The sequence below is a fragment of the Camelina sativa genome, chromosome 14 (genome assembly GCF_030686135.1).
Source record: "Camelina sativa cultivar CO46 ecotype springtype chromosome 14, ASM3068613v1".
In the NCBI taxonomy this organism is placed as follows: domain Eukaryota; kingdom Viridiplantae; phylum Streptophyta; class Magnoliopsida; order Brassicales; family Brassicaceae; genus Camelina; species Camelina sativa.
Genome location: NC_141893.1, coordinates 18,735,227 through 18,807,315, shown reverse-complemented (window position 1 = coordinate 18,807,315; position 72,089 = coordinate 18,735,227). Strand labels below are relative to the sequence as shown.

General features: G+C 38.7%; 3 protein-coding genes, 2 non-coding genes and 2 pseudogenes across 5 annotated transcripts; 6 read left to right on the top strand and 1 right to left on the bottom strand.

Moving 5' to 3' along the window:
* Nucleotides 1–13,087: 13,087 nt before the first annotated feature.
* Nucleotides 13,088–13,849, top strand: LOC147928405 (uncharacterized). The gene is made up of 2 exons (XM_087486127.1): nt 13,088–13,588; nt 13,631–13,849. The coding sequence occupies exons 1-2, from the start codon at nt 13,088–13,090 to the stop codon at nt 13,847–13,849; spliced, it is 720 nt and encodes a 239-aa protein (XP_087342253.1).
* Nucleotides 13,850–20,475: 6,626 nt separating this feature from the next.
* On the top strand, nt 20,476–21,045 carry LOC147928404 (guanylate kinase 3, chloroplastic pseudogene; annotated as a pseudogene).
* A 1,859-nt stretch (nt 21,046–22,904) lies between these two features.
* LOC104742075 (uncharacterized) lies at nt 22,905–25,271 on the top strand. The gene is made up of 5 exons (XM_010463034.3): nt 22,905–23,381; nt 23,626–23,699; nt 24,208–24,337; nt 24,440–24,724; nt 24,842–25,271. Exons 1-5 carry the CDS (start codon nt 23,268–23,270, stop codon nt 25,085–25,087), a joined length of 849 nt encoding a protein of 282 aa, XP_010461336.2. The 5' UTR covers nt 22,905–23,267; the 3' UTR covers nt 25,088–25,271.
* Nucleotides 25,272–30,453: 5,182 nt separating this feature from the next.
* LOC147928403 (small nucleolar RNA R71) lies at nt 30,454–30,560 on the bottom strand. The gene has a single exon (XR_015581107.1). It is a non-coding gene; the product is annotated as a small nucleolar RNA R71 (small nucleolar RNA).
* Nucleotides 30,561–38,725: 8,165 nt separating this feature from the next.
* Nucleotides 38,726–41,672, top strand: LOC147928402 (uncharacterized). The gene is made up of 3 exons (XM_087486126.1): nt 38,726–38,834; nt 38,955–38,962; nt 40,575–41,672. Exons 1-3 carry the CDS (start codon nt 38,726–38,728, stop codon nt 41,670–41,672), a joined length of 1,215 nt encoding a protein of 404 aa, XP_087342252.1.
* A 3,236-nt stretch (nt 41,673–44,908) lies between these two features.
* Nucleotides 44,909–52,600, top strand: LOC104743820 (putative pumilio homolog 10; annotated as a pseudogene).
* Nucleotides 52,601–60,265: 7,665 nt separating this feature from the next.
* LOC147928401 (small nucleolar RNA R71) lies at nt 60,266–60,372 on the top strand. The gene has a single exon (XR_015581141.1). It is a non-coding gene; the product is annotated as a small nucleolar RNA R71 (small nucleolar RNA).
* Nucleotides 60,373–72,089: the final 11,717 nt, after the last annotated feature.

Here is a 72,089-nt window from a genome sequence, read left to right as displayed (position 1 = left end):
CTTAATGTCAAGGCGAAGAAGAGTGCAAAGACGATATCCCCAAAGATAGGTGAATTCCCATTATTTTCAAAACCTCTTTTCCATGATTTAGTTTGATTATTTGCTTGAGGACAACCAAAGTCTAAGTCTAGGGGAGTTGATAACATCATTATTTTACCCATTTTAGCTATAGTTTTAGTATGCATTAGCCCGGCCCGGAGGAGTCACCACGATCTAAAACATTCCTACACCGCCCCTTGTCCTGCACTCAAGAAAAAAGACGTTTCTACCCTTACAAAACCCTAAACCTAGACAAAACCCTATTAATACTCTCCTCAACCCTAGGGTTTAGAGTGTTCAATCATTGGAGCAGCAAAGAGACACGACCAGAGGAGCAGCCGACGACCAGAAGCTCTCTCACGTCCCTCTCTTTGAAGCTTTGAGATCCACCAACTCTTTATATTCTATTTGCTTTGTTCTTTGTTTCCAAAGGAAGAAGATCCTACACTTTGTTGTTTGACAATCATATTGAAGTAATATCTAAATCCCTTTTCTCTATTTATTCTTTTATGTTTATGAATTTTTTAAACCTTGCTTTGATGATTCCCTTAAACATGCTAGAGTAGTTTTCTAGTTGGGTTTAAAGGGATAATCAAAGGGAGTAGATGATCTTAGTTTAGGTGGCAATTTTTATGGTTTGTTAGATTTATATTCTTGTTTATTCTATGCTTTAATTCTAAAGCATTGCTTAATGCTTTAAGTTAGCCTCATGAACTAACTATGATCTAAAGTGTGTGTTCTTTGCCAAAAGCTTGCATGTGTGCTTGACCTAGATTAGATGTGTGAGGAGTCATAGGAAGCAGCACATACCCCTTACCTACGGAATCTCATGGATTAGAATCGAACCTGCTTAAAATACTTTGATCTATGCGTCGATGTCTGCGACAGTTGAGTCTCAGAGTATAGAGATCTTAGACGGTTAGCTTGTGAACTATAAGTTAACGGTTCATTTGTGTTTCGTAGTCCGAGTTTTTGATAAACAAACTAATCCTAAATTTTCCTAGATAGATAGATGATTGAACCCCTCCGATTTCCCTTGATGCCCAACACTTGTTTTATTTATTTTACTTGCATTTTTATTTACGTTTATTGCTTACTTACAACCGTGACAACCTAAACCCCCATTTTTATTGAGTCCTAGCTTTATTTACTTCCGATGGATTCCGTTAAACAACAACTCTCTCTTTGTGGGATCGATCCTTAGATACTACTACCGATTAGCTGTGCAATTGCAGCAGTTGTGTGGTCTTTTAAGTTAAAAGATTTGAAGTGATAAAAACCACACACATCAGCCACCATAGAGCCAATGTCGATGAGGAAGAAGGTAAAAACAAACTTGTCTTTCTCGAAGAGATCCAAGCTTGGTCGTGAAGGAGGTATAGTGGTAGGGAGTAAATCTAGAAACCTGCAACGGTGGCTTAGCTCCGCCTAGCCGTAGACGACTTCCCCCATCGAACGATGGCGAAACGAAACATCCAGATCTCTAGTCTTCATATCTAACCACCATCCCCGAATTTTCCTCACCGTGAATCTCTTTCTTTTGTTCTGCGTTGCTACACTGCCCGTGGAGCTCTCACCGACAGTGTCTCGTAGAAGCTTCTCCCCTCCACTTCTCCCTTGATTTTGATCTGAAATCTTTACTTATTTGATGCACTGGCTTACGGTTGAAGCACCATGAGCCACGAAGGCCTCATCGTCTCCGAAATCAATGGAGAACACCTTTGATGGAGCGCGAGATTGTAATCATAAGAAGAAGTTTTTACGAGAGAGAAAACGCTGTGAGAGAGATCCACACGCGTGACTTCAATCCTTCCCCTTAATCATAATCAAAGGAGTTAATCATAATCACATATAAGCATATGTGATACTTAGTAATGCCTGTGAACTGAAATTTGGGATTTCAGGTATGGGTGTCGACCAATACCAGTGGTGAGTGTCGCTCGACACCATAACTTGTCAAGTCACCCAGTTTGTTCTCTAATTATTGTGTGGTTTAGCGTGCTTTGGAGGAACCCTAAGCCTTTCATATAAAAGGAAAACGTTCTCTTCGTGTTAGGGGTTCCTTCTCGAGCCGTCTCATGCCCAAGGAGAAATGAAGAGAGTTTTGGGGTTCTCTCTTTGAAGGTAGGGGAAATGGGATAGTTTGGGGATGGACGAGAAAAGGGAGGAGTTCTCGGCAGGAGGGAGAAGAGGATATCGAGCAATGGGCTTGAGGGGGGGCTTCTCTCGTCGTTCGTCAATAATGCTAGAGGAAGAGATCTTGTGCTTGGGCATAAGAGGAAGATATAGGAGATTGATATATCATGGTTTTTGTGGTTTTTAACCATGATATAATGAGTCTTTTAGAGTCTTTTGATTTGTTTTGTATGATGTTTTAGAGTCTTTAGAGGTTTTCTAGGATTTTGGCATGAAATGAGCAAAATGGAGCAATTAGAAGGGATTTTGGAGCAATTCAGCTAAGGAAGAGAACTTGGAATCGATGAAGAGTGATGGTGTCGATCGACACCACCTTGGTGTCGATCGACACCACCTTGGTGTCGGTCAACACCTTGTTTTGTCTGCGAGAAAAGCCAAGTTTTAGAAGTTTTACAAATTCAACCAAAGTTTTCCATATTTGCAACATAAGCCCCTGGACGTGTTTTAGGACATATTTATAGTGTTTTTGGGTTTTGTAAAACCTTAAGTTATTTTCTAGCAAGTTTTATTTTCTGCAACCCTGTGAGATTTTGAGAGCTTTGGAGAGAGAAGATCTGCTTTGTAGAAGAAGAATTCCGAACTCCCTCTTCTTACTCTTTTAATTTTAATTGCTTATTATTCAGAATTATGTTTTGTTCTTCATTAAACATGTCTGAGTAGTTTGCTTGTTAGGTTCATGGTTTTTCACAGAGATTTTATGATTTATTAGATCTGTTTATTTAGGATTCATTATCTTTCTAGATTTTCATCTTAGGTTGTTCTTCACATTAATTCTTGATTGATCACCTAGAAATAATACTTTAGGAAAATAAATTGATATGAGAATATAATTGATTTTCCTCATAAAACCCTTTGATGAGCAAAATTACTTTCTGCAAAGAGATTTGATTTAGTAATTTTGTGAACTTATCTAAACCTGAATTTAAAGCTGATTTTTAACGTAGAATTTTACAAAGAGGTTTGGATTTTTTGGTTTTAAATTTAGATAATATTTGCAGTGAGAACTGATTTATTTTACAAAAGAGTTTAGAGTTCTAGATCTGATTTTTAATTGCTTGAATCCTAATTTATTGATTGATTTAATATTTCATAATTTCCTGAGAAATTCCCTAGGCCTAGCTTTTTGATCTTCTGAATTTACAACAGCTTTTATTTATTACTTTGCATAGTTATTTCAATTTTAAATTAATCTGTTTAGCATAATTAAAAAATCTCTATATTATTGTGTAGACTTGAGTCTTTGTGGAATTTGACCCCTAAGTACTACAGTGATCTCTTAATTTGAGAGAGTAGCTCTAGGGTTTTAATTTGAGCTTATCAAATTTTGGCGCCGTTGCCGGGGACTCTTTGATCTACCATTAGATTTGAGTTTTTGATTTTGTCTAAATTTTTCTTTTTATTTTCAACTAACACGTTTTTGTTTTTCTTCTCTTGTGTGTTTCAGGTACATGCCAAATAAGCCTAACACAAGGAGCAACAAGACTGGTCCTACTGTGAAGCTTACAAACCAAGAGTTGGGAAAGCTAGAGCGTGAAAACCGAAAAGCAGCCAAATCCTTGAAGATGGTTAACACAGTCATTTTGATGCGTGATGAGGATGGTGCTTTGAGGGATCAAGAGGGCCACTTGTGCAACGAGCAGGGCCAAAAGATTGATGCTGAGGGCAACGTAATTGCTGAAATCGTTGTCAAAGATGAGCAAGCTGCTGTTGTCGATGGTGTCGATCGACACCAACAGGGTATCGATCAACACCCCCTTCCTGCAGACGGAAGTGGAGCTGCAAACCACGTTAATAATCCGGTTCCAAGACAGGAGAACAACTGAGACTTGATCAGGACCATTGATGACTACAACCGGGATGATCTTGTGTATGAGAACCGGTTTGCTATTGTTCCTCCTCCATTCCAGAGGAATGATTTTGAGTTGAAACCTGCATACTTTCAACTAGTTGGGCAGAGACCTTTCCCTAACCTGCCCAATGAGAAGCCTTTGGACCACATTGAGCATTTTGAGGATCTTGTGACCAGTATCAAGGTTAATGGAATGACTGAGGATTACATCTACTGTAAACTCTTTCCTTACTCACTTGCAGAAGAGACATCTCAGTGGTTGAAGCAGTTACCAGCTGGATCTTTGACATCTTGGCAACAAGTCGAAGTGGCTTTTCTCAACTACTTTTATGATGATGCAATTTTAGATGAGCTAAGAGTCAAGCTGTCCTCCTTCAAACAGAGATCAGATGAGGTTTCAAAGCAGCTTGGGTGAGATTCAAAGCTTATCAGAGGGACTGTCCACACCATGGTTTTTCAAGGGTGCAGCTGTTAAGCATCTTTTTCTGAGGAATTGACTGGGAATATCAGCTTGCTTTGGATGCTGCAAGTGATGGAAACTTCAAGACAAGATTTCCAGAAGATGTTGAAGCTTCGATTGAGAATTTGGCTTCCAGAAATAGCACTAAGAGAGCAGATACTGAAAGGAAGAGATTGCATGGAGGATTTGATTCAAACCAGCTAGCTTCTGTTAATGCTAAGCTTGATTCAGTTCACAATCTCCTGGTTGGTAAGAAATCAGTTCACTTTGCTGCTGAAGTTGAATCATTTGAGCCACAACCTGAGACTGGGAATGAAGAAGCAGATGTCAACTTTGTATATGGGAATCAGGGTCAGAGATTCGGTAATCAGCAAAGCAACAAGCCTTACAGTGGGAACTCTTTGGGCTACACTCCTAAGCTTGATTTTCAGAAGCAGCAGCAAGGGAACAACTTCACAAGGACTTATGGGAACTCTTCCTATCAGTCTCCACCTCCACAAACTCTTTCTGAGAGTAGAATGGAAGCCATGCTTGTGCAGCTTCTTCAGGGACAGGAGAATATGACAGTGACATTCAATGGGAAGATTGATAATGTCTACACAGAGCTTACTGGAAGGATTGATGCACTAAATGTACATGTTAAGCAATTGGAGAGTCAAGTGGCACAGACTGCTGGGTCTGTTAAAAGGCAAGAGGGTTTTCTTCCTGGAAGAACTGAATCAAACCCCAAGCATGCTTGCAATGCCATATCAGTGAGAGATGAAGATGCTGGTGCAATTGTTTCTGCAGAACAGGGAGAAAAATCAACCAAATTCTCGGGTTCAGATGATGGTGTCGATCGACACCACCTGGGTGTCGGTCGACACTCCTCTTAGACAGATGCCGAAACTGCAAAATCTCAGGTTCCAGTTGCTGAAAGGGTGTACAAACGGAAGATTCCTTTTCCCAAGTCAAGAAAGTCCAAGCAGGAGATGGAGGAAGCTAAATGCAAGGCAATGATTGACAAGGTGATGATTGAGATGCCTTTGATTGATGCAGTAAAGCTTTCACCACCACTTAGGCACTATGTGAAGAGAGTGGTATCAAATGGTTTGAGCCCTGAGGAAGGAGCTTTGCTAACTAAGGATGTCAGTGCAATTCTGCTGAACGAGCCTCCACAAAAGAAGAAAGAGGTAGTTGTCTCTGAAAAAGTGAGTGCAATGATCCAAAGTAGGATTGCAAAGAAGTTACCAGATCCTGGAAGCTTTGTACTTGATTGCTCTATCTCCACAGGAAGGTTTGCTCACTCACTTTGTGATCTTGGCTCTAGCATCAACTTGATGCCACATTCTGTTGCTCTGAGACTTGGGATGACAGAATTCAAGCCAACTAGATTATCTCTTATCTTAGCTGATAGATCTCAGAGAATTCCTGAAGGTGTCTTAGAGGATATTCCAATTAAGGTTGGAAACTTCATGATTCCCACTGACTTTGTGATGCTGAAGTATGATAAAGAGCCTAAAGACCCTCTCATCTTAGGAAGATCTTTCATGGCTACAGTTGGTGCCATCATAGATGTGCAGAAGGGACACATAACACTGAATGTGAATGGTTTAAGTATGAACTTTGAGATGCATAAGCTGAGGAGAGCTCCTACCATTGATGGACAGACATTTTCTGTTGAGAAGATTGCTGAGATAAGCTGAAAAGAAGCAAATACACGAGTTGCAGACTCAGTGTCGATTGACACCAACTGGGTGTTGGTCGACACCCCTCCACGACGGAACCCACACTTGACCAGAACTGAGAGCTTGCAAGATATTCTCTATGCTCCAAGTCAGAGTGTTGTTGCCAACCAGAAAACTTTACATTCTATACTTCAGAGTCCTCAGGTAAGGCCAAGGTTTGTATCTTCTTTACCCAAACCTCCTCTTATCATCAATAAGACCTTCAAAGATACAAAAACTGTTTTGCAGTTAACCAAGCCATGAGATTATCGTAGAGCGCTTGTTTCTTCTGTTGATGATTTTTCAGGCTATAAAAGAAGCAAACCCGTCCCTAAATCCCGCCCTGGTCCTGTTCCTCACATCCTTGGAAGACCCCATGCACCTAAAGCTTATACACCACCTTGGATGAAGAGGACATTCTCTCGGAAGCATGTATTGCCATGTTCTGCTACACCCGATGCCTGAGCTTTAACGCAGTCAAGCTAATGACTGAAAAAAGCGCTTAGTGGGAGGCAACCCACTTCTAGGTTTTTCTTTTCCTTTTTGCATTGACTCAGTTTTTGTTTGATTTTTGTTTGAAATTATGAATTGTCTATAGATCATGTTGCTTTTAACTTGTGTTTGAGTGCTTCTTAACAGAATAATCATCCAAGGATTGATCCATCAACACAACTATCTGCAACTAACAAGGAGTTTTGGCCAACAAAACACCATTCGTGATGAGTGTCGATCGACACTGACATGGTGTCGGTCGACACCGCTGGGTAACCCGAGAACAGTTCATCTTTTCATTACAATTTTCAATACGTTTTTGTTTCTTTTTGCTTTCCTCTTACTTGATAACACTGGGGACAGTGTTGTTTAAGTCTGGGGGAGATTATCTACTAACTATGTTTTTGTTTTTGAGTTTCAGTTGTGTCAGTCAAAACCATAAAGTTTGAGTCAAATTTTTCAAAAATTTTCTTTTTGTCTTTGAAATTATGATCTTGACTAATGATTTCTCTTATTTGGCTAACACTCTAATGATTATATGTTTATGCTTGATCTCAGAACTGAAGCTTAGAAAGACTATGAGCCTTATCAACAATCCTGAAACCCCTTATTCAATGGATATCTGATTGATCTAACGTTGTCTCAACTTTTATCAGGATTTTAACCGGACTTAAATCTCTCGCTTTGGGGTTGGAAATCAGTGGACTTGACTTCTTCTTCGGGCCATAAAAGACTGTGCAATTTTTCAAAGTATGTCTCCCCTCTCTCTTCCCTTCAGTACTTTAAAAAGAAAGATCAGAAAAAAGAAAAGAAAAAAAGAGAGAATAAAAGATGAGATGATTTTAATCAGTTTAGAGAGGGAGGTAAATTACCAGTGACCTCATTATTCTACGCTTGAGTCAAATGATCACACAAATCTTGGAAGCGAGGGGTAGGTAAATTACCGATGACCCCGGTATTCGCTTACACCTTTGTTTAAAAAGAAAAAAAAAGAAAAAAATCAATCCTTTGAAGTGAGAAAAGGGAGAGGAAAGGAGATGTATGAAGAATGTCTTGGCTTTAAGAGAGTCCATATGCCACTGATCGATACACCAAGGTAAGAACTCACCTGTACTTGCTTTAATTTATATAATGAGATGACAATGGTGAGATTTAAGAGATTCCAAAGGATTGTGAGATTTGAGTAAGAAATGTTGATGCTTATCATGGTTAAGTATAAGAAGTAAGTTCTTGAGTCAGGTAAATGAAGAGTGCGAATAAGAATCATCATGCAATTGAGTGAGTTCCCAGTTTTCAAACCTCTTACACAAGTCTAAGTTTCTGTTTTGCTTGAGGGCAAGCAAATGCTAAGTCTGGAGGAGTTGATATATCATGGTTTTTGTGGTTTTTGTGGTTTTTAACCATGATATTATGAGTCTTTTAGAGTCTTTTGGTTGTTTTGTATGATGTTTTAGAGTCTTTAGAGGTTTTCTAGGATTTTGGCATGAAATGAGCAAAATGGAGCAATTAGAAGGGATTTTGGAGCAATTCAGCTAAGGAAGAGAACTTGGAATCGATGAAGAGTGATGGTGTCGATCGACACCACCTTGGTGTCGGTCGACACCCTATTTTGTCTGCGAGAAAAGCCAAGTTTTAGAAGTTTTACAAATTCAACCAAAGTTTTCCATATTTGCAACATAAGCCCCTGGACGTGTTTTAGGACATATTTATAGTGTTTTTGGGTTTTGTAAACCCTTAAGTTATTTTCTAGCAAGTTTTATTTTCTGCAACCCTATGAGATTTTGAGAGCTTTGGAGAGAGAAGATCTGCTTTGTAGAAGAAGAATTCCGAACTCCCTCTTCTTACTCTTTTAATTTTAATTGCTTATTATTCAGAATTATGTTTTGTTCTTCATTAAACATGTCTGAGTAGTTTGCTTGTTAGGTACATGGTTTTTCACAAAGATTTTATGATTTATTAGATCTGTTTATTTAGGATTCATTATCTTTCTAGATTTTCATCTTAGGTTGTTCTTCACATTAATTCTTGATTGATCACCTAGAATTAATACTTTAGGAAAATAAATTGATATGAGAATATAATTGATTTTCCTCATAAAACCCTTTGATGAGCAAAATTACTTTCTGCAAAGAGATTTGATTTAGTAATTTTGTGAACTTATTTAAACCTGAATTTAAAGCTGATTTTTAACCTAGAATTTTACAAAGAGATTTGGATTTTCTGGTTTTAAATTTAGATAATATTTGCAGTGAGAACTGATTTATTTTACAAAAGAGTTTAGAGTTCTAGACCTGATTTTTAATTGCTTGAATCCTAATTTATTGATTGATTTAATATTTCATAATTTTCTGAGAAATTTCCTAGGCCTAGCTTTTTGATCTTCTGAATTTACAACAGCTTTTATTTAATACTTTGCATAGTTATTTCAATTTTAAATTAATCTGTTGAGGATAATTAAAAAAAACTCTATAATTTATTGTGTAGACTTGAGTTTTTGTGGAATTCGACCCCTAAGTTCTACAGTGATCTTTTAATTTGAAAGAGTAGCTCTAGGGTTTTAATTTGAGCTTATCAGAGATCCATCTTCTTCATGGGTGTGGGGAAGGATGTGATTATTTGGTGGTGGATCTGAAGAGATAAAAAAGCTCTTTCATGGTTGTTCCAGGTAAGTTGTGTTGTTTAATCGACTATGGGAATCAATTGTTGTAAGGATTAGGGTTTTGTGGCGAAAAGGTGCTTGAAAGGAGGTTCTGGCCGTGGTTTCTGGGTTGGTGATGTTTGATACCATGGTTGTGTCGATCGACACCAATACCCATAGATGGACTGCACGGATTGATTGAGGATGACTACTTTGAGGCAACGTTTGGAGGATGAAACAAAGTCCAATTTTGCTGTAATTTGGTGGAGCGTTTCGTGGTGGTATAGGCTTCATATCCAACAGTGAATTTGTGGAATAAATGGTTAGTTTGTGATTTAACCAAAGGTTAAATAGACGTTTTCTATGGACGTGTTGTGGTAATGTTTGGGTGTCTAGTATCGGTCAACACCAGCATGTTGATGTGTGTTTGGGTCGTAGGAGAATAGCTGGAGTTAGGTTTGGATGGGGAGAGATCAACGGAAGGGATGTCGTGGGCGTCGGTGTTGACCGACACTAGAATAGTGTCGATCGACATCATGTGTGTTTGATTGCAAGTGGTGCGTTGGGTGACGATTGACACATGATGGACGTGACGATCGACATTGGAGGATTTGATAGTGAATCGGAGTATTCGTGGGGAAGTGTTGTCCGTGGTTGGACGAAATCAAATATTCTAGCCCACCTTTCTTGTTACTTGGTTGCTAAGGGTGGTTGGTTATGCGACTCAGTAACTAGACGAGATGGGGTTTGATGTATTTGTGGGAGTTTTTGTAAGGAGTGATTTCTATGTCGATTGTCTCGCCGGAATTATGGAGTTTCAGTGAGATCATTTCCGTGTATCATGTGTGAGGGTTGGGAATCTGGGTACGGTCTTTTCATCTTTATGCATAAATTTTTAGTTAATTATTGTAATGACATCAACTATACAAGTAACATTAAAATTTCATGATTAATTAGGTAGTATTTGACAAATGTTTTTTTTTATCTTTTTTCAACTGAATAGAGCGACTAAAAAAATGGTAGAAAGCAAAGTAATTCACTATAGTATAATTCTTTTTTTTTTTGTGCACCAAATATAATTATAATATATTTATTATATATATAAGTTTATTTTCTAGATGTGCATTCATAATATCCATAATCGTATATAAAGAAGATACATAAACAATGCAATATAATTTTTTCCACAATTTTTTTTTTAGTTTTTTTAAGTATCTTCAATTCACTTTTTTTATAGATATACCTAGGAATTTTCGTATATTGGATCACTACGGTCACAAAATTAACTTTCAATTTTTCAAGTTATTTGTCACTAGTGAATTTTGATTATATAGCTACGTTTTTTTTTCTACAAAAAAATAATAACAAATATTAACTATAAATAGTTACAAATTAGTAATAAAATTTTCGTTAATAAATATTATAGCTAATTAGTTACTATGCATAGTTATATAATGACAAATTATAACAAACATAAATTGTAGCAAAATGCTACAAATTTAAAGACACAAAATGTTGTAGCATTGTTGCACACAACAGAAAACGTAACAAATTGTAATAAAAAATTACTAAAATAATATACATTTTTAAAAATCAAACATTAAAAGTTTGCTACAAACTAGTTATAACTAAAGTGACAACTTGCATAATAAAAGGCATAGCAAAAATATCTACAATTTAATTGCGTCAATCGTTTTGTTTCTGAATAAGTAGTTCAATTCTAACGGTGCTTTTTGGTTTCATTTCAGGAGTTGATGGATTCGTAAAAAAATTTGGGCTAGGTTCTTCAGCAGCATCCCAAAATTTTAGAATTCATAACATGAGTCAGTCTTTTGATTTACAACAAAGCATTTGATTCAACCTTTATTGATTTTTATTTCCAGTTTCAGTGTTTTTCTTCTTCTTCTAGTTTTTATATATAGAGAAACGGAAATTCGATTAGGATTTTTTTCTTCTTCTGGAGATTTTGATTATTTTCAGCAAAAATCGAATGTGTTAGGAGCTAGATCTTGCGGCGAATTTGGATAGGCTGTTCCAGGCAAAACTATCGGCGTTCACTTCCGCTTCTCTCCGATTCAGATTCTGGATCTGAGACTGAGACTGAGACTGATTCTGATGACTTCTTACGGGTCCTCCAAGCCTTCTTCTTCATCTTCCTTATTCTCTCACGGTTCTCTCTTTATCAGCTTCTCAAGTTACTTGTTTCAGCTTACGATGCTTGTTTCTTAGTTTTTATTTGTTTTCTTAGTTTCTCTTAGATTGGGACTATGTTTGGTTATTGGTTTGGGCGTCGCTTAGGCGATGAGGCTTTAGAACGGTCTAAGAAGATGTTCAAGGTCTTTCTCCGATTTCATTTCAGTAATTTCTTCAAAGAAAAACAATTGTTTTTGTTCGTATGCTTCATTTTGATTTTTACGTATTGTGTACAATTAGGTACGAGCTGCGGAGCTTAGAAAATTACTTGTGTAGCTTAGGTTCAGAATGGTCATCTAATTGCTCAATGCCATTGTTCTTCTCTCTTACAGTGTTTAAGATGTAATGGTTTTCATGTCTTGAGCTTGTTTTAGGAATACGCAAAAAAACAAGTTGATTTGTCGTGTTTTGGATTTGATTCTATATGTTGAAATTGTTTTAGGCATACAAATAATGCATAGTTGTTTTGGATTTGATTCTATATGTTGTTGTGTTTTACTCAAACTATTGACTTAGTTGTGGATTTGAGCTCCTCTGGAGAGAACTAACATAAAAATCGTGTATAACAACCCATCTTTGTTAAAATGAGGAGAGTACGAAACGTAGAACGAGTTTGTTGAACTGTCTATTGCATTAAGAGGGAGATCTAATGGAAGCTAGTATGCTTTCATAGCAAGAGTTTGTGGGGTTAGTCCTCTGTTCTTTTTGTATGTTCTATTATGAGTTTGAGGTTTAGTTTCAAAGTTTCGGATGTGTTCATTTTTTTGCAAGCATTACTAAAGGTTTTCCATATCTAAAATATCTACATATTTTCACATAAATTGTTTTCACATATATATCAATTCCAACAAAAAACCTATATAATTAAAACCATTCAGCCATAAACGTGTACTGATCAAAATAATTCAGCAACAAACGTGTAAGGATTAAAACTACCAAACAATAAACATGTACAGTTTAAAAACTATCCATCAATAAATGTGTACAGAACAATCATATACATCAGTTGTGGTATAAAATATTTCAAATAACGGAACATAATGCATATCAAATTATAAGGAAAAAAGTATATATGTTTTTGTATCTAAAAAAATTGTTAAAAAAATTGTATGACCAATTATTTAGACAACTAAACATGGAGAGCTGTTTTAAACAAAAAAAAAAAGAAAAATAAAATAAAAGATTAAAATATTCTTCTAAAACTTCTAAATTACGTTGGAAATGGCGACTGTAAAGACGATTTTCTTTACTGGCGGTTTTCTTCTCCGATTTGTTGTCGTGGAGACGGTTGAGTTTTGGGTTCATGACGGAGTGGATTTCGCGGAAAATATCTCCCCCTTCTTGGCAGTTATTTCCATATTGAGTACCACGTCTCAATATGCGCCAACTAATGATTCAACCATTCAGAATTGGCTCTATAAATTGGAACGAAAACTACGCTCAATCCACAAAAATCCCCTTCTAACTCTCTTCATACTCTCTATTCTCTGCGTTTTCACGAGCTCGTCACGACCATGGCCCACAATATCCGAAGAACGTTGCAAGACATCGATCTTGCGTTTGATGATGTTCCAATTGCCCTATCAATTGAAGTGGTCAACCAAGCCGCGGTGGCAAATCGATTCATCCTAATGGACATACATGTGATTCCACGGCGCCATAATCTTCATTCCATTGTTGCAGCGCTTCCCCGTTTGTGGGGACAAGGTGGATTAGTCCATGGACGAATTGTTGAAGGCAGCCCCTTTCAATTTGTGTTTCCTTCTAAAGAATCCATGGAAATGGTTTTACGACGTGGTCCATGGGCTTTTACGGAGCGGATGCTGGTACTTCAGAGATGGACACCTCTCATGCCCATGGCGATGCTCAACTACATACCATTTTGGATCCAAATCAGGGGCATTCCCCTCCTATTCCTCAATCAAGAAGTTTTTACCCACATTGGTCGGGCCATGGGGCAACTGATGGATGTAGACTACATTGAATGTGCAGCGGCCCTAGTGGAGTATGTGCGAGTCCGCATCAATTGGGATATTTGTGATCCTTTGCGCTTTTAGCGTCAATACCAATTCACTCCTAGCACCAACACCCTCCTTCGATTCCGCTATGAGCGACTCCGGGGATTTTGTGAGGTTTGTGGGATGCTAACCCATGATTCTGGCAACTGTCTGGTTCTAAATGGAGGTGGCAATGATTCCTCTGATGGGGATAGTGATGATGACAACAGACCAATCCCAAGAGGTCAACCTAACCGAGGTGTTCAGATAAGGGAGTAGAATGCTGAGGACCTTTCTGAAGATTATATGGGTCAAGCAGCAGCACCAGGGAATAATGGACATACCGACCATAATGATGAGAGTGACTACATCTTTGAAAAAATGGGCAACCCTAGCATGTGGGGAAGGGAACTGGATAACAATGATTTATTCAATCCTTGTCCTATTTTCCCAAATTCTTGTGGAGATATTCCAAGAGTGCAAAGGATCCCTTCCTGTATCAGCAACCCTATTGCATACAAATGTGATTTTATGACTCCAAAACCTGGCCAAAGCGGTGTTGCTCCACCATCCCGCAAATGGAAGCATGATCACTCATATGAAGTTGGACCAAGCAAGGTGACAACGGACCAGGATGGAGGCTCTGGTTCAACTAACATCCCCAATTAAACTACAACAACAGTGGGAGGCGCGGTGGGCGCTGAACCACCACTTCCACCATGAGGAAAACATGCTAGAACTGTCAGGGATTTGGCATAGACCTGACGGTTCGACGCCTAAAGGAGATATCATGGAAGTATCTCTGAGACATCATTTGCTTTTCCGAAACCAAGCAACAGGATGATTACATTCATGAAAAAGCCTATGAATTAGGATTTCCCAATTATGTAACAGTCCCACCTCTAGGTCTTAATGGAGGATTAGTCGTTCTTTGGAAGCCATCTGTTGATATTTCAATTCTGCTTCAATCCCCTAATCTTGTAGATTGCTTTGTCAAAAGTAATGGAAATAAATTCTATTTTTCTTTTGTCTATGGGCACTTAAATCCAAGTTATAGGAGTGATCTTTGGGAAAGAATAGAGAGGATAGGAATCGATAGGAGAAAATTGCTTTGGCTTATAGTGGGAGATTTTAATGATTTCCTAAGCAATAATGAAAAGAACGGGGATGTATAAGACCAGAAGCTAGTTTCTAGGAATTTAGAAATATGGTGAGACATTGTGATCTTAAATCAGAAGGGGAAAGAAAGGGAAACACTTTGTTACTTGTTGTTTAGACAGAACAATGGCGACAGCAGAATGGCACACAATGTTCTCTTCTTCAGAAACTATCTTCCTAGAATATGGCGAATCAGATCACCGACCTTTGGTATCAAATATTTCAAACAAAAAGAAGAGAGACAAGACTGCTTCAGATATGATAGTAGGTTAGTGAATAGAGATTTTTTCAGAGATTCTGTCTTAGCTCGATGGTTTGGAAGCAAAATCAAGTAAATGCCACAATAGCATTATCTGATAGGGTAAAGAATTGTAGGAAGCAAATTTCTAGATGGAAATGGAGGAACAGATCAAACGCTAAAGATAAAATTGCCCAAATACGAGCTCAGTTGGATAAAGCAGTTTCATCAGGCACATCTACACCAACAGAGAGGCAACAACTTAAAAGAGAACTCAATCAAGCTTACATTGATGAAGAGATTTACTAGAAACTCAAAAGTAGGAACAATTTATCAGAGATATGTATATATCATATACGTGTAGAGATCTACTTGTAATTAGTTTAACCCTAGCCTCCTTATGTACTATAAATATGTGTATAGCTCATTGTTATTAATAAAGAAATATTACAGCTTCTTTATGGTATCAGACCAAACGATCAAACCTAAATCTAAATTTTTTTAACCATTACGCCTCCTCCTCAATGACAACCTCCAGCAACGCATCTCCTTCCACCGTTGAAGTCATCATGACCTCTACCAAACCCCTGTTCAATGTTAACACATCCAATGTTACCAAACTCAATGACACCAACTACTTGATGTGGAGTCTCCAAATCCATGCTTTGATTGATGGCTACGAACTTGCTGGCTATCTTGATGGATTTCACCCTGCTCCATCTCCCACTGTTACGACTGATGCCGCACCAATACTGAATCCAGACTTCACTTTGCCAATTTTACTTGGAATCTGGTACCTCCTAATGCTCAACAAAATATTGTCGGCTGTCGGTGAGTGGTCACTACGAAGTTTCTGGCTGATGGTACTCTTGACCGTTACAAAGCCTGGTTAGTTGCTAAAGGCTTTCATCAACAGTATGGCAAGGATTATGCAGAAACCTTTAGTCATGTCATCAAGTCCACAACAACTCATGTTTTATTTGATGTTGCAGTGAAGAAAGCGTGGCCTATAAAACAACTAGATGTCAACAATGCATTTCTTCAGGGTGATCTTACTGAAGAGGTCTATATGTCGCAGCTGATGAATTTGTGGATAAAGATAGGCCCTCTTATGTTTGTCGGTTACGGAAACCGATCTATGGACTTAAGCAAGCTCCTCGTGCCTTGTATATGGCTCTTAAACAACATTTAGTTGATACAGGATTTTCAAATTCTCTTGCAGATGCTTCGTTATTCATTCGCAGCTTCGGACGCCACATCACATATGTTCTTGTTTATGTCGACGATATTATTGTCACCGGGAGCTAATCCACTATTTTCGCTGCTGTTCTTACTGCCTTTGCCGATCACTTCTCCATCAAAGATCCGGTTGATCTCCATTACTTTCTCGGTATTGAGGTAACATGCTCCAAACGTGATATGCATCTTATGTAACGAAAGTACATCACTGATCTCCTTCACAAAACAAACATGCTCAACGCAAAGCCCGTCTCCACACCACTACCAACAACGCCTAAACTCAAACTCGCCAGCGGTGCTCCTCTTGAAGATGCTTCTCAATATTGGTCTGTTGTGGGCAGTCTACATAATCTCTCGTTCACAAGGCCAAACATTTCTTACGCGGTTAAACGCCTTTCACAATTAATGCATCAACCAACACAAGAGCATTGGCAAGCCGCAAAACGAGTACTGAAATATCTAGCTGGCACTACTACTCATGGTATCTATCTACATCCCTCTTCACCTCTTTCCCTTCATTGTTTTTCAACGTCCCCGTCAAGTTACATGGCCTCTCTGATGCGGATTGGGCTGGGGACACCGATGATTATGTCTTGACAAATGGTTATGTCATTTACATGGGTCGTAATCCAATTTCGTGGTTCTCTAAGAAACAAAATGGTGTGGCTCGTTCATCGACGGAAGCGGAATATAGGGGTGTTGCAAACATTGCAGCCGAACTTCGTTGGTTGTGTTCCTTGTACTCTGAACTCAAGCTTGATATCCCTACTCTACTGGTTATCTATTGTGATAACGTCGGAGGCACCTACATTTGCGCGAATCTGGTCTTCCACTCGTGCATGAAACATATTGCACTTGACTATCATTTTATGTGGAATCAAATTCAGTCACACCAGCTTCGAGTCTCACATGTTTCTACACATGATCAGTTGGCTGACGCTCTTACCAAACCTTTCTCGCGAGCTCGGTTCCAGGAAGCATGTTTCAAGATTGGAGTCGTTAAACTCCCTCTATCTTGAAGGGGTGTATCAGAGATATGTATATATCATATAAGTTTAGGGATCTACTTGTAATTAGTTTAACCCTAGTCTCCTTATGTACTATAAATATGTGTGTAACTCATTGTTATTAATCAAGGAATATTACAGCCTCTTTACAATTGGGCTCATGCAGGAGATAAGAATACAAAGTTTTTTCATTCAGTGGTCAAAGAGAGGCATGCCCGTAATAAGATCCTCTCCATCACAGATCAGAATGGTGTTTATCATCGTGGTGATACTGAAATAGCAGAGGTTGTTGTTCAATATTTCGGAGAACTTTTCCAGTCATCAACACCTTCAATGAGTCATCAAGATGAAGTTTTCAGGGGATTTGAAAGAAGAGTAACACTTGAAATAAATGAAGAGCTAATTAAATAGGTTAGTATCACAAAAATCAGAAGAGTAGTCTTCAGTATAGGTTAACATAAAGCCCCTGGCATGATGGCTTTACAGGAGCTTTTATCATAAGTTTTGGGAAGACATTCAACCCACTATTATCCAAGAAGTTCGAGGAATTTTTGAAGAAGGAAGAATGACACCATATCAAAACCATACCAATACCTGCCTTATTCCAAAAACAGAAGCACCAACAACGATGAAGGAATTCTGACCTATCGCCGTCTGCAATGTTAGCTACAACATTATATCCAAGATATTGGTAAACTGACTCAAGAAACATCTTTCAGGCATTATATCGGAGAATCAAGCAGCATTTACACCGGGAAGAATGATCACTTACGACAATATTATAGCACATGAGGTTTTTCATGCACTTAAAGCGCGAAAGAGACAGTCTAAATCCTACATGGCTCTCAAGACAGACATAATGAAAGCATATGATCGCCTAGAATGGAGTTTCTTAGAAAGAAGTATGAAGTATATGGGGTTTGATAGGCGATGGATCCAATGGATAATGGAATGTGTTTCAGTGCTTATAAATGGGTCACCTAAAGGTTATATTACTCCAGAGAGAGGGATTCGACAAAGGAGATCCATTATCACCCTATCTATTTATTCTCTGTGCAGAGGTATTATCTCATTTGGTTCAAACAGCAGCGACATCAAGACAATTGCAAGGAATGAAGAGAAGTGATCATGGTCCATCAATTACTCATCTACTATTTGTTGATGACTCATGGTTCTTCATGCTAGCCAATGAAAAATCATGCAAAGCTATAAAGAATATATTAAGTAGATATGAAGAGGTTTCAGGGCTAGCGATCAACTTGAATAAGTCGGCAATAACTATTGGAACACGGGTCAAATCAGACGTAAAGACAAAAATGCGACGTATTTTGGGAATTCATAATGAAGGTGGTGGAGGAAAATACCTAGGTCTACCAGAAGAAGTAACCCAGAAGAAAACAGAAATGTTTCAATACATCACTTATAGATTCAAAGCAAAGACACAAAGGTGGAATAAAAGATTCCTGTCAGCGGGAGAAAAAAAACTACTACTCAAGTCTGTTGCAATTGCTTTACCAGAGTACTCCATGAATATTTTCAAGTTCCCTAAAGAGACATGTGAATAAATCAATTGTGTATTGTAAAAAATTTGGTGGGGAGACAGCGATACAAAAAATAATATGCATTGATTTGCATAGGATCGTATGGCAAGATCCAGATCAGAGGGTGGTATAGGATCGTATGCTTAAAATTTGTAAGCATAATTCTCAAGACATACTAGGTTGGAACTATACGACGAATGAGATATACATTGTTAAATCTGTGTTTTGGCTGGCGAATCAACTCTACATTGATCCACAAGTCCGACCACCACCAGATAATCCAGTTATCAAGTCCAAAGTCTGGAAACAACAGACAGCTCCAAAAACCAAACATTTCCTTTAGGAAAATACTGTCGGGATCACTCGCCTGTGGAGAGAATCTACGACTAAGATATATTAGTACTCACTCAACCCGTCGAAGATGTTGTCAAGCTGAGGAATCTACACAACACATACTGTTTGACTGTCCATATGTGCAGTTGGTGTGGCAGGCATCTGGCTTATTTTGGCGACAACTGCTACCCTAGAAGATAAAATGGAAACTATTCTATCAGGTATCATTGCCCAAAGCAATCAACAGTTACATCAGGTTGCTCTTCGTATCCTCTGGAGATTATGGACAAGTAAAAATTATCTACTTTTCCAAGAAAGATATTTTTTGTGGTATTCAGTGTTCCTAAAGGCTAGAAAAAATGCTAACGACCGGCTACAAGCACAAGAGTATATTCAGAGTCTAAACACCGGAATCAATACTTAAGGCCAAACCAATGGAAATGTATCAACAACCATAAACTGGCAACAACCTCCTGATGGATGGATCAAATGAAATTATGATGCCTCCTTCAATATCGATACTAGACAGTCAAAGCTGGTTGGATTATGTGAAATGAGATAGGTGGATTCTGTAGAAATTTCGACTGCATCTCCATTAGAAAGTAAATTACAAGCACTCTTCATTGCAATGCAACACAGTTGGAGTAAAGGATTCAGAAGAGTTATTTTTGAAGGTGACTGCAAGCAAAATTCAGAGATCCTCAATGGTAAGACCCTCAACTTTGGAAGCTATAACTGGATAAAGAAAATCAACTACTGGAGACCAGATTTGAGGAAGTCGAATTCAAATGGACACCAAAAAATAACAATCAACCAGCGGATCTATTATCAAAAGCAAATATACCAGATAATACTTGCTATCATGTCTATACATGTATTTCTAACCTTTTATTGCAACTAATTTTCATAATAAAGTAGTCGTTAAAAAATAATAATAATATAAGATTAAAAATGATTTTTCTTTTCTCTCTCATCTCACTCACACACACTCACACACGAACCCACACACAAAAACAACTCTCTCTCTATCTATTTGACAAATGTACTACTTTCCCTATTTATTTTAGAGAATATTGCACTCGGTCTTTCACACAAAATATTTACTTATACACCCACTTTTTGCTATAAGTATACTTTTGTCCTATGAAATTACATATTACCCCTCTAACTAAACTAGTTCTCTCCTTCCATATTACCAATCTCGATTCTTTTTCTTTTTCTTCGTCCCTTTTCTCTTCTACTTTATCCAATCTCACTTTTTTTTTTGGTTATCATCTTCTCACAAAATTCTCTCTTCTCACTGCCTCACATAATAATTTTTCTATTTCAATTAAATAAAAAAACCACCAAATCAACGACCAATTTTCTCACAAACCCTTTAATCCCCAAATGTTTCTTAAACTCTCATCTTCTATCTGCCGTTCCACAATCTTGCCAATTTCAACCAAACCCATCTTCAAATTGCTATCTTACCATCCTCTCAATCTCTTCGTCGTCTGCTCTCTCCCTCCTTAACAATGTCAAATTCACCTAACTCCCCTTCTATTCCAACAGCCACTAAACCCAAATTTTTTCGCTCACTCAAATTCCATCGGGGTTCTTGCTTCAGCAACGATCCAATAGCTCCTCCACCAAACCCTCTTATCATCGTTATAAGTGAAGCAAGCGAAGTTGGCAAAGATGCAGCCATCAACAAGCTTAAACAAGTTTGTCAAAGTCACCATTTTGTCGTCACAGATATGAGCCTTCCGATGAGGCCCACAAAAATTGACAGTAAATATTACTTCTTTGACTCTAAAGATGAGTTTTTTGTCAATGGTTGAGAAAGATGAGCTTCTTGAGTATGCACTTGTTTACGGAGATTACAAAGGGATACCTAAGAAGCAGATTCAAGAGCTCATGAGTAAAGGGTACGACATTGTTGTTGGCAATGTCTTGGATATATTTCAAATGACATAATCTTATTTAAAACTCCCACCTTTGAAAATACAAAATATTTAAAACTCCCACCTTTGAAAATACAAAATAAAAAATGATTTTTAAAAGAAAAACGTATATATTTGTTTTAGTGTTATGAAAAAAAATCTACTACACATAAAATTTTGGTAGTATAGTTTTATTATATTATTTTTGGTATATTTTCTGTATCAACAAAATTAGTTACTAGATATACCACAAATTTTGTTTTTCATATAATTTTTAATTTTTTGTCGTATAACTTTTTGTTGTTATATTTTGTTTTTGTAAATTATACAAATCATTTAATCTTTTTTAGTTATTTATCAAAAATACATAAAAACTAAAAAAATGATTATTATTAGGAAAAAGAAAAAAAATAGGTCAACACTAGTCAACACCGGTTAAAATAGTCAATATCGGTCAATGCTGGTCAACGTCGGATTCCGGCCTACCAAAAACCAGAATTAAATATTTATAGTATTGTACACATAACCTATATTTGTTTATAGATGTTATTATATAATGACAATAGTTCACATAGTTAATAGTACATTTATATTATTTATATATGTAATCATGTATTGGTATATACTTCAAATAGCTAACAATCATTTTTCCTTATTTTAAATAGTGAACAAACTACTTTCTCTATATTATTGTTTATAAAACGTACTAATTCTCAACATATCTCTAAATATAAACCGAATAAACCGATGACAGAACCAAACCAAACCAAACGTTAATATAATATATATATAGATCTGGGCAAACAATATAATAAATATTAAAATGACATTTGTAGAAGTTTCTTTACGCATGGAATTGAGGTTGTACATAATCCAAGTAAATTAATTAAAGAAAGACAACCGTCAACATATCTTTATCTGTAAGGGTAATTAATTTGGTGAAGAGAAAAAGCCATATCCATGTGTAGGCCTGGGATAAAAAATCGAACCGAAATAACCGAACCGAACCGAACCGAGATTTTTGGTGTTCGGTTCGGTTTCGGTTACAAGAGCATAACCGATCGGTAGAAATTATTTTGGGTATTCGGTTTTCGGTTATTTCGGTTCGGTTCGCCTTAACCGATCGGTTAACCGAAACAAAAACAAAACCCTACTTTTTTCTAATTCTAATCAAACTTAACCTAATAGCCGTTGTGAATCTCGATTCCTACTCTTCGATGACATATTGACATGAACTTTTCTATTTCTCCTTCTTATTATTTTTCTTCTTATCCTTGTTTATCTCCTCCTCCTTCTTCTTCTTCTTCTTATCCTTCTCCTTCTTCTTGTTGTTGTTCTTCTTCCTCCTCTTCATTCGATCTCTTCTTCTTCTTTTTCTTTCTTTCGGATATCTTTTATCTTCTTCTTCATATCATTTGTCGGATCTGCGAGGTTCGCCTAAAAGGTTTTGTCGCTGGTGTGTCTCCAGCTCGTCGATTCGTCAGAGGAAGCTCGTCGATTTGCTCACAAAAATCTCAAATATGTTTTTTTTTTCTTTTTGCTAATAGGCCTAATTTTTTTTTTAAGCCCAGTTCTCAAAGTTAAACTGGTCCAAAACTTTTGTTCTCATAACTGGCCCAATAGTCTTTTTTTAACAAAAGTAGACAAAATTTCGGTTTTAATTCTGAAAACCGAAAATTAACCGAAAACCGAAGTAACCGAACCGAATTTTATTTTGGTTAGGTTCGGTAACATTTTCAAATATCAAAATAAACCGAAAACTGAATTAACCGAACCGAATAAACCGAAATCCCAGGGCTATCCATGTGTACTCCCAAACAAACAAAACAACCCAAAAAAATTTAAAAGAAGCAAAACCGGCTACAGTAGGAGAATTCTCCAACTAAAACCGACACCTGTTGAGAACACAAAAGAGGTGATCACATGCCAATAGAATAATTTAAAGTATTTTTTTTAAATTCTTTTAAATCCAATAAGATCAAAGGCGGTACTTGATTCAAATATTCCACCAGTAAGGTTACAAAGACAAGAGTTAGTAATCCTCTGTGTCACAGTGTATAATAATACAGAGTAATTTTTTTAAAAAAAGGTTTTTGAAATAGAAGAAGAGTAGCTACCACTCCACTCTTTTCTCTCTCTCTCTCTATACATACGCTTCCTTGTGTTTTTGTTTTACTCGATCACCATTGTTGTTGCAATCGAAGATTTCTCTCTTTTTTTTTCCTTGGGAGATTTGTTTGGTGAAGAAGTAGAAAGATGGAGAAAAACACACCGGTTAGGAAACCACACATGTCGACGGCGGATCTACTAACTTGGCCGGAGAATCAACCGTTTGAGTCTCCCGCTCGCTCCGCTGCTAGATCGCATCAGGTACCTTAAACCTAATTCAGTTAGTTTCGAATGATCTCAGCCATCGGATTTATTTCTTTTTACAATTTACTACTAATTTCGCCATCTACAAGTTTGAATTTTTTTGATTCGTTTCTTATTTTTATTTTTTTCTTTTTCAAATTTTGAAATTGGGGGAAAACAATCTCAGCCGTTTCACTCAATTTTGTTAATTTCGCGATCTACGGATTTGATTTTGATTTGAAATTGTGGGAATTAATTACAGCCGTCGGATGGAATCAGCAAAGTGGTGTTTGGAGGACAAGTCACAGATGAAGAAATTGAGAGCTTGAACAAGAGGTGAGAGAGATCTGATCCTTTTTTTAATTTTTTTATTTTACAGAATTCGAAAATATGAATCGACGAACAAAAAACAAAAACGGTACTGTTTTTGATTTGATAATGTATAATAAATGCGGAACAATAAGTACGAAGAATCTGTTAACCGATGAGTGATTCTGTTCTGTCGTTTTTTTTTTTCTTAATGGTATGGTAGGAGAGAGTTTTTTTTTTAATTTCCATAATTAATGTCCTTAATTAGTAAGCATTTTTGGTATCTTTTCAATTCTAGTTTCCCTTTTTGATCTACTTCGTATCCTTCACGCTTCTCTAATTTGTCATTTGATAGAATTGATACTTGTACGATAAATCTCTGGTTATTTCTGGTTTAGATTGGTTATTGTACTTGGTTTAATATGGATCTGAAATTTTTACTATGACATGTATTATGTATATAGATAGACTAATATTGGGAGAGTTTTTGTTGTTAATGTTTTGGTTGTGTTATATTCAAAATCATGTTTTGTAGGAAGCCTTGTTCAAATTACAAGATGAAGGAGATCACAGGGAGTGGGATTTTCTCTGTGTATGAAGAAAATGATGATTCCGAGACAGGAAGTGCTAATCCGGCCACAAACGGCAAAACAAGAACATTCCAGGTTTGTGTTTTTTTTTTTTGTGCCTGTCTTCTTGAGAATTTGGATACATTTTGTAGTTTGTTTTAATCACCTTTTCTTGTGTGTACGTTTGGATTGTTTCAGCAACCACCAGCACCAATTGTGAGTCACATTTCGTTTGGGGAAGAAGAGATTGTTACACCGAAGAAGCCAGCGACGGTGCCAGAAGTGGCGAAGCAGCGTGAGCTCAGTGGTACATTGGAGTCTCAGTCTGATGCTAAGCTTAATAAGCAATTCTCAGATGCTAAGTGTAAGGAACTAAGTGGTCATAACATCTTTGCTCCACCACCTGAGATCAAAGCACGTCCTACTGTTCGTGCTTTGGCTTATAAAGACAACTTCGACTTGGGAGAATCAGATACCAAACCTGTAAACACTCTCTAAACTTATATTTCTTTTAACTAAGTTTCATCATCAGTATTATATAAAAGATCTTGGCTCTCTCTACTCATTGTTAATAACTTAGAGTTACACTAATTCTTGCAGGATGGGGAATTGAAGACGGCCAAGAAGATTCCGGACAGGAAGTTTACTGATTTGTCGGGAAACAATGTATTCAAAGGGGATGTTACATCTCCATCTTCAGCCACGGCTGAGAAGCTTCTAAGCACGGCGAAGTTGAAGGAGATAAGTGGCAATGACATATTTGCGGATGCAAAGGCTCAGTCTCGTGACTACTTTGGCGGTATTCGCAAACCACCGGGTGGAGAAAGCAGCATTGCCTTGGTCTAAACCAACCCTACCAATAATAATTATATAGCCCAAGATTAAAATTTCTCTACAAACTTAGAAGGTTCTAACTATTTATCATCATTAATAGATAATGTACTTTTGGATGTTTTTTTTTTCAATGTTTCCGGATTTGTGTGCTTGATGGTTATGAAATGATCAAGATAGGCAAATTTCGATCGGACTATTGCTGAATTTGTTATCGGAAAGCTAAATCTGGTCTCCTAGGACTTTGTGGAGTTGATTTGTTGTTGTGAGTTTAGATTTTTACAGACAATGGTTCACAACCGGTATAAATAAGATTAATATGCTTCCAACAACGAATGAGCAGGAAAACTTGATTTATCAGGCGTCCAAGTTAAAAAATTTATTTGGTTTGATCTGGTTTTTTTTTTATTAAATTAAAACTTTAAACAGTTTCAAAAAAATATTATAATATTTAAAAATTTTAAAAGTTTAAATATTATAAATATTAAAACTTTTAAAAGTTCTTAGCTTTTAAAAAGTTTTTAAATATTATAAGTTTTAAATTTTAAAAGGTTAAAATATTATAAATATTTAAAAATTTTAAAAGGTTCAAATTTTATATTTCGAAACCTTTTAAAAGTTTAAAATATTATAAATATTGATGCAAAACATAAATTATCTTATTTATCTACATTTGTGCTTTTTATTTCTTATGAGCTGTAAAACATATTTTTGTGTAAGATTTTATAGATGAGTTGATATTCTTTCATTAATTTTTTATTTTTGGGTCTAAGGAATAATGATTGACATTGCAAGACCTTAATTTGATGTTTGAGTCAAATTTTGAGGTTTAAAGAAGAAAGATGGACGACAAACACACATGTTTTATTAGCTATACATTGGCATGACCAGGGTACGGTTGTCACGGTTAAGGTTTATTAACCATCGGTTATGGTTAGAAATTTTTGTAACCTTAACCAGAACCGTTTAAGAAACGGTTAAACGGTTACGGTTATTTGATAATATGATACGGTTGATATTATTTGATGATATAATATATTATTTATTTATAATTAATATGTTCTTATAGTGTACTCATATTTCTATATATCATATGATTCATATTAAATAAATAATTATTAGCATATTTTATTATGTTTTTAAAATATTATAAATCAAGTAAGGATTTTGGTTTGAGAAGTTTCTAAACGCGTGGATCTAAAACCAAATAAGTATATGGATAAAATTGTCAATAATTGGGTGCATGTGTTGACTATGCTGGTAATCATGAATTTCACAAATTTTTTGAGAAAAGAAATGATTTTGTTCTTGGAGTTTGATGGGTTAACAAGTTGTGTGGTAGTCTAAAAAAGGTTTTTCAGTGGAGAATATGAAGAAGTTGATGAGGAAGAAGAAGAAAAAGAGTATAACGAAGAACCAAACGGTAAAAGTTATGATGACAATTAACACAAAATTTGACAATGAAAACGACAAGAAAGAATATGAAGAATAAGAAAACATTGAATAAAAAACACGAAAAGATAGGTGGTAGCGATCAATTAAATATGAAAACGAGTTAAATCATGATTATAAAATTGTTTCGTTTTACTGGTGGTCAAAGAAAATGGTTTAGGATATGTGAGGTCATCAGTTTGATTTGCCTCGCTTGGACGTCAAGTTAAATTTATGATTTTTTTTATCAGATTTGATTTTATAACATAACTGATTTTTATATTTTAAAAAATTGTGTATCTGAAATTTAATTTTTTTCATTAGTACTAATTTTAATTTTTTTTATGAGATAATATTTTATTACCGTAATCAATCATATATAATTTTTATCAAAATATATCAAATAAACCCACGCGTAGTGTGGTTTCAAAACCTAGTTAAGTAAATAATATAAGGAGTAGTAAAAATTACCAATTGAGGTGTTGATGGTTTGGTTGTGGTGCTGGAAGGTGGTCGGAGATGATGGTGGCTGGGGGTGGAAGGTGGCCAGAGGTGGAGGTTGTGAAGAAAGGTGGTGGAGGAAGGTAGCCGAAGTTGGTGGCTGTTGGAGGTGGTGGCCGGAGTTGGTGGCTGCCAGAGGTGGCCGGAAGTGATGACCGGAGTTGGTGGCCGCCGGAGGTGATGGCCAGAGGTAGCCGGTGGTGGTGGGCAGCGGTGGTGGTCGGAAGTAGTGGTAGAGGATGGTAATAGGGGTTAATCTTGTAATTATTATATAAAATACACATTATATCACCTTTTCATGGTTAGTATAGCTGAATTATAATTTTTTTTGGGTTATACAATGCAATTCTCAATTAGTGTGGTAGCCAAAATTGAAAATATATTTAGGAATATAGCACATTAATTCAAAATATTAAGTAAATAACACAAAGGGTAGTAAAAATTACCAATTGGGGTGTTGATGGTTTATTGGAGGTGGTGGTAGCTGGAGGTGGTGAATAAAGGTGATGGAGAAAGATGGCCGGAGTTGGTGGCTGTCGGAGGTGGTGGTCGTAGTTGGCAGCCGCCAGAGTTGGTGATGAACAAAGTTGGTGGCCGCCGGAGGTGATGGCTAGAGGTGGTGGCTGAAGGCGGTGGACGAAAATGGTGGTCGGAAGTGGTGGTAGGAAGTGGTGGTAGAGGGTGGTAATGGGGATTAATCTTGTGATTATTATATAAAATACACATTATATCACTTTTTTATGGTCAATATAGCTACTGAATAAATTTTTAAGTTTTTTTGGATTATACAATGCAATTTCCCTAAATACTATCTTTTTCTTTTTCTTTTATTTCTCGTTAGTTAAGTAAAGAGATGTTGATTACAATGTACATCACATAAAAAAAAATTAAAAAAAAAAGAGCTCTGGAGGCGATTCTAGGGTTTCGACGGATGGCTGGCGAGATGCAACTATGGAGGATATTGGTGAGAGGGAACGGCCTCCGAGTGACCCACCGGATAAGCCAGGAGTCTGGGTGAGGAAGGATATGGGTAGTCTAGTACAGGGAGACTGGTCCCGGAGGAGGTGGTTGGCGATGAGTTTGTTGTGGAGAGAGTGAGGTTGGAGTTCCCTAATGGGGCGGATGGGGAACCGGTGATCACAATTGAGAAGGAGGTTTGTGGAAGAACTGTATGGTGGTCAAGGTTCTCGCGCGAACTGTTCCGATAGCAGTGTTAAGTCGAAGATTGAGGGACATGTGGAAACCGAGTTCTCTGATGCATATTATGGATCTTTGATATGTCTATATTTTGCATCTCCTTAGCATGTATTTGTCATGCATTTAGCTACGATAACTAGTCTTTTTGCATCATTTTAGAACCTCTTTTATACACTTTGCATGTTTAGGAAGTTTTTGCATCATCCTTGCATACATTGTGCATTTCGGAGTATTTCAGGTGTCTAGGAGACGTCGGAAACGCAGACGATCGAACCAAGCAATCGAGCCACTCTCAGTGGCACCAATCGAGCCAGTCTCAGCGGCACCAATCGAGCCACTCTCAGCGGCAACAATCGAGCCAGCCTCAGCGGCACCAATCGAGCCACTCTCACCCAAGCAATCGAGCCACTCTCCGCTGCGCAATCGAGCCACTTTCACTTACTCAAACGAGCCACTGTCGCCCACTCCGACTCGATGCACATGTCAGGAAGACATTTTGTCTTACACGCTTCAGGAGATTCCCAAACCGACGCTTAACCTTGTCGTTTTAAGTTTTAGGGATTTACATGTTTTTACTAGAAATAAGTTTGGTTAAGTCTTGGCTGGAGACATCTTATCTTTTATCTCGTTTTCTTTTCTAAGGTTTGCCCTAGCCACCAAAAAACGCTCTGAGACTTGTAATCCGACATCTCCGAGTTTATTCAGTTTTGGCACTTGATTTCTTCTACAAAGTTTTTCTTCTCATTTCTATCTATCTACTATGCTTTGTTCAATGTTTTCTGGATTGTATCTTTGGTGATGATTTCCGGATCTGAGTAGTGTTAAGTTCTTGGGGATGGGATAGACTAGGTGGAGGATCTTAGGATGTAGGGTGTTTAAGCTTTGATTTGTATGATTCCCTTCTGGACTAGTGTTAGAATTACTAGTTTCCCTCTGATAAATTGGAACTAGGTTCGAGACATTTCCACACCCAAAAGGTGTTTGTTGAAATGTCTGACCAACTAGTGCCAGAGACTTACGTTCCTAGCCTAAGAGATTAGTTGTCTAGGATGTTTGTTGACGTGAATGAACTTGTTTGTCATGCCTGCTCGACCATGTTTCTCTAGCGAGAGCTAGGTATGGAAGTGGTTGAGTCTGAGTAGCTTTTGCCAAGAGATTGGATTAGCTAAGTTGTGATGTTCATTGTTTAGGGATAGTTTGCTTGTCGTATGTTAAACACTATGTAGACTAGGATACTCCACCGACATCAATTACTCCCATCCTTAGGACTTTTATATTCTTGATTGATATTACATTCCTGAGACTGTTTCGTTTCTTCATGCTTAGAATCGTTTTCGTTTTTACTTTCGTTTACTTCTTGCCATACATTTTTGTTTCTAGTTCTGTAGTCAATTTCCGTTTTGTATTTTCATAATTCTAGGATTGTTAGATAAAAACACTCTCTTTGAATTGGCTTGACTTGTGAAATCCTGATTGCATCTTGAGCGATAGTAAAGTTTCCCAACTGGATTGACAACTTAAGTATTACAACTGCATAAGGTTAATTGAACCTGCTAGGATAGACATACAAAAATCCTAGTATCAATTTGGCGTCGTTGCCATTTGGGAATTGTTTTGTTACATTTAAGATTTCAAGTTTTGCAAGATTAAGTTCTATCCCACTTATCATTCTGAGTACTGACTTCTTTTGGTTGTCTGCTTGTTTGTTTTGCATCTCAGGAACCTGTTGATTGCAACGTTGCATGCACACCAGATAAAGAGAACATCAAAACCTCCTTCCTGCTATCGACGATATCAATCGGTTACAATGACCACGACAAGCTCGACAACTCACTGATCATCCCGCACCCGTCACAATGGAACAACCGAATGGACCACATTCGGGACCGCGACACATTGGTGCTGGGGATGCACCGAACACTCATACTAAGCGTGCTGGAATCGTCCATCCCGCCGTGCAGAACAACAACTTCGAAATCAAGAGTGGTCTCATCTCCATGATCCAAGGAAACAAGTTTCACGGGTTGCCTATGGAGGATCCACTCGACCACTTGGACGAGTTCGACCGCCTGTGCAGTCTCACCAAGATCAACGGGGTGAGTGAGGATGGTTACAAGTTGCGCCTTTTCCCATTCTCCCTGGGAGACAACGCTCATCAATGGGAGAAAAACCTCCCCAAGGGATCAATCACCACCTGGTATGGTTACAAGAAAGCATTCTTGGCCAAGTATTTCTCCAAACTCAGAACAGCACGTCTCAGGAATGAGATTTCCAGCTTCACTCAGAAGAGCTTAGAATCATTATGTGAAGCCTGGGAGCGTTTCTAGGGTTACCATAGCCAGTGTCCACACCATAGTTTCAGCAACGAGTCACTACTGAGCACTCTCTACCGTGGTGTACTACCAAAGATCCGTATGCTGCTTGACACTGCTTCTAATGGTAATTTTCTGAACAAAGACGTAGAGGAAGGATGGCAACTGGTGGAGAATCTCGCTCAGTCTGACAGCAACTACAATGAAGACTATGACCGCACAGTTCGCGGTGACGCTGGGTCTGAGGAGAAGTACAAGAAAGACTTCAAGAATGTCAATGAGAAGCTTGACCGTATCTTGCTAAGCCAGTTGAGGAGCGTCCACTTTGTATCTGAGGATTACCCTTTCCAAGTTCCAGATGGGGAGGGTGAGCAGACTGAGGAGATCAGCTATGTCCAGAATCAGGGTGGGTACAACAAAGGTTACAACCAAGACAAGGCAAACCCCAATTTGTCTTACCGAAGTAACAATGTTGCCAATCCACAAGTACAGGTGTATCCGCCTCAACAACAACAACAAGGTCAACAAAAACCTTTTGTGCCCTACAATCCGGGATTCGTTCCCAAACAACAAATCCAGCAAGGTTACCAGGCTCCATCAGGACCACCGCCAGGATTCCGCCCTCAACCAGTTCAGCCTACTCCAACCCCAGATCAAGAAATGAAGCACATGATGCAACAACTTCTTTAGGGTCAAGCTAGCGGATCTATGGATACTGCTAAAAAGTTTGCTGATCTTAGTAATAGGATGAAATGTTCCTACAATGATCTGAACGCCAAATTCGAAGCCCTGAACTCAAAGATAAGGTATATGGAAGGCCAATCTGCTTCTACTTCTGCACCAAACTCTGGCCAATACCTAGGGAAAGCTGTTCAGAATCCCAAGGAGTTTGCAAATGCAATTACGCTGAGAAGTGGGAAAACATTGCCTCCCAGACAGGGAGTTCCCGACGTCACTGAGGACAGTGAAAAATTAGATGGGGAGGATTTTGTTCAGGATGACGCTCAGATGGAGAACCCAGTCGAAGCAGTCAAAGATCCATTCGAGCCAGTGAAGCAGTCCGAACCTAAAGCTGTTAAGGAACTTGTTGTTCCTGATGACAAACCTGCGAGATTCATACCTCCACCATACAAGCCTCCTCTACCATTCCCGGTGAGGTTTAAGAAGCAACTTACTGAGAAATACAAAGCTATGTTCGAACAACAAGTCAAGGAGATTGAGTTGAGGATGCCATTGCTGGATGCATTCGCAATTGTTCCTCACTACCAGAAATTCCTCAAGGACCTAGTAATGGAGAGATCAAAAGAAGTTCAAGGGATGGTGGTTCTAAGTCTTGAGTGCAGTGCAATCATCCAGAAGAAGATTGTACCCACGAAGCTCAAAGATCCTGGATCATTCACTCTACCTTGCTCCCTTGGACATATGTCGTTCGATAGGTGTCTATGTGACCTTGGCGCTTCAGTTAATCTGATGCCATTCTCTGTGGCTAAGAGGTTGGGTCTTACAAGGTTTAAGGGTTCCGACATCTCCCTCATCCTTGCATATAGATCAGTGAGACTTCCACATGGTATTTTAGAGGACTTACCTGTCAGGATCAGAGACGTGGAAGTGCCAACCGACTTTGTGGTTCTGGAGATGGATGAAGAACCAAAAGATCCTCTGATCTTAGGAAGACCATTCCTGGCGACTGCTGGAGCCATCATTGATGTCAGAAATGGCAAGATTGACCTCAATCTGGGCGACGACTTCACTATGAATTTTGACATCAAGGATACCTTGAAGAAGCCAACGATAAGAGGACAAGTCTTCTACATTGAAGAGATGGATAAATTGGCTGATGAGTTGTTGGAGGAATTAGCTGAGGAGGATCATCTCAAGATTGCTTTGACCAAGGGTGGAGAAGAAGGGTTCCTGCATGAGGAGACCACTTGTTACAAGAATCTGCTAGATTTCCACAGAGAAACGGATGGATAAGAGGAACTCGGGCAGCTATCTGACGCAGAGGAGGTACGTGCAGTTGAGACAGAAAGTTCAGAACGTGATATCTCCCACTCGACCGACGACAAGACCCGAATCGAGACACGGAATTCCTGCTCGTTCGATTCGCACCCCTCCCACTCGACCATGATCATTCCAGACTCCCATGCTGACGATTGGTCGGAACTGAAAGCTCCAAAAGTAGAACTCAAAACTCTCCCCTCCGGGCTCAGGTACGTTTTTCTGGGAACCAATTGTACTTATCCTGTCATAGTGAATGCTAGGTTGGTGATGATGAATTGGGGTTGCTAGTAACTGAGCTTAAGAAATATAGAAAGGCTATAGGTTATTCTTTAGATGATATCAAGGGAATCTCACATAGTCTTTGCACACATAGGATCAATCTTGAAAATGAGTCTTATGCTAGCATTGAACCCCAAAGGAGATTGAATCCTAACCTGAAGGAAGTAGTAAAGAAAGAAATTTTAAAACTGCTTGATGCTGGAGTTATCTATCCTATCTCTGATAGTACTTAGGTATCTCCAGTGCACTGTGTACCTAAGAAGGGAGGCATAACTGAGATAAAAAACGAAAAAAATGAGTTAATCCCAACTAGGACCATCACAGGACATAGGATGTGCATTGATTATAGGAAGTTGAATGCTATTTCTAGGAAAGATCATTTTCCTCTGTCTTTCATTGATCAAATGTTAGAGAGACTAGCTAGTCATCCTTATTACTGTTTCCTTGATGGGTATAGTGGATTCTTTCAAATCCCTATCCACCCAAATGATCAGGAAAAAACAACATTTACTTGTCCTTATGGCACTTTTGCCTACAGACGCATGCCATTTGCTTTGTGCAATACTCCTGCCACCTTTCAAAGGTGCATGACATCGATTTTCTCGGATTTGATTGAGGAGTCAGTGGAAGTGTTTATGGATGACTTTTCTGTATACGGTTCCACTTTCTCCTCCTGTTTGTTAAATCTGCGCAGGGTATTGACGTGTTGTGAGGAGACGAACCTGGTGTTGAACTGGGAAAAGTGCCACTTCATGGTTGAAGAAGGGATCGTTCTGGGACAAAAAATTTCTGAGAAAGGAATTAAAGTTGACAAAGCTAAGATTGAGGTCATGGTTCAGCTTCAACCGCCTAAGACAGTGAAGGACATCAAAAGTTTTTTGGGACATGCTGGGTTTTACAGAAGATTCATCAAGGGCTTCTCAAAAATTGCAAGACCACGAACAAGGTTGCTGTGCAAGGAGGTTGAGTTAGAATTCGATGCGGCATGTTTGGAAGCCTTCAGCAAGATCAAGGAGGCGTTGGTTTCAACACCCATAGTACAAGCTCCAAATTGGGATCACCCTTTTGAGATCATGTGTGATGCTTCAGACTTCGCAGTTAGAGCTGTTCTAGGACAGCTTATTGACAAGAAGCTTCATGTCATCTACTACGCAAGTCGCACCTTGGACAAGACTCAAGGAAGGTATGCTACCACAGAGAAGGAGCTCCTAGTAGTTGTGTTTGCATTCGAAAAATTCAGGAGTTACCTTGTGGGTTCGAAGGTCATAGTGTATACCGACCATGCTGCTTTGAGACACATCTATTCAAAGAAGGATACCAAGCCGAGACTGCTGAGATGGATTCTGCTACTTCAGGAGTTTGACATGGAGATAGTTGACAAGAAAGGCATAGAGAACGGAGTTGCAGATCACTTGTCAAGAATGAGGATTGAAGATGTTGTTCCAATTGATGACTCAATGCCTGAGGAACAACTTCTGGTCGCCCAGGTTTGTGAGCGAATGCATGACACAGGGGTTGAGAACCTCAAAATCAGATGCATGTCGATCACTTCTGAGACTGCACCATGGTATGCAGATGTCGTGAATTACAAGGTATGTGGAGAAGTTCCTGATGACATGGATCCCTACAGGAAGAAAAAGTTTTTCAGAGAGGTCAACCACTACTTCTGGGATGAACCCTATCTGTACAAGAGAGGTCCTGACGGTCTGTTCAGAAGATGCATAGCAGAAGGAGAAGTACAGGGAGTGCTTGAGCACTATCACGGCTCCACCTATGGAGGTCACTTTGCCACGTTCAAGACAGCTCAGAAAGTTCTTCAATCGGGTCTCTGGTGGCCAACCTTATTCAAGGACATTAATAGCTTCATCACCAAGTGTGATGCTTGTCAGAGGATGGGCAACACCACAAGGAGAAACGAGATGCCTCAGAATCCGATCGTGGAGTAGAGATATTTGATGTTTGGGGCATAGACTTCATGGGACCTTTCAACCCTCCATCAAATGGTAATGTCTATATTCTGGTGGCAGTTGATTATGTTTCTAAGTGGGTTGAAGCCATTGTCAGTCCTACCAATGATCACAAGGTTGTTCTGAAACTGTTCAAAAGTATAATTTTTCCAAGGTATGGGATACCCAGAGCAGTGATCAGTGACGGGGGAACTCACTTCATCAACAAGGTGTTTGAAAGCATGCTGAAGAAATACGGTGTCAAGCACAAGGTGTCTACTATGTATCACCCTCAGACCAGCGGATAGGTTGAAGTTTCGAACAAACAAATCAAGGGTATTCTGTCAAAGATTGTCGGGATTTCGAAGAAAGATTGGTCTGTCAAGCTGGACGAGACTCTCTGGGCGTACAAAACAGCATTCAAGACGCCAATAGGCAGAACACCATTCCAGTTGGTATATGGTAAAGCATGTCATCTCCCTGTGGAGGTTGAATAGAAGGCGCTTTGGGCTATCAAATTGCTGAACTTGGATATTAATACAGCTTAAGCTAAGAGAACTCTTGATCTACATGAGTTGGAAGAAATCTGACTTGATGCCTCTGAGAGCTCAAAGATTTACAAAGAAAGAACCAAGAATTTTCATGATAAGAAAATTGTTGTCAATGAGCTCAAGACTGGAGATCAGGTTTTGCTTTTCAACTCCAAACTTAAGTTTTTTCCTGGAAAGCTTAAGTCAAGGTGGTCTGGACCTTTTGATGTCAAGGAAGTTCTGCCATTCGGAGCCATCACTCTTCTGAACAAAGATGGTAGCGAGTACACTATAAATGGTCAGAGAGTCAAGAAATATTTAGCTGATCAAGTCCGACCAGAGGGGTTTTCTGTGCTCCTCTATGAACCCCAAAAGGCATAAAAAGATGAAAAGTCAAGCTACGGACTTTAAACAAGCTCATTTGAGAGGAAGTCCCAAAGCTATCACTGTAAATATTCTTTAGGATCTTTTTGTTTTTGATTTTTGTTTTTGGTTTTCTATGTGTTCAGGAGTCTACAGAAAGGAGTACGGACAACGAAAAAGGAAAAGTGATAGTGACAATCAAAGAGTGAGTTTGGAGTAAAGCTGAGCAAGATAAGGTTTACAGAAGAAATAGAGGATACAGAAAAATCAAAAGAAAGGGAGAGTCAGACAAAGTGTGTTGGTGTTACTCAGAACAAAAAAAAAATATATAGAGAAGGAATCTTTACAGTTCGCGACCCTACTTCCTTCTTCTTTTTCCACCACCCACGAAATCACCTTGTCCCCCCCCCTCTTTTCACAAACTCACTTGCCCATCATGTCACTCTCTCCCATCCCCTGCCCCCTCTCACCAAACATGTTATCCTTTTGTCCCATCAACCCACTACACCCTCACAACTCTCCTTCTATTTGGATATTCTCTCATCTCTCTTTTACTCTCACCCACCAACCATTACTCAATCACTCTCGTCACTCTCACTCTCCCTTTGCTCAATTTCACGAAGAAACCACCACCAACTCACACAGCTGTTCTCGCCGTCGCTGCACATCACACCCGACCAAATAAGCCTCCTCGCCGCTCGAGCTCTCACCCCTAAGCTCCACTCGACCAACGTCATCAAGCTTGACTCGATTCGACGAACGTACACATTCTCCCGTTGTCGCCGACCAGCCTCACTCCAGCGACTGACGAGTTCATCACACCTCCACTCGATCCGTCGTCGTCCTCCCCCACTCAGTCGAGCCGGCATCCGTTGAACTCAATCGAGCCATCTTCAACAACACCACTCAAACCGACCTTCCCAACCACTCAATCGAGCCGTTCTCACACCGCCAATCGAGCCATCGAAGCCTCCCTCAATCGACCCGTTCTCAAACCCTCAATCGAGCTATCTTCAACGCCCATCCTTTTGAACACAATCGAGCCACTCTCGATTCTCTCCTCCGCCAAACAAATCGAGTCGACCACCATCTTGTCATCCACTCGATCGGATAATCCTCTCCTTGCACTTTCAAGTTTTAAAACTTCATAATTGCTTTTGTCATTTGTGCACTAACATATTAACGCTTAACTTTGAGTTTATGATTTCTCAGCGAAGCAGAAAGAGTGCTGAGCTAATAGATGAAATGAGAGATGCCTATGGCTGTAAGGCAGGAGAACGCTCATCGTCTAAGTCTATGACGAAGTGTTTCTTAGCAATGAAAAACATGGTCAACGGAGTTGTTGGGGGTTCAGGCCAAGCAGCAGGGTCAAGCAGACCGGCCAATTCGCTCACAAAGAGCAAAAGTCGTGGAAAGATACCGGCACAAGCTTCTAACTCAAGAGAGGAAGGCAGTGATTACGAACAGGAGGAACCTGATTCGCGCTCAGAACAGGCTCCCAGGAAATCTGTAAGATGGAAATCTACCGAGACGAAGTTGACTCCCAAGGAGTATTATGAGCTGTTCCAACAGTGTGAATTTAGTGGAACAAGATATCCGCATCCTGAGACGATGGAGCTACTAGGGATTGAGGAGGATGTTCAGTACCTATTTAGGCGATGCCATTTGGAGCGACTCATGAACACCCCTAAGAATGGATACAAAGAGGAGACTATCCAGTTCCTCTCTACTTTAGAGATGCACTTATACGCGGATGAGCCAGACATGATGTCCGATGGAGGGCTAGGGTACATTACATTCCGCGTTCATGGGCAGTTCTACACCCTCACTTTCAGAACCATCGAAGAGATCTTTGGATTTCTCGGCGGAACGGGGACTACGCTGCAGTTCGATAGGCACGAATTATCAACACTCTGGGTGACGATTGGGAGCACGCTTACATTCACTTCGTCAAAAACGAAGGCGCTGAACCTGAGAAGCCCAATGTTGCGTTACTTCCAGAAGGCGGTGGCCAATGCATTCTATGCCAAGGAGATTAAGGGATACATCACGAATGGCGAGCTTGAAATGATTGATCTAGCGCTCAAGGGACTCTCATTCACGGCAATGGATGGCACCAAGCTGCAAGGTGACACGTCCAATACTTCCGTCTCGCTCTACCTAATCAATTACATGATGTCATACAAGACTTGGGTCTCGCGACTCAAAAGCAACCACTCTCTCGGAGTGATATATATGGGCGGCGTGGCCACATGGTTTCTTGAGGCAGCTGGTGTTCCATTACTATCTGAGCCACACCCACCACGCTGGATCGACGTGAATAACCTTAGATAGTTGCGCACTCTAGAGAGGGGTTTGAGGCAGGGACGATTGATTTACAAGTTTGTGCATCCGGAGGTCGGCACCTCGAGATTACTCCTGCCTTGCGTCGAACTGACTACTATCTTGAGGGGTGAACATGTAGAGTTCATACCTCCCACGGACACTCTCTACGAGTCTTGGGATGAGGTGCAGCGGGTAGAGATTGCAGAAGCAGGAGCAGACCCGATGGAGGAGGACGAAGTTGAGTACCGCCCAGAGCAGTTTCACTTTGAAAAGTACTCAGACTCGAGAATGGCTAAGGGGGAAGGCCAGAGACAAGGCGTTCAGCAGCTTCACCAAGACAATGACGAACTTCATGCGTAAGTTTAGCTGCTCGACTTCCACTACTGTCGTCCCTAGATCTATCCCCGAGGACACTAGACCCATGCCGGGACGCGCCTCCGTGACACTCGAGCCAACTCGTCAGAGAACACTCTCTCTGGTTCCCTCCCCAGCACGTCAATCTTCGTATGTGCCTCGGGAGCATCAACCCTCACCCGCTCCTTCACGCCACTTGCACACAAGTCTAGGGAGGGACAGAGACGCGGTTCGCATGGTTCCAAAGCCTCTTCAAGTCGTCGATCAGCGCGTCGTTCCGCAGCTCAAGGTGAGAAAGAGGTTGAGCAGCAGGTCGAACATCAAGGCGATTATCCGCCTACCGAGGTAGTTGTGCTAGAATCGGACCATGGAGAGTCCAGAGTCGATGACATGCAGTGTGACGAGCAGCCGAACATGTATCAGAACACGCAAGCGGTTGAACAGCAACTCGACCAACCAGCTGCGGTCACTCCCGTGGATCCCGAACACGGTGAAGGACCAGAATCAGGCACCAACTCCTTGGGCGAGCTCCGACTCCTTCTTCTACTACTGAGGTACTCCTACCTTCCCTTATATATACAATTTCATTCCTGCATTGTTCTGTTGTGCTTCTTAAATCCTCCTGAAAAATTTTCTTATACAGGAGACTGTGTAATTTAAGTTTGGGGGAGGGTTTGAGATGATGTATCTGATGTTGTTTTTTTTGTGATTCTTATTTCAATTTTTTGCATCATATCATGATTGAATTTGCATCCATCTATTTCCATAGAAAAACCAAAAAAATTTGAAAATGAAAAAAAAAAAAAAAAATCGACAATTTCCACAAAAACTGAGTGTTAATGTAATTTGCACTTGCATATTAGGATTGAGTCTAGGTTTATTCATATAGGGTTGTTGCATTTAGCATATGGGTTGATGATGATTGTAAGATTGAGTCTAGGTTAGCATGTTGGATTCAATAGGATAGGATCAAGGCCCTTGTTATTAGTTCTTTGATGCTTGTTGATTGAACTTGAAATTGTAAGATTGAAGCATGTTTTGAATTGATATCATTCCCTATCTACCTGAACTTAATCTTGACTTGCAATTATCTTGTTATGCATTGAAATTGAACTCATGGATACCACATACATACTTGGATTATCTTTCTCCTTTTTACCACCCTTGTTAATCCAAGTAGCTGATTCCCATCTTTGGAACAGTTCCCCGCAACATTAACCAACCCTTCTTTCAAGCCAATTGTATTCTTGAGTGTCAGGCCTTTTTCTGAGTTGAGCTTGTTAGAAAGTGTTAGGTTCTAACCAACAAGAGTAGGATCCTGTGTAGTTCTAGTTCGCGTTATCCACACTAGTAGGACTAGGTGAGAACTCGATTTTGGGCATTGGGTATGGATTTGTGCAGAAAAGTAAAGGGTAGAAAGTCTTAAGGAGGGAGATGTGTTTTCAAAGTTTACAAGTCTAGTAAAGGATATGGGTTGAGCAAAGTAAGAAGAGTTACTGGTTATGGGCATAAAATGAAAAGATTAGACAAAGAAAAGAAAGTAAAATGTTTAAGATGTCTAGAGTCCTTAGAAGAAAAGAAAAAAAAAAGAACCTCACTGATAATAAAGATTTCCCAATCCGCTAGAAAGATAAGAAGTGAACTCCTCCTAAGACCAAATCTAAAGAATGAAAGAATGGGTTTGAGATGAAGTTTCTGATGAAGGGTAGAAATAGGACCAACTTCGGTTTGGAATGTTCTTTGGGTAGACAGGGCGCTGCTCTTGTATGTATCAGTTGGTTTCAACCTTTAGCCTTCTCTTAAGCTCAACTCCTTTTCGTGAGACAACCTTGCTCTGTATTGATAATATCACTTGAGAAGGAGACCATCTATGTCTCTGACCTTTTACCCTAGCCAAATGAATTCAATGGCATTGCTTAGCTTGATTCACGGTTCTCTGTTAATGGATGTTAAAGGGAATGATTGATAGGATTGCATGTGTAGATTAAAGAAATAAAGTTCCTTCACCATGCATCATAGTACTAAAACAAGGACCTTGATTCTAACTACTCTGTTCAGCATGTTTTAGGTTCTGAGACCCCATCTTCGCACCTCTCTTCCATACTTTGTTCTTGATTGTTTGGTTGAGGGCAAGCAAAGAATAAGTTTGGGGGAGTATCTTCCATGGCAGTTCTTTATATTACGGTTTGGTAGTGAGGAAGAGTATTTGGCTGCTTTGACAGGAGGACCCTGGAGGATCTTTGGAAGTTACTTATTGGTCTAGGCATGGTCTCTAGAGTTTGATTCGTTGAGGGATGAGATTGATACGACACCAGTGTGGGTAAGGGTGGCGAATATTCCGTTGAACTTTTACCATAAGCAAATTCTAGTGGTGATTGCTAGGGGTTTGGGGAATCCAGTAAAAGTCGATCTACAAACGATGAATTTTTATCGAGCAAGGTTTGCGAGAATTTGTGTGGATGTTAATCTCAAAAGACCATTGAAGGGCCCATTGATGATTAACGGAGAAAGATACTTTGTAGCTTATGAGGGATTGAATACAATTTGCTCGGGATGTGGAATGTATGGACATCTAGTTCATTCATGTCCTATGAAGGTGCAAGAACGACAAGTTGTTTCTGTCCCTGTGGGAACGAGTAAGGACGCTCCAAATAGGGTGGAACGTTCGGATGACGTCTTTGTCCAAGTGAGGCAGAAAAACAGAAAGCCGGAGTATCGACCGAAGGGGGGTCAGTTGATGGTGGCCAGTGGCGGTGTAGGAAAGGAAAAGTCTCTTCGGGAATTATGGAACGGAAGTAATGAGGAAAATATTGCGCTGTCGAATATTTTTGGAAGGATAGCGGTGGATTTGGCAAGACCTGAAAGAAGGGAAGTGATATCTCTGATTGGACCAAATAAGGAAAATATGAATGTTTCGAATCAAATATCCCGAGGAGGTAGTGGCGTGGACGCTAAGGTAGTGGTTTTTAGGGCTGCAGTGGAGAAAAGTGTTAATGGGCCTGGCGATGTACTTAAGAAGGGGAAAAATTTTAAGAGGCCTGAGAAGGGTGTCTCTAAGCCCAATAGTACTAGATCGAATAAGCTCGTGAAAGGCTTAATTTTCGGTCCAACAAAGGGGGAAACTGAAATGACTGTTAATGGCGAGAGGTTACGCATCGAGAAGGCAGCGATGGGGAGACGTGGGGGTGTCGTGGTTACCGGAGATGCAGAGGGACCGGCAGTGAATGGGGGAGATTGTGTGCAAACTGAATCGTTAATGGAGGTTCACTCTGGTAACCTACTAGCTGTTATTCCCAGCGATGTTGCTTTGGCGGAGGGTCGGCTGTCGTCGGAGGAGTCGACGGGTCTCCAAGCTCAATAAGGTTTTGCCTCGGCTTTTCTAGTTGTGATTTGCTTTGTAATGATTAATTTGTTATTGTGTAATTGCCGGAAGGCAAATAAACCTAACTACATGAGGTCAATCCGTTATCTCTTGAAGAAATTCCATACAAATGTTTTAGCTATTTTTGAGACTCATGCTGGGGGTGAGCGTGCAGGACGTATCTGTCGGGGGCTAGGTTTCGAAAATATGTTTCGTATTGATGCGGTTGGCCAGAGTGGAGGGCTCTGGTTGTTATGGCGTTCGGGTATAGGAGATGTTACTATTATGGACTCTTCTGCTCAGTTTATTCATGCGAAGATAGTAAATGGGACAGAGTTGTTGAACCTGATTGTAGTTTATGCCGCACCAATTGTGAGTCAGAGAAGTGGTTTGTGGGATAGACTACGCGAGGTGGTGAGTCAAGTTGTTGGACCTATGGTGATTGGTGGGGATTTTAATACGATAGTACGACTTGATGAAAGGATTGGGGGGAACTGACTCTTATCACCGGACTCATTAGCTTTTGGGACTGGATTAATGAGCTATCTCTGATTGATATGGGATTTTGGGGGAATAAGTATACTTGGAAGAGAGGTAAAGTTGAGTATTTCTTTGTGGCAAAGCGGCTAGACATGGTACTCTACTGTGCTCATGCTCGCTTGAAATGGCAGGAGGCGGTTTTAACACATCTTCCATTTCGAGAGTCTGATCATGCTCTAGTCTATGTGCAACTTATACCGGATGTTGCCCCAAATTACCATAGGAGACCATTCCGGTTTGAAGCTGCTTGGTTGCAGCATCCAGGTTTTAAAGATTTATTGGAAGCTTCTTGGAATCGTGATCTTAGTACACGTGATGCTTTGAAACAGCTAAGCCAGAGGTTGGAGAAGTGGAACCGTGAGATTTTTGGGGATATTAGTAAGCGTAAAGAGAAGTTAGCAAGGGAGTTGGAGCAAGTGCAAATTAGGATTGACCAAAATCAATCTGATGAGTTGCTGATGCGAGAGGATGTCTGGTTGAAGGAATTTGATACGGTGTTGGAGCAAGAGGAGACACTTTGGTTTCAAAAATCAGGGGAGAGATGGATTGTTCATGGTGATCGCAACACGAGGTTTTTTCATACGTCTACGATTATACGGAGGAGCAGAAATCGAATTGACATGCTTAAGGATGATTCCGGTTGCTGGATTTCTAAGGGTGAGGATCTTGAGAAGCTTGTTGTTGATTATTTTAGTAAGTTGTACTCTTTGGATGATGTGAACTTGGATGGGACCAGTTACCAAGAGAAGGGTTTACCTGTCTGACCATGGCGGAGAGGGGCTACTTAAATAAGTCCTTTTCAGCGGTAGAGGTGGAGAAGGCAGTCCGTAGTATGGGGGGTTTTAAAGCTCCTGGGCTGGATGACTTTCAACCTATATTCTATCAACAGAGTTGGGATGTAGTAGGTGAGTCAGTTTTGCGGTTTGTGTTGGAGTTTTTTCGGACAGAGTCTCTCCCTCCGGAAACAAATGATGCTCTTGTGGTACTTGTTCCTAAGTTGGCGACACCGGAGAGGATTACGCAGTTCAGACCCATCAGTTTATGTAATGTGCTGTTCAAAATCATAACCAAAACGATGGTGGACAGATTGAAGGGAGTTATTTCAAAGCTCATTGGTCCTGCACAATCGAGTTTTATTCCGGGACATTTGAGCACAGATAACATTGTGGTGGTGCAAGACGATGTACATTCAATACGTCGTAAGAAAGGGAAGAAGGGTTGGATGTTCTTAAAACTCGATTTGGAAAAGGCGTATGATCGAATTAGATGGGACTTTTTGGAGGATACGCTAAAGGCTTGTGGTCTCTCGGCTGAGTGGGTGGCTTGGATTATGAGATGTGTAACAGGTCCTTCTATGCGATTGTTATGGAATGGTGAGCAGACAAAGCCGTTTAAACCATCTAGAGGACTCAAACAAGGTGATCCCTTATCTCCGTACTTATTTGTACTTTGCATGGAGAGGTTATGTCACTTGATTGAGGAGGAAGTGGAAAGAAAGCATGGAAACCGATAAGTTTATCTGTTGGAGGACCTAAATTATCACATATTTGCTTTGCTGATGATTTAATATTGTTTTCTGAAGCATCTGTTGCGCAAGTTCGAGTGGTGAGAAAAGTGTTAGAGAGGTTCTGTTAGGCATCTGGTCAAAAAGTTAGTTTGGAGAAATCCACAATCTACTTTTCTAAGAATGTCTCTCGTGAGTTGGGTGCCTAGATTAGCATTGAAAGTGGTATCAAGTCAAATAAAGAGTTTGGGAAAATATTTGGGAATGCCAATTCTGTAAAAAAGAATAAATAAAGACATGTTTGGTGAGGTGCTTGCGAAGGTTTCATCTCGTTTGTCTGGTTGGAAAGGGAAGACGTTAAGCTTTGCGGGACAACTTACCTTGACAAAGGAGTTGTTGTTACCTACACACACGATGAACATTATTAAGTTACCTATATCTACGCTGGATAGACTGGATAAGCTGTCTCGTGAGTTTCTATGGGGCTCTACATCTGATTAGAAGAAGATTCACTTAGTCTCGTGGAACCAGGTTTGCAGACCTAAACCAGAAGGGGGTCTAGGGATTCGATCCGCGGCTGATATGAACAAAGCTATGGTTGCTAAAGTAGGATGGAGGCTGCTGCATGATCATACTAGTTTATGGGCTCGGGTGGTGCGAGCTAAATATAAAGCTGGGAGTTTACACAATTCTCGCTGGATGCAGGCTAAGAGTTATTGGTCCTCAACTTGGAGGAGTGTGGGGGTAGGGTTGAGAGAAGTGGTCACTAAATGGTTGAGTTGGGTCATTGGTGATGGTAGACAAATAAAATTTTGGACGGACCGCTGGTTGACAAGTAGACCGTTAATCGAACTGGCTAGCAGACCTCTCCCTCCTGACTATGCTATGCTTACAGTCTAGGATCTTTGGCAGGAGGGGAGAGGGTGGATGTTGTCTCAAGTTCTACCTTATGTCTCAGAGAATCAGCGATTAGAGTTAGCAGCGGTGGTGGTGGATAATGTGACAGGCGCAAGAGATCGCTAGCATGGGGGGAGACATCAGATGGTCGGTTCACGGTCAAGACAGCTTATGATTTGTTGACGCGAGAGGTATGTCGAGGGAAGAACATGAGTCTGTTTTATGATAGGGTGTGGAGTATAGGGTTCCAGAGAGAGTGAGAGTTTTTATTTGGCTAGTGTCATGCCAAGTAATTATGGCTAATGCAAAAAGGTTGCGTCATCATTTGAGTGACTCGGCGGTGTGTCAGGTTTGTAAAGGGGGTATGGAGACTGTGCTACATGTCTTACATGATTGTCCGGCCATGGCATGCTTATTTTGTTCTCAGTCGTTGTTGGAGTGGTTGTATAGTAATCTAGGAGGGGGGACTGATTCTGAAAAACATGCTTGGTCTACTTTGTTTTCTATAGCAGTTTGGTGGGCTTGGAAATGGAGGTGTGGTAATGTGTTTGCGGAGAACTGTTTATGTCGAGATAGAGTTAAATTCATTAAGGATGCAGCAAGGGAGATAACGGAGGTGAATGGGGTGAGAAAGGATTCGGGACCGGCTAAAGGAGAGCGGCTTATACGTTGGTTTCTTCCGCAACATGGGTGGTATAAATTAAACACGGATGGTGCTTCACATGGTAATCCTGGGTTAGCAACTGCAGGAGGAGTACTGAGAAATGCAGATGGGGGTTGGTGTGGAGGGTTTGCTTTTAATATTGGCAGATGTTCGGCAATGCAGGCAGAACTTTGGGGTGTCTACTATGGTTTGTTCATTGCGTGGGAGAGGCGAGTTGTGAGGGTGGTACTGGAGGTTGACTCTGAGGTGGTGGTTGGTTTTCTTACGACAGGGATTGGGGAAACTCATCATTTGTCCTTCCTGGTACGTCTGTGTCATGATTTCTTCACAAAGGATGGATAGTCCAGGTGTCACATATGTATAAGGAGGCTAATTGTCTTGCAGACGGTTTAGCGAACTATACGTTCACGTTACCATTAGGTTTTCATTCTTTTACGCAAGCTCCGTCGTGTGTTAAAACATTGATGCGAGATGATATTTCGGGACTTGCGTGTCCTAGAATTATAAGGTTGTAATTTTTATTTTTTCAAGTCTTAATAAAATCAGCTCGGAGGTTCTAACTCCCGGTTTATTCACCAAAAAAAAAAGTTAAGTGAAGAGATTACTTGAGAATCGAATTTGGATTCTTTGACCAATCTATTCACATTTATGAATCTCGACTGTCTTTTATACTTTTGCGTGTTTTCCTTTTTCTTTGAACATACATCTTTCAAACTATTGGTATATATGAATTATTCTTAAAAAAACTATTGGTATATATGAATTGTTCTTAAAAAAGATTGGGACTGTTTAACTATGACTTCTAAGTTAACTATGACTCAGTTTTTGGGTCTGTCTCTTTACTGTATTTGCTGCCAACTAAATGTTGGGTACTTGATTGATCTTAATTATTGTTTTGGGGGCTAATCTGTTATCTATGAAAAAGACTGGACTAACTCTTCAAAAGCAGTCTAAAGCAGTGGGTGTGATACCTAATTACATATCATTCATAATGTTACAAATATGTAATTGTATCTTGTTTGGCATAGAACGTTAGCCCTGGTCCTCTCCAAAATGAGAAATATATATATATATATATATATATATATATATATATATTTGTTAGAAAATTTTAGAATTAATAAAGAAATACATTTATCAAAATACCATATTTTATTTATACATACCGATCCAAATGATAAATCGGTAAGAACAATACTTAGGTTCACTCCTACTGGTGAACCTCTTCGTTCACTCCCTTATAAAATAAAGAAATAAAATCTTTATACGCTATTATAAAAATAAAAACTTAAACTGCTCTATTAAAAACCCAGACCGATATATAATTTCATTCTAATTGTAAAATCTAAATTTTAATCATCTCATTTGTATATCCAAACCGACATATAATTTCGTTTTAATTATAAAATATAAACCCTAACTATCTCATTTGTAAACCCAAACCGATATATTATTTCGTTCTAATTGTAAAATCTAAATCCTAACTATCTCATTTGTAAACCCAAACCGACATATAATTTTGTTCTAATTGTAAAATCTAAACCCTAACCACATTATTTGTAAACCCAAACCGACATATAATTTTGTTTTAATTGTAAAATATAAACCCTAACCAGTTAACTTGTAAATCCAAACTGACATATAATTTTGTTTTAATTGTAAAATCTAAACTCTAATCACCTTATTTGTAAACCAAACCGACACATAATTTTGTTCTAATTTTGAAAATCTAAACCAAACCAAAATTTAACTGTTTTTAATTAAAAGTATACAGAATTTATTTTATTTATTTGTTTCGCCTTTTAGTTTAATTTTGAGTTATTTTTTAAACGAAATATTAGATGGAAGATTCTGATTGGTCGAGAGTAGAGGAGGTGAACAAAAAGGTTAGGGGTGAACCTAAGTAGTTTTCAATCGGTTATGGAGGAATTTGGCTGAATTACTGAACTTTCTTCAATTCTTTATAATTTTTGGTTGAATCTAACTAAATTTTTACATATCTAAATAGTTAGCGGTTGAATCTGGAGAGCCTTTTTTGTAGTTGTGATTTTTAACAGAAACTAATGAAATAATTAAGTCTTAAACTGAAAATATGGACAAAATATGTAGATATAATAATAGAATAAGTAAAAATTATCTAAATACAAATAAATCGAATTCTATTATGTAATTGTGTAGTATACTAGTAAATCGACACTACATTTATTTTACAACTGAATGCTAATCCTACTATATTAATTGAGAAGTACAAATATGAAACTAACCTTCAAATGTGTAAATAATTACATTCAATTGCCATTAAAAAATTTTAGTTAAGCTTAATTAATTAATTTAAATAAATAAAATTAATTAAAAATAAAAACACTCACAGATCAAATATTAAAAAATATAAAAAAATAAAAATAAAAATATTTTCTCTCTCTAATAAATATTATGGCCGAAATTAGTAAATATTTTTTTTAAAAAAATATAAACCAATTAGAATTTTAAAAACTAAGATTTTATATGCAAGTATACAATATAATTATTTTTAATAACTAAATTCGAAGATTTTGTTAAGAGTACATATTATGATTCTCCTATCATCTTTATTTTATTTTATCTACAAATTCTTTGGAATTTTCATATAATACTTATGATTAATAAAATGCAGAATTTTTTCTGCATATGTTGTGATTAGAAATTTTTTAAAACGAAGATATATTACCCAATCTATGAAAATGTGTATTTTAATTTCCACATTGGCTAGTTGGTAAAACTAAATTTAAATAGATGATGAATTAATAATTTTTATTTGCTCACAACTATAATATTAAAATTACTATTTTATATTTCACAAAATAATGATGCAAATACAACGAACAAACAATAAAAATGAAATAATTTGTCAAAAATAAAATACTATAACATTCTAAAATAATTAGTATTCAAATAGACTAATAGATTTACAGAATAATTAAAAATAAATATTTCCCAAACAAAATAGTTTTTTAAAAAAATATAACAATAACTTTTATTATTATATTATAAATTTTCTTAAAAATGTTGATCCGTGCTTTAAGCACGGGATATCTCCTATTATAAATTAATATATTGGTACACAAAACTGAGTTATTTTCCATTTTTTAACTATTACAAAAAACTAAATAATTAATGAAATCTTTGTCAAAGTATTATTGAAAAAAATAATTTTGAAACATGATAATATAATATAAGATTATTTAATTGCTTTTTATTAGTTTATGAGATATTTTGAGAAATACTGTTTTCAATATTGCCCCTTTTATTTAGCCATTATTAATTCTGAAAAAAATATAAAATTTTATAAGGTTTATAAGATACTTCTGTATAGTAACTAATCTCCATATCATCCATCTATTTTAACTTTCTTTAAAGTATGATAGTAACGGAGACTCATCCCAAAATATTTATAAAGTTTTATAACTTTTAAAGGTTTTACAAGGTTTGAAGGGGGTTTTAAAATATTTTAAAAATGCTGATAAAAATATTTATAGAGTACATATAAAATTTAATACACATATAAAAATAGTTTGTGTATATTTCATAAAAATATCATATTTTTAGTGGCATTTTTAATAAAGTTTTAGAAATAGGAGAAGTTTGTAAAGTGGTATTGGAAAAGGGATATTTTACAAATTGTCCCTTACTGTAAACAATGATATGGTAATTAAGAACATTATATTTTTTTGATATTTTAAATAATATTATTAGCATATGTTTTTTTTTTGAAATTTGATAAATTTGTTAAAAAATATCTTTAAATTAATTAAAATAATCCAAATATGAGGTGTAACTTTTTTATATAGAAAATATTTTCACTCAAAGAAACCTAATTAACACTAACGTTACTTGATATCTAGCGGTTATCACTACAAAAAGGTTATTTTGTAACATTTATTATTATTAATAACAATAATAATTAATGCAGCCGAATGACCCGCTTTCTCAACCTACCTAGAAGAGATCCAAAACGATAAGAGGAGTTTTCAGGATTTTTTATTAATTTTAGTTTCTCGTCAAGCTAATACTAAAGCGGATAATTTGGCTCGTAAAGTACGGGCCGAACCGCTTTGAGTTTATTTGTAAACGATGTTCATTCGCATTGGCTGTTTTAAGCTAATCAATTAAAGTTGTTGACAAATAAAAACAATAATAATTAACGATGATATTTTATTTTGCATATTATTCAGAATTGTAATAAAAGAAAATATGTTGTTAATATTTGTATCATCGGAAATCACAACTTGTTAATGATGATATTTTATTTTGCATATCATTCTGAATTGTAATAAAAAGAAATATGTTGTTAAATATTTGTATCATCATTGTATCATAGGTTATTCTGTAAAATTTTAATTAGGGTAAGTACAAGTAGCATATACAGTAAAACTTTTATAAAGTAATAATATTGGGACCATTACATTTTATTAATTTATAAAGTAATAATAGTTATTTTATATTGTAAATTGATAATTATTACTCCCTCTGTTTTTTATTAGTTGTCGTTTAAGGTTGTTTCACATAGATTAAGAAAACTATTAATTTTTTTGTTTTATATCTTTTAAATATAAATTTTCTAATTTTTTGATTGGTTAAAACATTAAAACAGTCGGATAAAATTGGAATATTTATCAAACATTTGCATTGGAAATCTAAAACGACAAGTATTAGGACACAAAATTTTAACTCTAGAACGACAATTAATAAAAAAACGGAAGGAGTAGTTTGTAGATATATATTTTAATTATTAAAAATTTAAAAAATTATGAATTGAGATAATCTTACCAATATAAAATTAGACTTTCGGATGTTATCAATTTTATGGATACTGGACAAGAAGAGTATTCCGTTCCTAAAAAAACAGGTACATCTAGGTTATATACGTAAAATAAATGAAATTGAAACCGAATCCAAATTTAATTTAACAATTGGAAATGTTTGGATTAGTTTACAATAATATATACGTAAATATTAACGTCACCTAACTAAATATTAGTTTAGAATAATATTAACGTCACCTAACTAAATCATATATTTCTTATAGATAGAGGTTTACGTGAATCTTTTTTCCAATTTTTTAAAAAATTACGCAAATATAACTCCACACATACGTGATGGTCCAAACCTAGTTCAACTATAGTGGAGAGATATCATGTTTTTCTTCAACCTTCGGACGAGCTTCGGATCATCGACTTCCTCATGATTTTGGCTCCGGTGGGTTTTTACAGAGTCTCGATACAAATCCATTTCTGAAGAATCAGTGTTACAGCAAAAGCGGTGATGCTCTGGATTTGAGTAGAAAGTTTAACAAAATGGGTATCTCTTGTGACATGAGCATTTGGACCAAACCTGAAGGAAATAGGGTTTTTCGAGCTCCAGCCGCCATGGAAGTTTACAAAAAACTTGGACCTTTTTCTTCAAAGGATAGTCTGGTTGGGAACGATGAGTTCAAGGGTTCGTTGATGGCTGAAGGAAATAGGTTTTATGACTTTATCAAACCATATCCGCCATGGAAGGTTCTGGAGCTTCTTATCCAGAAGAGAGTACTCAGATGAGAAGGTATTTGAAGGAAGATGAGCCTAAGATCAATGGCGGTTTGCCTCTGAATCTCGTCTCCATGGTTAACAGTTACGGATCTGTGAACTTGATGGCCAAAGATCAGATTGTTTGTCGAGTTTTGCAGAAACTGGTCGAAGAAGGAACGTTTCATGAAGCTACTAAGGTTATATTCCATGAGATCATTGACCATGTCGTTGAACTCTCCATGGATCCTTTTGGGAATTGCATCGTCCAGAAGCTGTTAGATGTGTCTGATGAGGAACAGAGAACGTTAAAACCAAGGGAGCTTATCAGCATCTGCCTTGACACTTATGGGTAAGCTTCTCTTTCTACCAACTTTGGTAAATTTGAAAACCATTGATTCATTAATTTAGTCAACAAGTCCACGAGTTCAATATAGAGATGGAGATATTTCATCTTTTGAGGATTAAGATGAAAATCTTTTTTGTTTATGGAAATATTTGAAATCTCTGCACATCAATAAAAGAATGAATTTGATTTGTACTTTTTGGACAAACCAAATTTGCAAAATTCAGGACTACAAGAAATAAAGCTGAGAGCTTTAGGGTAAAAATCCACTGGTTAATGCGTTTTTGAATTCTACCTTCTGGCTAATTTGTTTATGAATCAAAACAGGACAAGGGTTGTACAAAAGATGATTGAAACCGTGAAAACTAAACAGCAGATTGCATTGGTGAAGTCAGGTCTTAGACCGGGCTTTCTTGCTCTTGTTAAAGATCTGAATGGGAATCATGTGATACAGAGTTGCTTGGAGTTCCTTGGTCCTAATGACAACAAGGTTTACTTTAATCACCATCTTTTTGTTTCCTACTTAAGCTTTGATTAATGATGTGAACTTTGGTGTCAGTTTTTGTGTTAGAAGCTGTTACTAACTATGCTGAGATTGCTGGCACATATCTTAATTTCTTTATTTTGTTTCTTACTTAAGCCCTGATGAATGTTGTGAAATCTGGTGTCAGTTTGTGTTTGAAGCAGCTACAAAGTACTGTGCTGAGATTGCAGTTCATCGCCACGGATGCTGTGTGCTTCAATGCTGCCTTATAAACTCTGTTGGACCGCAACATGAGAGACTCGTCGCTGAGATATCAAGAAACGCACTTCACCTTTCACAGGATCCTTTCGGGTTAAATTCATATCTAGACTGTATACTCAAAAAAAGTTTCTTAATGTTAAAGTTTGTATAGTTTGAAAAACTCTCTTTATGGTTTGTGGAAATGGACAGGAACTATGTGGTGCAGTGCCTAATAGAGCAAGAAGTTTCTGCAGTGAAGTTGCTGGTTCAGTTTAGACTGCATTACGCCGAGCTAGCGACTCAGAAGTTTAGTTGCTATGTGATTGAGAAGTGTCTAAGTATGTATCCAGAGAGTCGGGCTGAGATCGTCCGCGAGCTCCTCTATGTTCCAAACTTTGAATATCTTCTGCAGGATCCTTATGCGAATTATGTGATCCAAACAGCTCTTTCTGTAACCAAGGTAAAATCATACATATTTTATACAACCAAAAGCTTCCAAAAACAGAAATTCACATGGGTTTGGGGGTTGGTTGAAACAGGGAGCTGTTCGAGCTAGATTGGTGGAGAAGGTTGATAGGTTTGGGAAACTACAGTCGAATCCTTATTGCAAGAAGATATTCTCCAAGAGCATCTTCAAGATGTGACTTTGATTAGTACCCAAAAAAAAAAAAACGGTTGGTATTTTGTATTTCAAGACCGGATAGGGCTTTAGAAAGAGACAATCCCTTAATGTTTTTGTTGTCGGTCTCTTCTTCCGAAGTGATTAACCTGCTAACCTGTGTTTTAGGCCATTACTCTTTCATATAGTAGATATATAGGAGATTTTCTCTCTCTTTCTCTCTTTTTGCATTATTTGGAACTCAAAACAGACAACCAAAATAATAAACAAGGTTTTGGAATAACAAAACTAAACAATGTGAAATTCATAAAAAACAAATATGGGTGACCACTTTAATATGAGGTCAAATCAGTTTTTAGTTGAAAGGAATTAAACATAGAAACGTTAAGCCTGATCAAGAACATGAATCGTGGTTCTTGAGGTCGACCCAGGGGAACCGTACTGTGCAGGAGCTGGCCGCGGAGTTAAGTCGGTTTGTGGTGTATGCAGGTCGGTCGTTGGAGCCAGAGTCGGCTCAGGTGCGGATATTCTTGTTAGCTTTTCGCGATGACCTGAGGGCTCGATGCAAGTGGAGAGTTACGTTACGAGAGTCAAGCTGGTGGAGACTGTAGTAGGGATAGATGATGACTTGAGAGCACAAGCGGTGGTGGTCAGTCCTTCTGTGCAAACAAAGCGGACTCAATCTCATCTGTTCTTAGCAAGAGTGGAAAACTTGCGCAGGAGCAGAAGTGAAAGTTTGATACCATGCAGAGGACGGGTACAAGTGCGGGATGTTTCGGGTGTGGTAGCTTGGAGCACAGAGTGGCGAGTTATCCGTAGAGGGGCAACCAGCCAGTGTTGTTGACGAGGGTGTGTTACCACTGCATAGAGGCGGGACATCTCAGATCAGCGAGTCCATAGCTGTATCCGATGACTGTGGCGGTGATGCAACTAGGAGTGTAGCAGGATTGATAGACGGTGTTGCCATTACCAACGGCACCGTGTGTGTACTATACCGTAGAGACGGGAGGAACCAGTGCCAACGCGATCACAAGTATAATTTCTAACTTAACTTTGTGGTTTATGTCATTTTGGGACATTATGGTTGCATGTGATGAACGCTAGGGTTCTTAGTAGATAAAGTTTGTGTAGGGACCTTATTGGTGGGAGGACTTTTGTCCCACGTATTGTTTGATTCTGGTGCAACTCATTATTTCATTACTCTGAAATATGCTGAGAGCAACAACATTTATGGAGATCCTAGAAAGTGGTTCATGGCCGTTAAGGTTGCTAGGGCCGTGTTGATCTAGGTCCATGGACGGGCGCGAGGTGAGGATATTCAGGTGGTTGAGGATTCGATGCCTGCAGATCTGGTTATCAGCCAGTAGAGTTGTATGATGTTATACTGAGCATGGATTGGTTGCATTGGTACAAAGTACATTTGGATTATCCTTCGGGTAGAGTTGCATTTGAGCGGTACAGAGGGAAGCATTTGGTTTATCGGGGAATGTGGCCGACTTCAGAGAGTATGCTTAACTCAGCTGTGCAGGCAGAGAAAATGATCAGGAAGGGTCATCAGGTGTACCTGGCTACTATTTCTATGTCAGAGTCTACAGGGCAGGTTGTTGTTAGTGAGATTCCTGGTTTGGGAGTTTGAGGACATATTTTAGTTGTTGCAGGGGTTACCACCATCTCGGTCTGATCCCTTCAAGATTGATTTGGAACCAGGGATGACACCTTTTTCTAAGTCCCCCTACAGGATGGCTCCAGTAGAGATGGTGGAGCTGAAGAAGCAGTTGGAGGATTCGTTGGGCAAGGAATTCATTCGTCCTAGCACTTCACCGTGGGGAGCGCCGGTGTTGTTTGTTAAGAAGAAGGACGACATTTTCCGCTTATGAATAGATTATCGGGATCTAAAACGGGTCACTGTAAAGAACAAGTATCTTCTTCTGCGAATTGATGAGTTGTTGGATCAGTTAAGGGGTTGCTATTTGGTTCTCCAAGATTGATTTTGCATCAGGTTACCATCAGATTCTGAAAGACAACATGGACGTCAGTAGAACAGCTTTCTGGACAAGATATGGGCACTGCGAGTTCGTGGTGATGCCCTTTGGTTTGACTAATGCGCTAACTGTGTTTATGAGGTTGATGAACAGTGTGTTCCAGGAGTTTTTGGATGAGTTTTTCAACTTCATCAACGACATTCTGGTGTATTCCAAGAGTCTTGAGGAACATGAGATTCATTCGAGGGCAATTCTGAGGCAGCTGCAGGAGAAGAAGCTGTTCGCTAAGCTGAGCAAGTGTACTTTCTGCTAGAGGGAGATGGGTTTTCTAGGTCGCGTTGTTTTTGCAGAGGGAGTTTCTGTTTTCCCGAAAAGATTGAGGCTATTAGAGATTGGCCTACACCGAGTAATGCCACAGAGATCATGAGTTTTATTGGATTGGCAAGATTAAACATAAAGTTTGTGAGGGGTTTGGCGAGTATGGAGCAGCCGATGACTAAGCTAACGGGGATGCATGTTCCTTTTATGTGGTCACCGGAGTGTATGGCAGCTTTTGCAAGCCTAAAGCAGATGTTGACGAGTACACTAGTATTGGCATTGTCGAAGCAAGATAAGTTGTATATAGTGTATACAAATGCTTTCAGAGATTTTTTGGGGTGTGTGCTGATGCAGGAGGGTAAGGTTATTGCCTATTCTTCGCGGTAGATGCGAAATCATGAGGAAAACTAGCCAACTCATGAGTTGGAGATGGCAGTTATGGTTTTCGATTTAAAGATTTGGAGGTCTTATCTTTATGGCGGGAAGGTACAAGTGTACACAACTCATAAGATCCTGAAATATATCTTCACTGAGCCTGAGCTGAATTTGAGGCAGAGGCGGTGGATGGAATTGATGGCAAATTATAATCTGGATATAGCTTACCCTCCCCCCTCCTCCGGTAAAGCTAACTTGGTGGCAGATGCTCTAAGCAGGAAGTGGGTTGATTATGCTCAGGAGGATATTATGGAGTCCTTGTTGAGTGAAATTAGTACTTTAAGATTGTGTGCTATTGATCTAGAGTTAAATCAATAAACCAAAGCACACTCAACCACAATCTAGTGGTGTCGTCGTAGCACTTCAGGGTCGAATCCACAGAGACCAAGAGATGCACTATGAAATTATACAGATCAAGTATAGCTAAAGCAATAAGAAAGATTGTTTTTCAATTAACCGATCAAAGACAGAAATTAAATGAAAGTTTGTAAATCAAGCGAAGGTATTGGGCGTAGGGAATCTTTAGGGTTTACGATCATGAATTCAGATGATAAATTGGGAAAGCATTAGACACCGTTCTTGAACTCAAATCTCGAATGTAAAACTAGCCTACTGTCGCAGTGTTAGTTTTCTATGCAAGGAATTGATAAATCTCTAAACTGTCGTTTGAATCTAAACAATCCTAGCAAGCAATAAGCTCAAGTTTGATTATGTTCACAAGGTGCCTCAACTTCAACTGTCGTTGGCTAAGGATCACCTTGCTCACCTATGTTCTTTTCCAGCAACTCAACAACACTTTTGGTGCCCCGATGAGTTAAACCTAAGATCTTAATCTAGGTGATCAATCTAGCTTAAGCATTAAGAACAACTATAGATGAAGATTAATAAGATCAATCCCTAATCTAACAAATCTAGCATCAATTAATCATGGAAACCCTTCTGAAACCCTAAACCCAACAGTGAAACTACTCATACATGGAGAAGCAGAAACAGCAAATCAAAGATGAAGAAAACATAATTGAATTACAAAAGAATAGAAAATAGAGTTTAGAGATCTTCTCCAAAGTGTCAAGAAGGATTAGAGATCTTCTCCCTTTTGCTCTCAATACAAAATAGTCTTAAAAAAAAAAGCTTATGTCTCTGGAGGTCGTGCCTCTAACTTAATTATCAAAATAAAACCCTAAAAGTCGGTTTAAAACAAAAAAGAAAAAGTTGCGTCGGGCCCGGGATCGCTCCATCTGCTTGCTAGTCCGAACAGTCTTCACCAAAATGGCTCCAGATGCTTGTCTTCATCCCCAAAACACTCAGTTTCCTTCAAAAGCAACCTAGAACCTGTACAGACTCACAAAAGACTAAAAAGACTCTAAAAGCACACTTGGACTCAATAAAAGACTCAAAACAAATACCAAGACTATGGGTAAAATCCTATAAAATACAGACACATCAATTCCCCCGGACTTGAATATTTGCTTGTCTTCAAGTAAGAACAGACAAAAACTCAAGAACAGAGAAAAGGTTTGAAAGTGGAAACTCACATATTCTTTGGACCCTCTTCTTTGCACTCTTCATCACATCAAATCAAGAACTACTTTCTGTACTCTGACCATGATTAGGATCAACACTCCCTACTCTGAACTTCACGGCCTTAGAGAACCTTCAGTCTCTCCATCGTTGTCTCTCTAAATCAGCTTAGTAAAAGAGTGCGGTCTTACCATGGGAGTATCGATCATTGAACTTAATTGACTCCTTCAACCTTTTATCGCCCAAGACCTCCTCTTATGCTCCCTTTCCTCTCTCTTTTCTCACTTCCAAAGGATTGATTTCTCCCTAATTTTCTAGGGTATCATTTTATTTTTTTTATCAATCCTTTGCTCTTTTCTGGTGGACAGGTTTCCATGAGTTCGGAAAGATGCACGGGTTTACGCACAACCCTCGGTTCACTTCTTTTATTACTTATATCCTTTTCTTCTTTCTTCTTCTTTTTCTCTTTTTTTTAACTGAGTGCTGAAGGGAAGAGAGAGGGGAAGCATACTTTGTGAGGAGATGCATGTCTTGTATCGCTTAAGGGAGGAGTCATGTTCAATGTATACCAAGCCCCAAGGTAAGCAATTAAGTCCGGTTAAGTCATGTCAAAGCTAGAGACAACTTCTAGTTCAACTTAGTGTTCTCCTTGGCGAGTGTCTTTTGGGGCGTGTTGAGACTGTCATGTTCATTCCAAGCTTCATTCAAAAATCAAAAGTACTAAAGCAATCATAAGAGTGTTAGCTCAAAGCAAAAGATTCCTAGAAATGATCATAGTTTCCCAAATTTTTTTGTTTTTTTGTTTTTTTTTAGACACGACACACTGACTTACTTCACTCGCAACCAAAGAAAACGATATTAGTAACATGGAGACATCCCTCCCCCGGACTTACTTCACACCATCCCGGTGTGAAAGCAAAGCCAAGAAAAAGGGACTTCCACAACAAAAAATAAGAAAAAATGAAAAAGAAAAAGTAAGGACAAGAAACAAAAATCGGTGATCTCGCAGCTGGTGTCGGAGTGGGATCGACTGATCTGAAACATTATTGAACTTGGAGATACCCGCACCAAACCAACGGGATCGATCGATCTGTAAGGAGGATCGACCGATCCAAAGCTCATGGAACAAAAAATTTCGCATCTTCTGCGTTTGGAACCTGTTCCTGTAAACACTTAACACCGGACGTGATTTCACAGTAATAAATCCTAAAAACAAAACCAAAATCCTAAGACAAATAATAAAAAAAATGAAAGGGTAAGTCAGCACAAACCCCATGGGTTGCCTCCCATAAGCGCTTATTTAAGGTCTATAACTTGACTGTGGTTTCAGGTGTCAAGTGATGGGAGGATGAGAACTCATATCAGAACAAGCTCTCCCATTCGTCAGTTTAAGCTCCAGAATTTTTTTCAGCATACCATCCATTGCTTCTTGGTCTTTTTCTTTAAACTCCGGAGTGAGGATGGTTGTAACCTTAGAAAAAGGCCGAGACTTTCCTTTACACTTCACCTTGTACTCAATGGTGTCTCTAACATATTTCTGGAGTACCAAGGTTATGTGAAGATCTGGTATTACTCTCTCTATCTTTGGCTTGTCTCTCTTCTTAACCTTCTTAAAACTCTTCTTAGAAGAATGAGTGTCTCCATCCAGGACTTCGTTGACCTCATTCGTATCACCATTCTCTCCCATTGTCATGACATCCACCTTCTTCTCATGTTCTACAACTAGACAAGAGCCATGTTGTATAGCTTCATTTGCAGTGATTGCCTTGTAGAAGACTTTATCATCAATGTTAGAGAAAGTTATCCTCTTATTAGGCAAGTCAACAACTGCTCCCACTGTTGCTAGGAAAGGTCTCCAAGGAATCAAAGGCATAATAGAACCTTCGCTCATTTCCACAACATGAAAATCTGTAGCAACCAAGCAACTCCCAACTCGAACATCTAAATTACTAATGAAACCATGTGGAGTTGTGGAAACAGCATTTGCAAACTTAAGAGAGACCTTATAAGCCTTCATATCATCAATCCCCAACCTCTCTGCAACAGCCTTAGACATTACGTTCACACTGGATCCAGTGTCACAAAGGGAATCCTCAAAGTTCACTCCTAAGATGGAGCATGGAACAACAAATTTTCCTGGATCTTCTAACTTGGGTAGTCTTTTCAAAGCTGGAGCATGAATGTTCTTCTTCTCTAGAGCCAAAAACGCCTTAACCTCCACCAAATCTTTTTCTTCAACCACAACATCATTGTAAACCTTCTTAAACAAAGAGATATGATTTACTGCCTCTGTAAAGGAAATGTCAGCTGTGAACTCACTCATAACTTCTTTGTACCGATCATACTTCTTTTCATCCAGAGGTCTCTTCACATGTCTTCTTGGAAAAGGAATTTGTGGCCTATAGGGCTTTGGTTCCACAAGAAGTGATTCCTTCGCATCTGTATCAGAGACAAACGAGCTGGAATTTTCCATACCTACAACAGGGACTGGCCGTTCTGTACGTAGATCGGTCGATCTGAGACTTTCCGAGACAAGTTCTGCGTTATTGATGGGATCAACTGATCTATAGGGGGGACTAGTCGATCCAACTTCTCTGGAGATCAGACTCGAATTATCAGAATGGATGGGACCGGCCAGTCTAGGCTCAGGACTGATCGATCCTGTCTCTGCGGAAACCAAACAAGAGTTGATCACAACACAACTCTGTCCATCTTCGATTCCACCATGGAGTGTGATAGCATTACATGACTCTTTGTTCTTAGAGCTAGAAGAAATAGTAGAGACTCTCTTATCAATGGAATCAACACGTGAACTCAACCTCTCAAATTTCCCATTCAAATCATTGTACATGCTATCAATATTGACATTAATCTCAGCATAACTTTTCTTATGGCCCTCCAACAGTGCTTGCATCATCAATTCGAGTTTGTTATCTTGTAGAGCTGAAGATGGAGCGTGGTATCCTTGGGTATTTGAGCTATTAAATCCAGCACCTTTGTTCTGAAATCCTTGCGAGAAGTTACCTTGTTGATTATGTGGAGGATACACTTGATCTTGAGGATTTTCAACGTTGGTGCTTCTGTAGGAGAGATGAGGATGATTTCTATAATTCTGATTAAACCCATGATTCTGATAGTTCCCATGTCCTCCTACATAGTTCAGCTCCTCTGTCCCCTCAAAACTTGAATTTACTCTAACTTGTTGATACGCACCCGTCTGCCCGTCGCACATGTTGACAGCTTGCTGATCTCTCTTCAAAAGAAGGTCTACCTTGGCAGTGAGACTCTTAATAACATCTGTATTCACGGAGCTAAGAACATGCACAGAACAATCGTACTCATGGCTATGATTGCTGTTACTCGCTGCAAGGTTTTCGATCAAGAGATTTGCTTCAGCGGCAGTGTTAGTAGAAAAATCTCCTCTACTGGCAGTATCGAGTGCCATCTGGTACTTCTGGTCAATTCCTCCATAGAAGATGTTCATAAGATTCTCTTGTGAAAAGCCATGACGAGGACAGTCCCTCATATACTCCATGAATCTCTCCCACGCTTCACAAAAAGACTCTGTACCACCTTGTGAGAAAGTAGTGATCTTGCTCCTTAACATAGCGGATCGTGACTTAGTGTAGAAGTGGTTTAAAAACGCTGCTCTACACTGCTCCCAAGTGGTAAGTGATCCTCGGTCCAAGAGATTTAGCCATCTCAAAGCCTTATCTCCTAAAGAGAATTGGAACAAAGTCAACATGAGGTAATCATATGGAACTCCATTAGACCTTGTTGTACTAGCCAATCTCTCAAAAGCTTCAATATGGTCCAGAGGGCTCTCTGATGCTAATCCATTAAACACACGGTTCTGAACCAAATTGATGAGACTGTGCTTAATCTCATAGTCTTGTCTCGCAGGAGCTGGAGGTTGAATCGCAGACCGATTCGCAAATAGCCTGTTGTGAGCATCCTCATCCCTTAAGGTGGTTTGCCTTGCAGGTAGATTCAGTACAGCTTGCTCTTGCTGCCTCTGCTGTTGTTGGACGATTCCCAGCTGAAGATTGGGCGGGTTAGCCCCTGTGTTCTCTCCGTCAGCCATAGAATTGGTCTGGGTTTTTGCTCTCCGGTTCTCGCGTTCAAGCTGTGCTAACTCCTTGTTTCGCAGGTTACGCAAATCAGTAGGCTTGTGGCTTCTTGTTTGCATGCACCTGAAACGAAAGAGGAAGAACGCAAGAACAAGACAGTAAAAAAAAAAAAAAACCTTAGACTAAATGTCAATCTAAAATTTCAAAGGCAACGTTTTGGTCCCCGACAACGGCGCCAAATTGATCTAGAGTTAAATCAATAACCCAAAGCACACTCAACCACGATCTAGTGGTGTCGTCGTAGCACTTCAGGGTCGAATCCACAGAGACCAAGCGATGCACTATGAAATTATACAGATCAAGTATAGCTAAAGCAATAAGAAAGATTGTTTTTCAATTAACCGATCAAAGACAGAAATTAAATGAAAGTTTGTAAATCAAGCGAAGGTATTGGGCGTAGGGAATCTTTAGGGTTTACGATCACGAATTCATATGATAAATTGGGAAAGCATTAAACACCGTTCTTGAACTCAAATCTCGAATGTAAAACTAGCCTACTGTCACAGTGTTAGTTTTCTATGCAAGGAATTGATAAATCTCTAAACTGTCGTTTGAATCTAAACAATCCTAGCAAGCAATAAGTTCAAGTTTGATTATGTTCACAAGGTGCCTCAACTTCAACTGTCGTTGGCTAAGGATCACCTTGCTCACCTATGTTCTTTTCCAGCAACTCAACAACACTTTTGGTGCCCCGATGAGTTAAACCTAAGATCTTAATCTAGGTGATCAATCTTGCTTAAGCATTAAGAACAACTATAGATGAAGAACAATAAGATCAATCCCTAATCTAACAAATCTAGCATCAATTAATCATGGAACCCCTTCAGAAACCCTAAACCCAACAGTGAAACTACTCAGACATGGAGAAGCAGAAACAGCAAATCAAAGATGAAGAAAACATAATTGAATTGCAAAAGAATAGAAAATAGGGTTTAGAGATCTTCTCCAAAGTGTCAAGAAGGATTAGAGATCTTCTCCCTTTTGCTCTCAATACAAAATAGTCTCAAAAAATAAAGTTTATGTCTCTGGAGGTCGTGCCTCTAACTTAAATATCAAAATAAAACCCTAAAATTCGGTTTAAAACAAAGAAGGAAAAGTTGCGTCGGGCCCGGGATCGGTCGATCCAAATGTGGATCAGCCGATCCAGGATGCTTTTTTTGTGTTCGCTCCATCTGCTTGCTAGTCCGATCAGTCTTCACCAAAATGGCTCCAGATGCTTGTTTTCATCCCCAAAACACTCAGTTTCCTTCAAAAGCAACCTAGAACCTGTACAGACTCACAAAAGACTAAAAAAACTCTAAAAGCACACTTGGACTCAATAAAAGACTCAAAACAAATACCAAAACTATGGGTAAAATCCTATAAAATACAGACACATCAGCTATCTCACAAGAGCCATTGGGTTTGGAGGCAGCTGATAGAGCAGATCTTCTGAATAGAGTTTGGTTGGCTCAGGAGAGTGATGTGGGGCTGGTGAATGCCTCTAAAGATGCAGGTTTTGAGTATCAGGTCTCTGCTATAGAACTATCCTTGTGCATGGTCGAGTTTCTTTGCCCAAGCATGAGGGTCTGAGACAGGAGATACTTAGAGAGGCTCATTCGACCAAGTTCTCTATTCATCCAGAAGTGACTAAGATGTACCGTAACCTCAAATGGTATTATCACTGGATAGCGAGGTGCAATACCTGCCAGCTAGTGAAGGCTAAGCATTAGGTGTCGGGTGGCATATTGCAGAGTTTACTTATTCTATAGTGCAAGTGGGATATGATCACAATGAACTTCATGGTTGGTTTGCTTGTTTCGTGGACTATGGATGATATTTAGGTGATTGTTGATTGTCTGAACAAGTCTGCACATTTTCTGGCCATTAAGAAGATTGATGGAGCGGTAGTTTTTGCTATGAAATATGTGAAGGAGATAGTGAGGCTGCATGGTATGCTTGTGAACATAGTATCAAATAAAGATTCCAAATTCACTTCGGCATTCTGAAAGGCGTTTCTGGCAGAGTTAGGCACTAAGGTGCATATGAGTACAACTTACCATCATTAGACAAATGTGCAGTCAGAGAGGACGATTCAGACTTTGGAGGATTTTCTGAGGATGTGTGTGCTGGACTGGGGTGGTCACTGGGCAGATCATCTGAACCTGATAGATTTTGCTTACAACAACAACTATCAGGCGAATATTAGTATGGCTCCTTATGAGGCGCTGTATAGGAGGCCATGTCGTACACCATTATGTTTGACTCAAGTGGGGGAGAGGAGCATATTAGATGAGAATTTTGTTCAGGAAACCATGGAGAAGATCCGGGTACTGAAGCTAAACATGAAGGAGACTCAGGATCGTTAGAGGAGTTACGTTGATCAGAGGTGAAAAGACATTGAGTTTCAGGTTAGAGATAGAGTGTACCTCAAGATGACCATGTTGCGGGATCCAAAAGGTCATTGACAGAGACTAAGTTGAGTCCAAAGTACATGGGTCTGTTCTGTTTGGTTTGGCAAGTGGGACCGCTTCCATATAGGCTGGAATTGTCTGAGGTTATGCGTGCGTTCCATAAGATGTTCCATTTGTCGATGCTGAGGAAGTCTCTTCACAAGGATGATGAGTTGGTGGCTAAGATTCCTATAGATCTTCAGCCCAACATGACTCTTGAGGCAAGGCCGGTGAGGGTTCTCGAGAGGCGGATCAAGAAACTTTGGCGGAAGAAAATACCTTTGATGAGAGTCTAGTGGGACTGTGATGGAGTGTTGGAGCAGACTTAGGAGCCAGAGGCGAGGATGAATGCAAGGTTCAAGAAGTGGTTCAAAAAGCAGGTCGAGGCTTGAACTTGTCTATTCCTTGGTTTCCAGTTTCGTTTAGGTGGCTTGGTGTTGTTGTATCTTATTTTTCATTATGTATTATTGTTCAGGTTATAACGATTATGACATTTTATGATTAATAAGATGAGTATTTCTTTATTTGAATAGTGTTGTCATGGAAAAGGAAATAGCTCAAGGTTTCTATAAACGGAAAATACTAAAAATATAAACTTCTATGGGAGTTACAACTTTGCTATTTTTGTAAGGTGTTGTGATCTTTGTGATAATCCTTCGGGATGTTTGCATGGATGGTGGTCTCAGTGACATTTTGTACCCTAGCGGTGGTCTTGGTGACGATTGTCAGTGGTAGTGGTCTTAGTGACATTTTGTACCTTGGCAGTGGTCTTGGTGACACTTGTCAGTAGTAGTGGTCTTGGTGACGCTGTATATCTTGGTGGTGGTTTTGATGATGCCAAAAACCATGGTGGCGGTCCCGGTGAAATTTTTTTGGCCTTGGTGGCGGTCCTTTTGGATATTTTTTTGCCTTGGTGGTGGTCTTTTTAGACATTATTGTGGCCTTGGTGGCGGTTCTTTTGGACATTGTTTGACCTTGGTGGTGGTTCTTTTGGACATTTTTCTAGTCTTAGTGGCGGTCCTGTAGGACATTTATGTGGTCTTTGTGATGTTTTTGTGGCCTTCGTGGCAGCTCTTTTGGCGATTGTTGACTGTAGGACATTGCGATATTCCTACATAAGCCATAGAGGTAGTTCTTGTCAGCGTGGTACTCGGTCGAGCACAAAAATATTGCTCTAGAGATATGAGATCTCGAACAAATCATGAGGGGATGGGTAGGTTCCTGTCTACCATTATCTCGAAGGATTTTGTGACCTAAGGGTATAATTGTTATATCGACTTTGGGTGACCTAAAGGCACGCTCTACAATGATAGCCCGAAAGCAAGATAGACTTCTTGGTTATCATAGCTTAATGGCTGAGGCCTGATAGCAAGTCGGTGAGACTCGTGGGTCAAGACCTGAGAATAGGGGTGATGCATGAGTTGAGAGCGAATAATATCAAAGACGCGGGTTATTGACCATATAGAGTTCTCATGGATTAGTCAGAGGATGTGCAGGCCATTGTGTTAGATGTACAGGAGATCCTTGACTGTTAGTCATGGTGCTAGATTCGAGGAAGAATCTATGCTGATGAGGGGGGGGGGAGTTATAACACCTGCTATCAACGCGATGGAAGAGCATCGATCGATGCTCGTAGTTGGTTCATGTGCGGGTTAATTATAATTTCTCCAGTTTAGCACGATTTAACGAGACAACTCTAGCGTTCGTATATAAGGTTGAAGTCGAAGCCCTAGAGCTTTGGTCAGCCGTTTTGTCGTTCTAAACACTTGAGAAGAAGTGTTTTATCTCTGAATAGTTCTTGTGAGCGTTCCTGAGGAGTTCTAAACCGTTTCTAGGTAGATATGTTCCTCGAATGGAGATATGTGGCTAAGGACGTGGTGGAAAGCTTGTTGTGGTGTGATTCTTGTCGTTTTGGTGCAGAATCTTCTGGTTTAAGTGGTTAGTGTGGGACCATGCCTTATCTAAGTGATTAGATGTGTGTTTTGTGTGATTTTGTGTGTTTGATTGCTAGTGTACTTGTTTATGAGTATTTTTCGTGGTATTCACGGTTTGTTGAGTGGATTTGGCATCACGGACGTTTTGGCGACGGTTAGAGCCGAGAGAAGTCGAGAGGGATTGTGTTCGACGATGATATGCGTGATTGCATCGACCAATGCCAGGAGAGTGTCGATCGATGCAGGTAAGGATTTTGTGAAGACGTGAGATTGCATCGATTGATGGATAGAGTGTGTCGGTCGACGTAAACGTGTTGCATCGATCAATGCAAAGAGTTTGTCAGTCGATGCAAGGGCTCAATGACGAGTGTGACGACGAGTAGTATTGATGGGAGGATCACCTCGCTAAGTATTCGTGATATACTCGCGCATCTCAATTGTTATTTGTGGTGCAGGTAAAGGCAAAGTGTGATCGTAGAATCAAGACAAAGAGGAGGAGCATGTTCTAGAGGCTCAGTTGTTGTTCTATGATGCTATTAGGTTGCTTCATTGGAACGATGTGTATAGAACGATGTGGTATAGAACGATGTGGTATAGAAAGGTTATCTAGGTTGTTGGTTCATAGTTTGATGACTTTATTTATGTTATTGGCACGGTTGGATAATTGTTATTGTTTTATTGGATTAATGGTATTGATTTATGTTATTCGTTGATTGTATTGTTTGGGACTAGGTTGTTAGTGAGTATGAGATCACCAGATATTAGTATATAAAAAATGGGTCGGGTTGCTTTATCAACTTGCTGGGTGAAGTAGTTGTTATTACTTGATAGGTCCTCAACGATATGAAGGAAAACATTTTTTCGTATCTGGTATCATTGACCAATCATGGCATCGTCATATGTACATTGATCTGCAAAGTAATCATCAATAAGTCTTTTGTTCGTGGCTACATGATCTCTCTTGAAGTATTTTCTCTTTACGAGCTGGATAGTCTTCCTCTATTTGTTGTGACGCTCTCTAAACTTGTTTATGATATATTTCTCTTCAATTTCGACTGCCTTTTGTAAGCTTCAGTATCAAAAGGACATTCAGATAGATCCATTAATATTTTTTTAGTAAGATGAGATTTCTGTTATTAATACATAAATGGAATATTGAGTTTTCATTTGTAAGAAATTGAGTGGTTGAAATCATTGGACTGCAAACAAACATTACATTTACTTATGAATATGGATTAGATTCTCTCGTAAAACCTGAAAGTCATGGATTATATTATTTGAAAAAGAGCCAAACACACAATATTAAAAAAAAAAAACATATTTTTAGAACAGAAAGAGACATAAATACATTATTAAAGCATAAAGAGACGAAAACACATTATTAAAAAGGACAAAAACATACACACAAATTTAAAGAAGAAAGAGACAAACACACATTATTAAAATAGAAAGAGACATACACACAATATAAATGCAGAAAGAGACAAACATATATTGTTAAAGTAGAAAAAAATACATAACCCAACCAGACAATTGACAATAATTAATTTCCAAATAGATTGTTGAAACAACCCGACACGTTTTTTTTAAATATCCTAATATCTAGTGATCCTATACTCACTAGCAACCTACCCCTAATCAACAACAATAGCGGATAACAAATAATTCAACTCCAATAATCAACAACAATTAAAGAAATAACATAATATTAATTTCAACAACAATCTAGAACATAACCAATCAAAAAAACCAGCGATCCTATCATCCGTTCTAGACCACTAAGTTCCACTCTAGCATCCTAACAAAGGCACAGAGCAAATAACTGAGCCTTTAGAACATCCTCCTCTTCATAACCTTGATTCCACGATCACACTTTGCCTTTACGTACGCCACAACACAAAAGAGAGACGTAAGTATTACCAGAAATACTTAGTGAGGCAATCCTTCCATCTATTGGGCTATACACACAAGCAATAAGATCTCTCATGCCACAATCAACAAACAATAAAACAAACCAGGCAATGCACAAAGCAACATGACACAAACGGTCTCTGTAGAAAGGTGTCGACCGACTGATAACTCTCTAATTTACAAGTTTTAGACACCCTTTTTGTCCATATTTTGCATTATATATACCCTAACCTTAGCATTTTTAGGTCATTAACTGTAGGAATTTGCATTTAGGAAATTTAGGGTGTTGCATTGTTGCATTTGTGCATTTTGGATGAAAACGGGTGCTTTGGAGCCCAAAATGGGGAGGAATGAGGTAAAACCCGAACATGTACCCGAAGGAGGGATCGTGCAAGAAGAACAACCCGAAGACCTGAGGAACTACCCGACTTGAAACTCGTGCACCACCTCGAGCAGAACTGGGCAGCTAGGTTAGAAGGGTTTCCATATATAAACCCTCATCTTCTTCCTCTCGCCCAAGCACGCCGCATACACTCAGAACAGAGAGCGAGAGCTTCTAAGAGAGAGAAATTGAGCGACTCAAACACTTTTTCTACTTTGTTAGGATTCGATTTTGTTTCTTTTGCTATTATTTTTAGTTTCGATTATGTACTCTATTACTTTTATCTTATTTTCAATACAATGCAATTTTCATTCATTTGTGTTTTTATGCTTTTTACCATGAGATCTGAGTAGTCAATCAAAGTTTCTAAGGATGGGATAAACAAATATGTGTTCTTGATCGATTAGGATGTCTTAGCTTGAATATTTACTTTATATAAATTCCTTTCTAGATTGATGTTCTTAATGCTATTTTCAGACCGAGAGGTTGAGATTAGATCTAGGGTGTTTTGCCATCGAAAGATGTTGTTGAAATGCTTGAATCAATCAATGCTAGAGATTTACTCACTTAGCCTAAGAGATTAGATGTGTAAGGAGTTTATTGAAAATAATGAGTCGGATTGTAATGCATGCTTGGTCATGTTTCTCCAACAAGAGTTGGATAGGGGAGTGACTAAGGTTGATTGTTTCTATCACGAGAGTGTTTTAGCAAGAATTAAGAGATTCATTGTCTAGGGAATATTTGCTTGAGGCATATAGGACGTCCCAAATTGGTCAGGAGCACTTATGAGTCAATTACCCCATCCTTAGGAGCTTTCTTATCTTGATTGTTTAGTTTTATTCTAGAACTCGACCCCTTACCCGAACTGTACTCGATCACCAGCTTCGTGTATCCCTTCGAGCTGTTCATCCTAGTCTACTCGATCTGATCATCTCACCCGATCCTGTACCTGAATGCTTGCATCGAGTACTTAGGTCGTGTGGTTCTTGTTCTTTTATTTACTTTTGCTTATTTTAGATTGTTAGAAAAACCCCATTACTATTGCTTGGCTTGACCTGCTCTGTTATGATCATATTTTATCTGCTAGCATAAAAACCATTTGGATTGATAACACTTTGTACTACAACTGCATAGGGAATTGATACTCTGGGTGAACCCCAAGCCACACACAAGCATTCAATCCAACATCCACATCACAAAGCACACAGCGAACCCGTACCTTTAACCGTATGGGCTCTGATACCAAACAAAAACAACCCGACCCGTTTTTTTTTAAATATCTTAATATCTAGTGATCACATACTCACTAGCAACCTACCCCCAATCAAGAAAAACAGCGGACAACAAATAATTCAACTCCAATAATCAATAACAATTAAAGAAATAACATAATATCAATTCCAACAACAATCCAGAACATAACCAATCATAAAAACCAGCAACCCCAACATACGTTCTAGACCACTAAGTTCCACTCTAGCATCCTAACAAATACACAGAGCAAATAACCGATCCTCTAGAACATCCTCCTCTTCATAGCCTTGATTCCACAATCACAGTTTTCCTTTACCTACGCCACAACACAAAAGAGAGGCATAAGTATTACCATAAATACTTAGTGAGGTAATCCTTCCATCTACTGGGCTATACACACAAGCAATAAGATCTCTCATGCCACAATCAACAAACAATAAAACAAACTAGGCAATGCACAAAGCAACATGACATAAACGGTCTCTGCAGAAGGGTGTCGACCAACGCTGGTCATCTGGTGTCGACCGACATCACAACTGATGTCGACCGACACCATTCTCAACATTCCCAACTCCACATGGTGTCGACCGACACCTCCACATGGTGTCGACCGACACCTCCACATGGTGTCGACCGACACTCGTCAAGTCCTCGAGTCATCCTTGTGTTGGTGTCGACCGAAACCGATGCTGAGCATCGATTTCCTTCAAACATAACCTTCGAAACTCATCTCCAAGCTCCTCCTTTCCGTCTCACACGATCTCAGGAACATATCTAAGCCTCATGACTCACGAAAAACACATAGAACTCACAAGAAAACAACAACACATCACACAAATCACAGAAAACATAGATCTCAGCTTAGATAAGTCATGGTCATGTACTCACCTTTGCCAAAACAATGAGATCTCACCAAAAAAAACGACCAAGCTTCTCCCACGTTCTCAGCTTTAGATCTCCAAACTCCAAGCCAAAAACTCACAAAAATAAGGGCAAAATCTTCAGGAAAAACCTTCAGGAACTCTCAGGAATTTTTGGGAATCGCTTTCTCTCTTTTTCACACCAAGGAGGCGACAATTAGGTTTTCTGAACCCAAAAATGTTGATTTCCCACTTTAAATACGACCCCCAAACCGAACCAACCTGAACCGAGAATCCTAAAATCGCACCGAATATCCCTCTACTTAAGGTGTCGACCGACACCACCACTAAGGATGATCGACACCCTCACCAAATTATCAAAATTTGGTTCACGGGTGTTACAATTGTGGTTCAACATCTCCAACCGCTCTTTACCAGGTCATCGAGGTACTCTTTTCACTTAGCTTCAGAAACACCTTTATCTTCTTAGATTCAATTCTTTCTTTCATTATTTGGTTTGCCTCTCTTGCCTTATGGTTATTTTGTCCAATTGTTCCAACTCTTGCAATTTAAATTGTTTGAATTCATTCCACTCTTCATTGACCACTTGCAAAGCTGCCCCTTACCTTTCTTTTTCCCTTTTTTTAGCTGCATCTTTCCCCATTGGACAAGCATTAGATCTTACAAAACTGGAATCATTTGCATCACTCTCACGGGATCTTTAAAATCCACTACTTCTAGAGCCAGTATTTCTACGTACCTAACTACCATAACATGGTTGATCACAAACAGCGTGTCATTCTGACATTAAATTGAAATGGCCATTTGTAGCACTTGAATATAATTCATGCGCTTTTGCCAATATATCATTTTCTGATCACCCGCTTAGTTGTATACGCTTGGCGTTATCATAAGCGCCAATTCGTTTTCCTCGTTTTGGGTTCATGTAGTTGTAACAATTTTTGTATGAAACTCCATCGTGGAGGAGATGAAATGAGCAATGTTCATTATAATAGTCATCAGTTTTACTCCAATAAGCTTCAATTTTTTGGTTTTTGTCAACAATATGGTTTGTTCCATATTTAATCCACCCACTCAATAACACCATATTTTGCTATGTGGTTCATTTGGAGCTTTTTCGTCGAGATAGAGTTGGATCCTCTGTATCTAGAGTGGCATTATTACCACCGTTCATATCACCAAAAGCAATTTGTGTAAAAAATCCAAAAGAGTCATTTACTCCAACATTTGAAACATTATTCATTGGAGTAGAAGATTTAGAAGGTTGTTCAGATGGATATGGCATCATTGATCCAAAATATAGAGGATAGCTTAGAACAGCTGACGACATGAAATTTTTTGGTGAAAACCAGTAATTTGGTATATTTTGGGGTTAATGGTAGATTAATTTTAAAATTGATAATTGTATGAATTTGGGTAGTTGAACAGATTACTAGAATAATTTTGGGTGTTAAAAAGATTATTATTGTGATCCATTAAACAAAAAAAAAAGTTTAAATAAACAAAAAGAGTTGATCAGAAGTTAATTGAAAAGTTATAGTGAAAAATGAAATTTTATTCCTATGTCCAAATGAAACGAGACTAGTATCTATATATAGATCTTAAAAAATGATGAGTTTTGGTATAAAGATATTTAAAAAAAAAATAATTACTACACAATAATTGAGCATAAATAATTGGAAGGAGATAAAAACACACAAAAAAAATTGTATAACCAATAGAAAAACAACATATATCTAGTCACAGCTTGCCAATTGACATCAAAGGTCATTAAATATTTTGGTTGGAAGCATATAAATCAAGAGTTAAATCATATTTTCAACATCCAATTTGACACATGCATTATTTTTACATTATTCTCTTTTCAAGATATATGATTATTGTACTTGTACATGCCAATTTTTTTTTTGTGAAAAGAATAATGATGGGATATGTTCGAAAGGAAAAAAATGACCTGACATAATGAATAGACAAATGATTAAATACAAAAGTTAAATAATTAATATAATGGATGAAAGATTCATTTAAAGAAAAAATCAGATTTTCATTTATAGTTTATATTTAATAAGGGTTTTAAGCTTTGGCACATGATCAATGAGGAGTGACGTAATAGAGTTTTTGGCACATATGAGCACTGAGGAATGACGTAAGAGGATTTCTATAGGTCTAAGGGCATCTCCACTGGTAGATGTTAATTCTGAGAGTTCTTTAAAAAAAAATATAATAATAAAAGAGAAAAAAAGGAGAAAAATGGCACTGAAGTTGCTTAGTGAAGCAACGCTTCTCCTACCAAATATACATGTGTCAGGTTTTTAATTGTTATTATTAATAAAATATAATAAATATATATTTATAATTAAAATAATATTTTTATTTAAAGAAATCGTACCACATTGCTCG

What these genes read in the sequence shown, in the direction of transcription:
- LOC147928405 (XM_087486127.1), top strand. Translation starts at nt 13,088, where the DNA reads ATGGCCCACAATATCCGAAGAACGTTGCAAGACATCGATCTTGCGTTT. An exon ending in CCCTAGTGGAGTATGTGCGA is followed by an intron (nt 13,589 to 13,630) that starts GTCCGCATCAAT and finishes TTGCGCTTTTAG; the next exon opens with CGTCAATACCAATTCACTCC.
- LOC104742075 (XM_010463034.3), top strand. Translation starts at nt 23,268, where the DNA reads ATGGAGAAAAACACACCGGTTAGGAAACCACACATGTCGACGGCGGAT. An exon ending in GCAAAACAAGAACATTCCAG is followed by an intron (nt 24,338 to 24,439) that starts GTTTGTGTTTTT and finishes GGATTGTTTCAG; the next exon opens with CAACCACCAGCACCAATTGT. An exon ending in GAGAATCAGATACCAAACCT is followed by an intron (nt 24,725 to 24,841) that starts GTAAACACTCTC and finishes TAATTCTTGCAG; the next exon opens with GATGGGGAATTGAAGACGGC.
- LOC147928402 (XM_087486126.1), top strand. Translation starts at nt 38,726, where the DNA reads ATGTATCAGAACACGCAAGCGGTTGAACAGCAACTCGACCAACCAGCT.